Source organism: Rutidosis leptorrhynchoides, unplaced genomic scaffold, assembly GCF_046630445.1.
Source record: "Rutidosis leptorrhynchoides isolate AG116_Rl617_1_P2 unplaced genomic scaffold, CSIRO_AGI_Rlap_v1 contig241, whole genome shotgun sequence".
NCBI classification, from domain to species: domain Eukaryota; kingdom Viridiplantae; phylum Streptophyta; class Magnoliopsida; order Asterales; family Asteraceae; genus Rutidosis; species Rutidosis leptorrhynchoides.
The window spans coordinates 1-71,007 of record NW_027266490.1 but is presented as its reverse complement, the minus strand read 5'-3'; the positions used below and the strand labels follow the sequence as shown (position 1 = coordinate 71,007).

Genomic DNA, 71,007 nt, shown 5'->3' with positions numbered 1-71,007 from the left:
AGCTAACTATGTCAATCAAATTAAAGAAAGAATCAAACAAACTATGTCAAACAATGTAAACCTAACTAATTACAAACGGGGAATCGGAGGTTTCGTGACGGATCAAATCAAAATAAATAACAATAATAAAAATAATAACCTCTGTAAATTATAAATAAATAAATAAAATAAAATAAAAGATAGATGGTCCCAATATTCGCTTTACCTAAAGAAGAAACTCAGTAGACAAATTTATGAAACCCTCAGACAAGCTTTCATCAATTGGACAATTATCTTTCCATTTTTAGTATTGGTGTGTTCCCATTTTAACTCTTCTTCTTCTTCTTTAACTCATCATTCAATTTCTAAGCTTTCATTCATTCACAGCACTCACATGAGATAGATAGATAGCTAGAGATAGAAAGAGAAAGCTCTCTCTCTCAAAAAGAAAAAAAGAAAAAAATGGCTAGAGGAAAGATCCAGATCAAGAGAATCGAGAACATAACGAATAGGCAAGTGACTTATTCAAAGAGAAGGAATGGGTTGTTCAAGAAAGCTAATGAGCTCACAGTTTTATGTGATGCTAAAGTTTCCATTATCATGCTCTCTAGCACAGGAAAACTCCATGAATATATTAGTCCTTCTATTACGTGAGTATTAATAATTTAGTCCTTCAGTTTTATTTTATAATTCTGTTTTTAATTAAAAACTAATTTTTGTTTGTCTTGTAGAAGGAAGCAACTATTCGATCAGTACCAAAAGACCCTGGGAATAGATCTTTGGAACACCCACTATGAGGTAGGACTAGGAAAATTTCATTTCCAAATATTTTATTTTATTTTTTTCCTTTTTAATTAAAAATAATATTATTACTGCTATTAATTAGCCGATCTCTAAAATATGGGTGATTATATATTAACACAGAGGATGCAAGAGCAATTGAGGAAACTGAAAGATGTTAATAAAAACTTGAGGCTGAAGATTAGGTAATTATTCGGTCATAATTTAATTATGCGGTTTTTTATATTGTAAATTTTCTAAATTTAACTTGTGGAAATTGACTTAAAAAAAATTTGTGGAAATTTACAGGCAGAGGATGGGAGAGCATCTGAACAATTTGAGTTTTGAGCAGCTTGTCAATCTTGATCAAGATATGGATAATGCTTTGAGAATTATTCGTGAACGCAAGGTAATTAATTGATTCATTTGTAATTAGCTAGGGCTTTAATTTATAATTGACTTTATAAAATTAATTACTATCCCATTTAAAATTTCGATTTTTCTGTCTTTTTGTGAACTTTAATGACTATACTCAGCTTTAGTTTTCACATGAAACATTTTTTTTTGGCCATTTTTAATCACATTATTATATATATAATGAAGCTATTTTGGTTCCTTGTTGACTATGAACAGTACAAGGTCATCGCCAACCAAACTGAAACTTACAAGAAAAAGGTATATTCTATTTCACAAGTCCAACCCCAAGTCAGAAAAATCTAATGCTTATTTTGTGTTAGAAAAATCCTTTTTCCCAAATTAACAGACCTTTTCTTCCTTCTTTTGCAGGTCAGAAATGTCCAAGAAATTCACAGGAATCTCTTGCATGAATTGGTAATTTAATTTACTTAATTATAATAAACCCATTTAAATAAAACAAATTATGTAATCTCATATGGGTTATTTTTTTCCTAATTATCTTTTTTTTTTTTTTCGGGTATAGAGCTTAAGAGAAAGAGATCCACAATATGGATTAGTGTTTAATGATGGAGGGGATTATGAGGAAGTAATTGATAATGGGAATATTAGAGGTCCTCGCATTTTTGCTTTGAGAATGCAACAATTCCATCACTCATCATCAAATCATCATCATCAGCTCTCTACTAATAATATTAATGGAGCAACTGGATCTGATCTCACTACTTATCACCTTCTCGAGTGATTAATTATTATTGATAATTACTTAATTATGTTAGTTATATATATATTCTGCTACTTAAGATATTGTTGTTGATTTATATTTGTAATCTTCCTGTTATGTTATATAAACTTGTAATCCTTTAACTATCCATGTAAGGTTTTGTGATATGACTACTTAATTTGCTCGATATTTGTTTGAATTAATTTTTTTTCCTAAATTAGAATTCATGTCAAGTTTTATTACAGTATACGATTTGTGTATTGAATAAATTGATTATTACAAGAAAGAAGACGTACTATTGAATTGGCTCCGTGCGTGAACTATACAGTTGCTAACATCTCTGAGTTCTTCTGGGTCCTTAGTTTTAGATATGCTGACAAACATAACGGAGATTTACCATTTAAGGACTAGCATAATAAAAAAATTAAGGAGCCAGATGATAATAAGTATAGTTTATGGAGCCAGTTGCTAACTTGTGTAAAGTTAAATGTTGCTATTGATCATCCCTTAATTTAATTTAATTTAATTTTAGTCCTTATTTTATTAGAAAATGATTATATATCCCTAATCATAGTGAATATATACACCATATTCTTATTTGTCATGTAATCTTTTTCTTTTTTCGGTTCGGAAGCCTAAAAAAAGTAGGAAATCAAACGTCTCTTCATAAAGGAAGATATATCACAAATTTAATTAATATATATATATATATCACAAATTACATGATACCCATAATTTTACTAAGGCAATTAAATCAAATCGTATCTGTTTATCAAAAAAAAAAAAAAAAAATTTATCAAAAAAATAATAATAAATAAATAAATAAAATCGGTATCGAATTTGGTAGTGTATCCGCAAGACAGCTCATTTCAATTCATCATACCCATTAAATAGTCCAAATTCATTTAGAATAAATAAAGGTAATTTTATTTTATTTTTATTATTATGGAGACACCTCGGTAAGCACAAATATTTTATTATGTTTTTCTGCAGATTTTTTACCACCCAAATTCCTAAAATCAGTCTATCTTATTCCAGGCCTCCAGGGACAGGGACCATTTTGAGATGACGACAGACTGTACTCCTCTACTGAAGTCTCCGAAAGGGAACAACGGAGCTGCGACGGACAGGGGCCCCAACGGAAGAATGACGGGCCAAACTTCCAACTTGAAGTCTTCGACGGACGGGTGCAAATCTTGCGAGGGACTGGAGGAAAAATGGATGCGGGAGCAGATTACAACATTGCAAGGGAAGATGACGCAGGTTGAGAGGATCCTGGAACAGAAGATGGATGAATCCGGCGAAACAATATGGGCTTCAATTTTCGCATTGCAAGCAGACGTAGCCGGGCTACGAAAAGATTCAGATGGAGAGAAGACTGAAGGAGAGGGGAAACGTCTCTCGACCATTCAACAACAATCGGACGAGCTTCACGAGTGGGTGAATTTTCTAGATATTCATTCATCGTCCAATGATACAAGTAGGGGAGACGAGGATGGAGTTGTGGGCAAAACTGCCGGTCCCCAATTAGTCTACTTCGACGGGGACGGTAACAAGACATCTCTTGAAGAATTTCTAACTCAGTTAGAAAATTATTTTTAGGACTTGTATGTCGGGGGGCATGAACAAGTCGGATTCGCAAGCTCCTATCTCACCGGACATGCTAAACATTGGTGGGATAAACATAACAGACGAGTAATCGAAGGAACGGCATCAGAGATCACCTCATTCGTACAGTTGAAGGGGGCCTTGAGAGAGGAATTCTCATCTAGATATCCTCCCGACTATGCTGGTGAACTACTCAACTTCTGTAGTCAACAATATTCCGTCGAAACTTATGTGTCCTCGTTTCGCCTAATCATGCTAGATGCCACGACCATGTCCGACACCGAGAAGACTATCAAGTTCGTGGCGGGTCTTAAACCATGGGCTCAAGAGAAGATGAGAAAGATGGGAGTCCAAGATTTGGCTAGTGCCATGGCCGTTGCGGAAGGATTTGAGGAAGAAAGAACCTCGTTTGAAGGGGAAAGAGTGACAAGCATGATGAGATTGAAGCCCAAGCATACGAGCTTGGCCATTGGCAACGGAGGAGAAGATGGGAAACGAGTCGAGCTAGAATGGGAAGAACCTGAGGTTCATTCTCGTCCCAACTGGTGCACCTTGTGCGAGCAATTTCATCACACCAGTTGTGAGATGTTCAAGGCGATACAGATTGGAGCTAGGATGGGAGAAGCCGAAGTTAGGTCGCCTGGGGATAGCTTTCAGATCGAGAAGAAGAAGAGAGGAGGATCGAGGACGGTGAACTACCAGCCGTCGGAGGAGGAATCGAGGTCGCGTCCAACGAGGATTGATCGGGGAGATTTGTGAGAGGTCTCAAGTTGAGACCCTGGATTTAGTCCTTTGCGCCGAAGACGATCCCAGGATTGATGAAGTAAAGGTCCGATAAGGTCGAATGCATGCAGAGTGTTGCAGAAAAATATAATCCTGGTAGTGGTTTGTCGGCCTGGCTCGATGAGTATCTACCAAGATCTTGATCAGCACGCGCACGAGCCAAACACGAATTTTGGTGGCGGTTATTCAACGCGGGAGCACTACATCCGAAGATTTAGGGGCAAATATTATCTTAGTGCAGCACGTGGGGCAGTTAGTGTCAGCTATTTGGGCGGTATTTGGCGGTTGGGGGCAGTTTTCTCGACACCTTGCATGCGCGCCGATATTTGCGTCTTAGTTAGTTTTAGCGAGGTTCATGGACGTAGTGTCAAGTGTCATGCGAGCAGTTACGCATGTTAACTGTCAGAGCTCGCCTATAAATAGCCATGCATGGTTCATTTATTCGGCACTCTGAAATTTACTCGTTTTTAATTCTCGCACTTTTTAATTAAAGTAGTTGTTAAACGTTTTCAATATTCCAATTCATCCACAATATTGAGAATGGAAAACCTGGATTATGAGAGGGGAGTTGAGAGCATTGTCCCGGGGTCTTTCCGACACAACTATCATGATATAAAAATTAAGGACCCATATGGCAGTAAGTATAGTTTATGGAGCTAGTTGGTAACTTGTGTAAAGTTTAGTGACCTTAAATGTTATTCCCTTGATTAGATGTTTTATTTTATAAAAAAAAAAATTTCATATATAATTTCGATCAAAATATATTACGTTTATTTTGTGTCAATATCTTAAAAATTATGTTTATTTTGTGTCAATATCTTAAAAATCACGTATTTTAAAATGTTGGATTATTATTGATCATCTCTTAATTAGTTTAATTTTACTCCTAAATTTTTAAATTGATTATATATCCTGATCCCTTTGTCCCATATACGTCATAGTGACTATATACACCATATTCTTATTTGTCATGTAATCTTTTATATGCTACTTTTGCCATTTTTTTTTTCCCTTCTCGAAAGCCTAAAAAAGTAGGAGATTAACGTCTCTTCATAAAGGAAGATAAATCACAAATTACAGGATACCCATAATTTTACTAAGGCAATCCGATGTACCGTTTGGTAGTATCCGCAACTGACAGCTCATTTCAATTCATCATAACGTAGTATATTTTGTTGTATTGATTTAATTTTACGGAAAAAATTTAGTCAGAATATGGTCCAAATTCATTTAGAATAACTGTATTTTTTTTTATGTAGAAACCTATATAATTTGGCAAGCACAAATATTTTTATTACGTTTTTCTGCAGTTATTTTTTTTACCATCCAAATTCAGAAAATCAGTCCAACTTTCCTACAAAAAAATTAGTCTAAATTAGTTAAGTTTTTTTTTTTTTTTTTCTTTTTAAAAGTCTCCTAAAATTGTTTGAATTCTTGAGACAAAATCATTTGACGCCAAAACTAAAAAACCCCATCATAATATTATGTCCTATAAATAAAACCCCATCACAAAGTGTTTCTTCGTATTATCATAACTTACATCATTTAACTCAGGTATTCTCTGCCTGCGAGGATAATTTTTCTTTTTCCTTTTTGAAAGAATTGTCCTTTCACATTCGAGACAAATGGAAAAATCATTTTTAGATATGAGTAATGGATTTCCAGTGTGGGAACCTTTGACATATTATGAAGGAGACCACGAAGAAGCTTTGATTATTATTAATAGTACCGGTGATCATGTAATGTTTTTCTTCTTCCTATCATTTATTTAAGCCCTATCTTTTTTATGCTGCTTTAATTAATTTGTTGTTGGTATACATTAATTTTATTTATCTGTTTATTTTTCAATTGATCCAATTATCTTCCGATCAGTACAGGATGTTTCAGTGAATGCTTATGCATACATCATGTGTAATTCATATAATAATTAATTAAGGGCCTTAATTTGATGGTTAAGTTCAATTGACATGAATGAGTGTGTAAACACATATTCTTGATCGGGGGTTCTAGTCTCTTAATTTTTGCCATTCCTGGACATCTGTGTGATTTGGAGTCATTTTTTCTTTTTCTTTTTTGTAAAAAAAGAAACATCGCTTATAAGCAGGAATTAATTTGTGAATACCTTGAAATCCATATTTGTTGACGTGTTTTTTTTCCTTATTTTTTATATATATTTATATATAGAAGTATTTTTTTCGACATCGTACTTACGTATAGTATGCTAATTTTTTACATGCAAAAAACGACCATATTTGTTTAATCAATCGTTTTTACAATAAAAAAGAATATACATATACATAACATAGCACTTTCCTGTTTGTTTGCATGAAATGGGCCAATTTATATACTTTGTCATGCTTTCATTTGATTGATTTTTAACAAATTTTAGACGATTTTATTAATTTTAGTGATCTAATTTGGGCTGTATAATTTGTATGCAGATTAGTCCTGGGGAGTATGTTCCAATGTTTCCGGACATGGATCTGCAAGAGCCTAGACTAAAAGCGTATCTTTTGGAGGTTTTCAACAAGTCTTCCAAGGAACCTGTAATCAGCTTCACCAAGGCATTCCCAGAATTTGGGCTCTGCGAATTGAACACAAATGAAGATTTAGAAATCCCTTCCAACCATCATGTATTCCCGGCTGATCAGAAAGCAAGTCAAAAGGCAAAAAGAAGCCTCCGAAAAGACGATTCAACAGCTATGCGCAAAAACAAGCGCCCTCGTAATAAAAAAGACTGAATATCGAAAATTCACTCTAATTACTAATAAGATGAATGTTTTTTTTTAGTATTCTTGTTTTACTAGTATTTACTTCTTATGCAACTCTTTCAAATCATTGGAAAAAAAAAAGTTTCGGAATGTAATTTATTTTTTAATAAAAATGAGGTTGAATATTATTATCATTGGCCCTGGCCGAACATATTGTGTCAGTCGTGTTCTGTTCAATGTTCATAAAAAAAAAGGTTCTGTTCAATGAAAAACTACATGAAAAATAGCAATTCTACTGGGTTTACTCCTACTCCATTTCTCATGTACTCCTTAATTCCTTATACATCTATATATACACATAGGAGCAAATAGTCTGGACTCTTCTTTTGAAGACTCTGGAGGACCATCCAGTTTATCCAATTTTTCATTATCTTCATAAAAAATAAAAAATGAAAAGTTTCATATATTTATTTTGAAATATTTAAATTTTAAGTCTCAGTATCGGGTAAAAGTACGTCTGAAGGTCCAAAAGCTGGTTGAGAGTCGTATGTTAAAAAAAAACTAGTTCATATATAAGTCCCTCTATGCTTTTGCCGTCAACTAGTGCTGATGTGGTGCCAAGGTGGATGATTTGTAAATGCCGTGTACAACATTTTTCCGTTAAAGCCCATTACCCTTCGACCTAATAACCCCATTTAATGACCCGGAAAATTTTCAACATTGTGTGGCGAACCGAAACTATTTTTATCGAACCCAAATCAATTTTTCACGTAGACAATATTTTATTGAACCGAAATCATTTTTTCCTTACATGTAATCATTTTTTCCTCTTGCCAACCATGCTGGATTCCCCCCTCTCTTTGCGTTCGATCACGGACTTCTCAGTCTATCATCGCCAACACCTTCACTCTCCCACGAAGCAAATCCAATTTTCGAATTCTAATTTATCAAATGCTCCAAACCCCCAAACCCAAAATAAAATGACGAAAGTTTTTGGGCCACGTGGCTAAGTTAGTAGTTCTGTTGGCAGAATGAATTCGAGATGGAAGGTATGGGCTTAACATGCCATCTACAAGTCCACCATGTATGTGCCACATCATCAAATTTTGACGATAAAATAATAGAGGGACTTACGAACTTTCTTTTAACACAGACACTTTCAAACTTTTTTTTTGATATAAAAATCTCCAGATGTGTTTTTGTACAACACAAAGACCTGAAACTTAAATATTCTATTTATTTTTTAAAAATTTGAAAGATGAAAAATATACGAGAACTATTTTCAAATATAATCATTTCAAAAATCAAAATAAATAGAGCCTGTGAATGGACGGATTGAATCGGATTTGACTAAAACTCAATCTTATTCGATTTTAAAAATTGGATTTGATCTAGTAGATTTGATAATAAGAAGCTTCTTGTTTCAGTTTTAATCGTTTCTACCACCATTTTAAAGATATAATGAAATTGTGAAATGGCCTTATAACAACACATTTAAACACAAAATGTAATAATTTCCACGGACTTTCAACACTTTGGTTGTGAGACATTGCAAGTTGAAGTGTACAATGAATGGATTGGGAAAATAATAATTCAGGTTGGATTGTATTGACATAACAGCTGTTAAGGTTGGATTATATTGCCTGATTGTATTTATGAATAGAATTGGATTCGTTTTTCGTTTTCATTGTCTGTCTCTATAATGATATTTGAGATCATGTATTCAGCAACCCTAACTGATAATCAACGAAAGAGTAATTAAATGGCGCCGTTTGTCAAGAAACAGCTGATTGATCGAAGGAAAGTTAAGCCGTTAATTCAAAACAAAAAAGAGGATGAGCCTTGTAAGGCCCAACCTACATAGGATTGCTATTAAAGCCCACCCAATCACATCCAAGTTACTTGGAGTAGGCGGGAAATAGTTTCACAGCTGTAAATATTAGGTAGAGGATAATTTAGATTCCTTTTTTCTAAGTAAGAAGTTATATATGTATAGGTACCGTGTAAATTTCATTCATTAGTTAATCTCTAGTTTAAACAGGAGTGTTTATGCAAAATCATGTAGTTAAACACATGCTTTGTTTGAATTCGATGCATTTTTTGGGGGTTAACGATATAAATAGTATTTGCCGTAGTTTCTTGGCATAGCCGGATATCATAGGTAGATTAAATCAATAGCTATCATTTTTATATCATGTGTTCTTTTTTTTATATACCAAAATCAAATAATCTCCTTGCCCATAACATAACAAATCTCAAATGTGATGGTCAAAGAATTATTACCTTCTCTGATGAATGAAGCAAACAATGATTTGGCTTAATACAATTACCTTTTAACCTCTTTGATTGTGTGGGAAAAAAAAAAATTTATGCAAGATCCCAATTTTATGCTCTGCATTCATTTCATGATGCTTATTTTCAACAACTTATAGTACGTAACTAATTAATGCTTCTGCTATATTATATCGGTTCTCTTAGAGAACCTACAACGCAATGAGTTATAGATCATGTGTATATAACCGTATATATACTTAATCACAAATAGTAATTATTTTCTCAGTTAAGTACATGCCACTTGGTAAATTTCCAGGCTCAATTTCTATTATAACTAAACTCCTACATTCTAATTAAGCTAGTATTCACAAGCTAAATCTTATAATTAAATGATCAAACTATTCACCTACGTACAAATCGATCACCATTAATTAACAACTTAATAAGTACTCAAAATAATTCAAAATAGTTGGACAAAACATAACATGTTATTTGATATCCTCATTGCGTGCATGTGAGACAGCTAGTCAGCTTAATTCTGATTGATCGATTCTGATAAATATCTAGAACCTTGTAGTATTTATAATATATTATATAGGTTATATATGTCGTACATATATAACTGCTTTCGCTGAATTAAAGTTGCATTTTCATGTGATTATACAAATTCGATCCATCGGAGAGGCTGCCCATGCCATTATATATCTGATGACACGAATCTCCATTACGACTGATAAAAATATCGATATATATATATATTGGTTATTGAAGTGCACAACTATATATAAAGGCAGCCCATGTATGTCCCCCATTTGTAAATTCTAAGAGAGGTCCCCATTGCTCCAATTGCGGACAGAGTAGAGTTGTGTTTTCCCTTTTTTCATACGGAAGGAAGATGAAATTAAACCTCACTCTACTTGATCTAGATTAATTATAAGTGAATTTATTAGTCACAAAATCAATTTTCATTAATTAAAACCATGCATAATCAATAATCATAATCTTATACTATATGCGACTGAAGTAAAAATCAATTGATTTTCTAAAAAAAGATTTTATGATGGGTAAGCATGAGTGTGACTCAATGGTTGAAACGTTTTTTTTTTTTCTGAAAGATCATGGATTCGATTTTCGAAGAATAGATTTGTATTAATTTGTATTAGATTTATAGAAAAAAACATCTTATGGAAATCTCTTAACGTAATTTTCTTCATTTTCAAACTCCAAATCACCGATTAAAAGGATATTTAAATGTCAAATTTTGCTTAATTATAATGTTGGTATAACGTCCACTTCCAAAACTTTATACTCCAATAAGATTTTTTTTTTTTTTTCTCTTTTTGAAAAATATAAAGATCTTTTTTTTGTTGTGCAAATAATATATAAGGATCTTAAACATCGTTATTGAAATCTATGGTATTATATATATTCAATCTCGAGTCCTTGACTATAGTATTATAAGAAGGTAGGTGTGTATAAGCGGTCCCAGATGACAGATTGGAAGACTGGAAGCGTCGAAGGAAATGTCAATTGTTAGAGTATTAAGAAAAAGAAAATGTCCATTATTCTGTTCCTTGGTTCATTACTTTCATCGAGACTTATTAAAAAAAAATATTAAAATCCTTTAATATTAAATATAATATAAAATTTCATCCATCTTTCTTTTTAAATTATTTAAATATTTTTATTTTATTTTTAAACTTATTATAACATTTTTTAATAAGATCAAAAATTATTTAAACATCTCTATTTTATCTTTAAACTTATTATAACATTCTTTAATAAATTGATCGTTAGAAATTTCTAAAGTCTTCTATCATTTTATAAAATATGACTGAAATATCCATATACACCAATGTAATCTTAAATATTGGTAATTTTATGAAAAAAATTTGAAATATCTTAACTTACTTAAATTTTATATTATTTATTTATTTAGCACATCATCCGATCATCTCTAACAATATTTGGTTATATTATATATACATATATATATATTCGATAAAAATGATAGCATGACGGATATATAAAGATGTCGAAGACGATCAGAACGTGCTAGAAAATAAAATAAAATATAAATTTTATCTCATAATAATAGAAAATATTTGGATAGATTATATATGATATTATCTCATAATAATAAAAAATATATTTGAAAAATATATTTGTTGTAATCTTCTAATTAAAATTTAATTCGTACATATGGACTTATGAAACCAAACTTAATTAAGCTTTATTTTGAGAGTCTGGCGAAATTTTATTATTTGAGATAAAATAAAAATATAAGCTTTTAGTTATAAACTTTTTAAATAATAAAATCAAATATTATATGATTACTTTATAATATAATCAAATAAGATTATTTTTTTATATTTTGTCTTTAGTTGAAATTAAACCTTCATCTCTCTCTTTTTATCATTTAATATTTTCTCAAATGCAAATAATTATAAAATATAAAAGAGAAATATTAAAGATCTATTTGAATAATTATAAAATATAAAAGAGGAACATAAAAGATGATTTTTTAATCATTTCATGCTCACTAACATATATTTTTAATCTCATTTTAATTTATGGATGTAATAATAAGTTTTAGAATAAAATAAGGATGTTTAAATAGTTTAGAAAGAAAGATGGATGCAATTTTATATTATATTTAATCTTAAAAATTTTTTTATAAGAACTATCTTGATATAATATTTCCCAGACTAATCGTCTTCTCCTTTCATTAAGCAATCCAAACCGCTCGAACAACAAACCAGACTTTACGAACGTTATATTATATCTCGTTAGAGGGCGTTAATTTCTATGATAGCATTGTTTTTAACTCCCTTAAAATATCATCGTTTTTTTTAGTTATCTTCTCATCATCGATTAAAATTTTTTATTCTATCCATTTCAAATTAGATATGTATTTTTTTTTATAAAATATATATAAATTTGATAAATTTAAATTTTAAAAAATATATTCTTTTCATTTTATCTACCATTAATTTTTTCAACACATTTTAATATTATACATATATTTTTTATATATTAAAATTATATTTATCGAATTTCTACTTTCATCATTATTTTTATAATTTATATTAAAATTTAAATATTTACATATAATTTAAGACAAAAAATAATATTTTTTCGATGATGATTTATATTTTGGATAAATAATTTAGTTGTTATTTGTAGGAAAAAGGAATAATGGCCCAGCCAAAAAACAATATCGAAGAAATTGAGCATGTTGACATGTTGTTGTTATGTTATGGGAAAAGGTCCCTCATCCGTCACTCTCCCAATTAATCTCCCTTTGATAAATTTTTTTTTTTTTTAAGTAATCTCTCATCGATGATTACTACTCTCCATTTATTTTAAGACGGATATAGAATATATTTATAATATTATTTTTTGAATATCATATTTATAATATATTTATAATATTATTATATACTCCTATATAGTATAATAAATATCTTTTACTCTATACTATAGTATTATGCTCAATAATGTAATGCAAGTAATATATATTCGATCATCACTCTTTCTTCTACCTTCTTTGCCTTTCTCTCTATCTTCTTTCTTAATTTAATCTATCATGAAGATCCAGTGCGACGTCTGTAACAAAGACCAGGCCTCGGTGTTCTGCACCGCCGACGAGGCAGCCCTATGCGACGGCTGCGACCACCGCGTCCACCACGCCAACAAGCTTGCCTCCAAACATCAACGCTTCTCACTTCTCAATCCTTCTTCAAAACAGTTCCCTCTATGCGACATCTGTCAGGTTAATTTCCTTTATTCAATAATTCATATGATTCCGAATTGAAATAGTAAAAATATGAGATTGAATGAATTGAATTTGATTTTGTAGGAGAAACGAGCTTTATTGTTTTGTCAACAAGACAGGGCGATTTTGTGTAGTGATTGTGATATTCCGATCCATTCAGCTAATGAGCTCACGAAGAAACATAACCGTTATCTTCTTACCGGCGTTAAGCTCTCCGACGTCTCCTGCCTTTATAAACCGTCCGATTCAAAAACCAACAGCTGTGATTTGACCGTCCCTGATCCTAAATCGTCCGTCGTCGACAAAACCACCGTCGTCTCTGCTTTGACAACAGCTACTAAAACCACGACGACTACAGAAACCGTCGTCAACAATAAAGATATGTTCGTCAATGGGAATAATGAAATTTCTTCATCAACGAGCAGCATATCGGAGTATTTACAGATGTTGCCAGGCTGGCATGTAGAGGATCTCCTCGACTTCTCCTCCGCTTCATTCGGATTCACTCAGGTTAATTTTGTTTTCCAATTCAAAAAACCCCCAATTGGATTTCATGAATTCGTATTTTGATTTCTAAAATTTGAATTGCAGGGAGGAGATGATGGGAAATTCCCATTTGGGGATTATGAATTTGAGAAAAGCAATAACAAGATTAGTAGTAGTAGTTGGTCAACGGATGATATGGGGATTTATGTTCCTCAAGCAACAACTAATCCTGTTTATCATCATAACAACAACAACAATAATCTCTTCTTTGGTTCACAAATTGGATTTGGTGGTGTTCAAACAGCTGATTATTACGTCTACAAGGAGGCTGCAAACTCCATGAAACTAGGCAATCAAAGAAGATGGTCTGATGATGCTTTCACAGTTCCAGAGATTAGCCCTTCTTCTACACATATTGGATCCAAGAGAGCAAGAACTTTATGGTAATAGAATTTTGATATTCTGATCATTTTAACCAAAAAAAAAAGGGTTTAGATTCTGTGTTCTTGATGGATAAGTCGACTTTTTTCCTTTTCCTTTTACTTTTTTTTGTTATAGATAGATTTGTTATTTCTCTATATAGTTTAGTTTTGGGGGACTATAGTCGACATTTGTAGGTTTCCTTTTTCTATTTTACACCATGTCATGTGGGTTTGTTTTTTATTTGCTTTGTTTCTTTGGCATAACAATGTATTATGCATCCATCCTTTTTTTTTTTGTTCTTGTACTTGCAAGATGCAACACTTTTGTATATATGTAAAAGCAGTTTTTTTTTTCCTTTGTCAAATCTAGCTCATTGCTTATTCTATTCATCATCAAGTAGATGTAATCGTTTGTTATTGGACGACGGAATGTCACCTACGATTTTTTTATGGTCTTAAAGAGCTAACAGTTTCGTCGGAGAATCGATGATATTTAACATTTACGAACTCGACCACATAATACTATTTAATACATTAACCTTTATCTATAAAAATAAATAAAGATAGGTTATTTAGATATGTTGTTACTAGTCAATGGATTGGAGCTGATGTACAATTTTATGGATGACTAATTTAACCCGAGTTGAAAAACATTGAGATTCTTAAAATAGGAAAAGACCAATTTCCCAAAAACCAGCAATCAAACGTTTCTAAATTTAGATCTTCCGTAATGTTCATGATGGTGGTGATGAGGAAGAACGTTATAATTGACAGATTGATCAATTGTAGTTTGGCTTTTGTCTTTATGTTTCATGAGGATCAGTATCAAGGAAGGAACTATAATTTATAAATGTAATATTTGTCGTATAGAGAAAATGGAAATTTTGTTTTGGCATTGTGAAGAGGGAAACCTCCTCTGTGCTCTAATTTACATACTTTGAGAGGTCGCCAGTTGCCATTACATTGTTTGGGATCATTGATTAAATGCATCCCAAAGTTTATAAAAGAGAGAGAGTAGTCCTAAACTTTCAATAATCTGGAAGTTCGTCGTAAATATTTTCAATAGCTGGGATAATCAGTCCCAAATGAATAACTTTTCCGTTTCTTATGATGATCAGTGATCCAATTCCCATATGGTGGACACGCGTCCAACAACTGACACGTATGGAATAGTCAGTTGGCGTTTGCGCGTATATTTGTCCACGTCAGAGTGGGAGTCAAATTAACAATGTTGTTCGGGTTTCAAAATCAATTTTCATTTCATGGACCGGAGAATTCGGCCCGAAGCACCGGGTTATTCATGTCTTAATCAAGGTCGTCAAAATGGAAGATCTTAGATTGGATCATAAGGATTCTAGTATCGTAAGTCGGTGGGATCGTAAAAGATTGAAAAATTACATCTTATAAGTTTATATAAAAATTTAGATATTATTTGGTCTCTTCGGATATTCTGACAACCAATAGTCGTGAGACTAATTTCTCGTTGCAATTGTCAGCGCACAAAACGATAAGAAACTGGCCACAGAATAATAATATTACTCTGTAATCATAATAATAATCTTATATACGAGACTTTTCTAATTTTAAATCCGTTCATTTGCAATTTGAATTGCAAATTTTATTGTCAAATCAACATTCGACACATGACACTTAATTAACTAATAGTAATTTGACACATATATTTTAGAATTTTGAGTCTAATAAGTTAGTGCGTCCTTCCGTTGGAAAGATAAGTCTGTACCTTAAAAATTAATAATTAAATATATATCATATAAATTATATAATATTTATTTGTATTTAACATTATAAAATCTATATAAAATATTATATTAAAAGAAAATTATTTTAATTTTATATTAATTATAATTATTTTTATTTGATTTCAAAATCTACATTCCTATTAAATTTAAATTTAAAGTTTATTTCGTTTTTAAAATAATAAACATAGCAAAATATAAAAGTTATGTATCAAAATTGATTTCATAATAAATTTTTTAATTACATCTTATCAATTTACTTGTTCTTATGGTTTGAAAAATAATATATACCCATTTTAATTAAGAATAGAAAAAAAATATAACGAATATTTATGAGGAATAATAGTTTAATGAAAAAATTATAAAAAATAATGTATATTATAATTTAGTTAGAAATATTTGTTTTAATAATATGCTCGTTTAAATAGAGAAAAAGAAGATGTGCCCGTTTTATTTAGGAAATATGAAGAATTAATATATGAATTTTATTAGGAATAATTTTTTAAATAATAAATAGAAAATTTATTAGGATTAAAATTATTATATTTTATTTAATTTGGAAAAAGTAATTAGGTAAAATTATATAAGGAATCATTATCTTTTTATTGTGTTTTGATTTTCTAATTAGAATAGGAAAAAATAAATAATATTATTGATTTAAAATTATAACTTGCTTCCTAATTAAAATCAAAATTTTAAAATATATGTGTTAAATTACCCTTCGTTAATAAAACGTCATATGTCGAATGATGATTTGACAATAAAATTTGTAATTTAATTTATAATTGAATTTGCAATTGGAACAAATTTAAAATTGGAAAAATCTCGCTGTTGTATATAAAATTAGGTTACAATTTTAAATCAATGATATTATTATTTTTTCTATTCTAATTAGAAAATCAAAACACAATATAAACATAATGATTCCTAATAAAATTCTACCGATGACTTTTTCTTAATATAATAATTTTATTCCTAATTAATTTCCTATCTATTATTTAAAAAAAATATTCCAAATAAAATTATAATATATTATTTTTTTCTAATTTCCTTATTAATTAATTTTTCCTAACTAAATTCATTACATTATTTTTTTATATTCCTAATTAAAACGGACACGTTTTCTTTTTTCTTATTCAGACGGGCATATTATTTAAAAAAATTTATAGACAATAGCGAGACTTTTAATTTTAAATATGTTCTAATTACAAATTCAATTGCAAATTTTATTGTCAAATCAATATCCGACACATGACATTTTATTGACGAATAATAATCTGTCATATGTATTATAGAACTTTGAGTTTAATTAGATTTCAAGTTATAATTTTAAGTCAACCACTTTTTTTTTTCCTATTCGAATCAGGAAATCAAAACACAACAAAAATATATTCCTAATAAAATTATAATACACTATATATTTTCTAATTTTTTTATATAACAACTTTTTCTAATTAACATCTACTCCCTCCATCCCATTTTATTTGTCCATTTCACTTTTTTTGTTCATTCAAAAAGTGATGTATCTAGACATATACAATATGTCTAGATACATCACTTTTTGAATGAAAAAAAAAGTGAAATGGACAAACAAAATGGGATGGAGGGAGTATTATATTTATTTTTTGTATTCCTAATTAAAACGGATATATCTTCTTCTTTCGTATTCAAATGTGCATATTAATTAAAAAATTATTCCTAATAAAATTAAAATATATATTATTTTTTCAAACTATTATTCCTAATAAAATTTTGTTGTATTATTTTTTCCTACTCTTATTTAAAACTGGCATACCTTATTTTTCAAACAATAGGAACAACTAAACTGATTAGATGCAATTATAAATTTTATTATAGATGCAATTATAAATTTTATTATGAAATCAAATTTTGATGTGTGACTTTTAATGTTTTCTATGTTTATTATTTTGAAAATAAAATAATTTTTTTAATTCTAATAGGATCGTAGATTTTGAAATAAAATCAAAATAATTATAATTGATATAAATTAAAATAATTCTCTTTTGATATGATATTTGACATATATTTAATAATATTTAATATAAATAATTATTATATAATTTTTTATGATATATTTAAATTATTAAGTTTAAAGTATGGATTTCCCGTCCAACAGACGAGTACACTGAATTTTATTATAAATAGTTTTCAACTTTTAATATTATCACATAAACATAACATATTATATAAAATACGATAAGATGTTCATATAAAATTCTTTAAAAATATTACAATTATTAATTAAGATATAAATTATTATCGTCAAATTCATTACCATCATGACTAGCATCAAAATTAACACAATATCAATATTTAGTTAGAAAAAAGATAAAAGAAAAAAAAACACGTTTTTAGCGTGAAAGAAATAGAAAATGTGTTTTTATGAGATCGTTTGCATTCTAAAGATCATCCAATCATAAATCGGATCAAGATATCTATCAATCATAGGTTCAAAATATCTTACCTTAAAATCGGGATGGTTTGTAATACAAAAATCGTGAAATCGTAAGATCTTAAAATTCGGATCGTAAATTTTGACAACCATAATCTTTAACGCCTCCGATTTGACTCCCGATGATTGGGTTTGTGTGTTATGGCCTCTTACTTGACTTCATGATTCAATTTACTTTTCTTAAAAGTAAAAAATAAAAATAAAAGCCCAAAATTAGAGTTCCGTTAGGAATATAAAAAATAAAATTCATAACTCATACATGTATCATATATGTAACATAGATTATTTTGAATTATTTTCGAATCTAGATACTTCATATTGAGTTTATAATTACGTGCAGCTTGTTGTACTTCTCAGCCAAAGTTCATAGACTATAGTGCTATTTTATTGAGAAATTCTTAAGTATGAAATTTAATAACACGTTATTATTTAGCTATACATATTATTAATTTATTAATATTTTATTTTTTAAAACTTTGTCTAATTATTAAATTAGTGATGAGATTTTGATCTTATATATTATATCCGTTTTAAAATATATGATTTTTTCATTAATGTGGTATAATTGAATCAATATGGAATAATGATGATATTTTTGTCAAAAGAAAATATAGTTTAAGTTCTTTTAAATTGAGCAAACATTATGTATGATCTAAAAAATATTTTATTTAATAAAATTATGCTCATTATATATATATTAATTACATCATGCCACATTAATTAAAACATCATATATTTTGAGACGAAAATATTTGTATATGATAAAGAATTGATTCACATGCCTAAATTATAAAGTTTATACCTAAAATTTTTCCTATATTTGATGTTTCATGCGGTGGTAGGGTTCTTAATTAGGGATTATGATGGAGGGTCGATATATATATATATATATGTACAAACACTGAGTTGGAAAAAATTGAAAGGGACTCTTGACAAGACTTTTGAAGTTAGTATCTGTCTCAGTGTAAGAGATAGGATAAGGCTCGTTAATGGAACACATAATTACATGATACCAAAATTAGTGGTTTTCGAAAGATTGTAATTTGGACAAAAGTGCATTATAATTTATAAATAAAAAAACATGGTCAGTTAGATTAAGCTTAATCAGGCTGGATAAGGGTTCTATTGTTTTGTAGTGCTTGATTGTGTCGGTACGGGGTACCCAATGAAATTTCTTAAGTTGGTCGACTTCTTTTTTTTTTTTGACAATCTAAGTTGGTCAACTTCTTATCAATTTTAAGTGGGATTTGCCTCTGTTGTCATTTCACCATTTGATGTTCACTTTCAAATCGGCTCGAAAACCTCCAGGATTATAATTTCGGAATAAGGATCAACAAAAACTGAATCATAAATCAAACTAACCAACTGATCAGAAATTCATGCAATCATTGTTCATTATTAAAAGTACATATAGGTATATATATTGGTTTGCATGAAGTGGAGAGAATATTACAATTACATCGCAAATCGCTTTCCAGCTTGAAGCTTCCAGCATTATGCATGGGAACATATTCAAATTCCTCGTCAGAAATTGCACATTTATATTCCTAGACATGCACGCCACTCGAGAGTTAAAATTATTCTTTACACATACCGAGTTGAATGATCCATTCCTATCTCCAAGAATCAAACCCTTACCAAATAAAATTGAAAATACATCTCAAGTTACAACATACATAAAATTTATGTCTAACAAAGTTCAATAATTTCCAAACAATGAAAAAAAAAAATCCAAAACCAACAAGAGCAGAGTAGTTATTGAAAAGTATTGGAAAATATTTCCCTACATATGTATCTATATGATAATGGTCAAAATTAAGGTTGATAGTAGAAAGAAATTAATCAAGGGCGTATGCAATGAGCTTTGCACATGAATTGGCAATCATATAAGCAAGGTCCACCACAATGTAGAGGACAATCAAGTCTCATTCCTCTACATCTTGTTCTTCCTACACATTGTGCAAATTCTCCCATCTTATAATCTTTCTTGTTGTAGTGATGAACCCTACCGCCTCTCTGTCCTCCTCTTCCACGGCCGCATCCCCATTTATACCACCCGCCGCCTCCACCTCCACCACCCCATCCACCGCCTCCTCCTCCACCTCCACCACCACCACCTCCACCTCCACCTCCCCATCCCCAACCATAGCTTCCTCCTCCACCTCCTCCACCTCCACCACCACCGCCATATCTATTACTTTGGTTGACTGTAACCGAATTGTAAGTAGTACTGCTGCTTCCTTCTATATTGTCCATCGTAAATGACGAAGACGAGGAGGAGGAACTACTCACATTTCCATTTCTAGTTCGATTAGTATTTCCTAATATTTCATCACCTCTCAGCTCTAGGAATGACATTACTAAAACCATAACAACCCAAAACATACTTTGGCTTCTTAGTTTTTCCATCTTTAACTTGAAATGTTAATGAAAAATTCTCCAAGTATACACTATTCCAAAAAAGAATATGTAAATATATAGTGTACAATATTGCTTGTGACAGCTAGGTTTTATCCCCACATAAATCAAATCAGGAATTGGGCTGTTAGGAGTTAGCTAGGACTGAGTTGCCTTAAGCTTCAATCTGTCCCCACTTTAGGCGTGCTCAACCCCAACACTCAGGCCACTTGTTCTAAAAGATTGTCTTTCTAAATTCATTTCTTTTAAAGTATTCAATAATTCCCACCTTACCTAATTACCATCAAGTATTCATCCACCAATAGAATAATCAGAATTTTGTAGTTTTTAATTTCAAAAAATAAGATCTAAAGTGTGTAATTAAACATCAATTCACAGACTTCATTTGGAAAGCAAACAAGTTTTCCATACTTTATAAAATGATTTCATCAGTTGTGTAATTCTTTTACTAATAAAAGAACCAAACATTAATTTTATAATTAGACTTAAACCCTTTGCCAACACAGTGCCCACAACATATATAGAAGCAAAACAATATGTTACCAAATTCATTTGTCCCAGTCTTTTCCTAGCTTCTAGGTAGGAGTTTTGTTTTGTTCTGTTTCTGTTTTGGTCCCTTGCTTGACATTTAAGTTTGAAACTTAGAAATCTTGTAAACATATGTTAGTTTGTGTACTTGGTAGAGAACTAGATTGGTGGATGTACTCATTATATGTACAGAAATTGTTTTGGCCTGTTGGTGCCATCATGCAACACAACTCCGTACATCTGGAGGCTAACACATGGAGGAAAAAAAAAAACTTCAAATGAACACTTGCAAATTAATTTTTCAATATCTTACAAAGTTATAGACTAACCACAACCCTAATTAGGTATATATTATAAATATTATTAACAAAGCAAAATATATTTCGGGTGTAACGATTATGTGCAAAGTAGTATCTTATAGTGAAAGAGTGTCCATTTATATAATAGAGTGGACGTACGTGTGAAAAATTGGTCTACTCTTTCTTCGATTTTGAAGTAGGTGAAAAAGTCTCAAGATCAACTGGTGAACAAGTCTCCAAATCTAACTGTTGAAGGATTTCTTTTGCCTTGTGTAGATATGAAGAGTGGCCTTCTACAAACTCTGTAACGTTTAACTGTATATACCAATTGAAAAAACTAATTAATTCATTTGACCATGGAATACAAAAGCAACTAAGCAAGTAGAAACTGAATATAAGAAAAATATGGGAATGAAAGCACTTGCATTTTCAATTCCTGGAACTTCCACCGGTTGAATTCCTGATAATCCCTGAGTAAATAAGCTGCAAAGGAATTCGTTGTTTAGTAAAACTATAGATAAAAGTTAAAAGTCGGGTATACTTCAAATATATATAAATATACCAATCTATTGTAGGTAAAAGGTAAGATGGAAGAAGAAAATAGTAAAAAGCTGATTTTTTTAATCTCAACTCGTCCAACGTGGAACACACAACATTTTTATGCTATTTGTCAATATTACTGTTTTTCTTTAGAATAAAATACAAAGAACGGAGCATTTTGATGATTTCTTTGTCTGATTCATGTCTGAGTTGCACAGAATTTACCTGGCACGATAAGTTATTCCAAGTGTCCAGTCATTAGTGGAGTAACCATTGAAAAACCTTCCAGCCACCATCTGTGAACAAATAACAAGATGCAGTCATGTATTTTCAACAAAACAGAACAAATTAAAAGACAGAAATGACACCTTTCTAGCACCCTCCCAGTTTTCTCCTTTAATAGGAACTGGAGCTCCAAGAAGGACAACCTTCTCAACAAGTCCAGCTGCAGAATGCAAAAACAGAAAATTAGAAAAATAAAAGAAATAAATGGCAGTGATCAGGAAAATGCATAGAATTGAGATCTAACCATTCTCAGCAGATTCCGCCAAACATTCAAGGCATTTAAAAATTACTCTGGCCCCCAGTGAAAAACCAATCAATGTCACAGGTCTGCAGTATCCATAGAGAAACCAAAGGGATGAATCCACATGTTATAATTTCAGGCTTATAAATTAATTAATTCGCGAAAATGCCAAGAGTTTTATTAACCTGTTCCCATGCAAGCCCCTCTGTAATACCTCTGCAAGAAGCTTTCCAGCTTTGTCCGATCTGAAATGAGAGTAGGCAGCAGACAAGAAGAAACATTTTAAAAGGAGTGAGTTTTGATCATCTTTCCATCTAATCTTTACTAGTTTAAGAACATATTCTGACCTGTCCACTGCAATGGCCCATTTGGTGTCTATAAGATCTGTTGCTGTCAGCAATGTAGCTGGCAAAGACAATGCCATTACAAGTGTGCTTAATACAGTGAACATAGCGCCTTCTTTCATCAACTCTCCCACAATTTCTGCATTCCATGCCATTCGATGGTCAATGACAATACTGACTGAAATAAATGTTAAAAGCCTAATATTCATTGTTCAAAGTAGTACTTGAAGCAATCAAATGCTCTATTGCAGTGCTCAGTGCTATCAGATTTTCAGACTCCCATAGTATTGCATACCTGTATTATTAGAGAATTTAATCACATGCCAATAACTGTCTCCTAAAAATATAAAGACTTCTGATTTAACTAATCAACAAGGTGAAGAAAGTATGTAAGATTCAGCTACTGGCACACGCAAGATGTAACTTGATGGTTTTCACTTTTAAATAGGAAAAGTTATGAGTATGTCACCTCTCCAAGTTGCCGTCATAATTCTCCCAGGGCTTGGTATAATCGTCAATCTCAAAAACAATGCCAGATACAAAAATTCCAACTGCTAACCTCTAAAATGAAATGTTTCATACAGTCAATAATAAACAAACTCTTTTTTTATATTGGAAATGAGAGATTCCTTAATAGTAAAGAGGTAAAAGTACTATGAGTATGACAAACATGATAGATGAATGGTTGAACAAAAAGGAAAAGAAATTTCCACCCAGAACAGCCAAATTTTATGATAAATATATGGAAATGTGAAGAAAAAGAAAAAGAAAATTTTACATTCATAGCATTCTTAAAACCAAACATCATTTCAACAATAAGTAACAACCAAGTGAATGAAAACAGTTCTTACGCCTTGGTTTTGATTCTGACCAATTTCTTTGAATTCAAATTCTTCAATGGCTCCAATCCTTCTCGCCATTTTAGCCCCCGTGAGGCTAGCTCCAGCAGCTGAATTGGAATGATCCCATAAATGAAATAAATGAATGAGAAACACAAATATGAACAATGCTGTACTTAATACAACTATGAATGCAGTTATGTGAGTCTATTCTATCTAATAGTCATACTATTACTTTTCAACTAGGAAAAGCCATCATCTCTTACAGGGTACAGGCATATAACCTAGTTCCATATCAATGATAAGATAAGAGAGCAGTGGAGCTCCTTGCATCAACCCCACCCACTAGAAAACCCCTTTAGCTATGTGGATGTTTTTGTTAAGAGTTCTCTTAAAGCCTACATACAGGATCTGAGTCTAGGATTTGAATAGGACAAAGCTATGTGAAAATATACTGCTGTACTATGAAACATAAAATTGTACACACTTTATGTGGGCAGTTCAACATTTATCAGAATGTCTAGGGGTGAAATGCTTCAAAGATCGGATGAAATAGTAAATTGGTCTATAATTCATTACCCCCGAAAGATGCAGCAACGGCTACTGAACCAGCTAGTGAACCAGTGGCTCCTGCAGCTGCAAGGAATCCACTGGCTCCGATTATCGGGAAAAGAGTTCCAAGTCCAGGAGCTAGAGCACCCAAACCCTGAGCAATAGCAGGGGCAGCTAGACCTGAAAGAAACAAACATGAATCCGAGTTAAAACTATTCCTTATTTCACAAGTTCCCAAAAAAAAAGCACCTGAGCTGTTAAAGTGAACACTTTACCACCAGTAATGGCCATCACAGCTCCTCCTGTTAATGCAGCTGCACCAATCATGCCTCCACGCTTTACTTTATCCATGGTACCCTCGGAAATATCTCGATCCTTTTCCTTTACATCTACATTTTTGAGTGTAGCCATTATAGAGCAAGCAGCTACCATCTCCATGGCTTCCTGCAAAACAAAGTGAAAATAGAGAGGACGGCTATTTAGAAAGCAACTTTCATGCTAAGGAAAACATATTATAATAAGGACTAACCATTTCTATCCATTTGATACCAAGCCACGTCGCCAACATATGCAAAGCAACCCTATGTCGAGCATCATATCCCTTTCTTGCTTGACAAGGTTTGTTATCCTCTGCAATATTATCAGCCAAACAAGCTGAAATAAGCTCATAAAGGACTGTCACTTTCCTCTGGTAATTCAGCATGTTCCCTTCGTCCACAGGTTTCTCAGAAGGTAAAGGTGCAGATCCTTTTGGGTCTTCTTCAGCAGTGCCCTTGAAACTTGTTCTTCTCCTAAGTTCCCGACGCTCCATTCCGGAATCAGATATTGGTCTTCCCTTAACACATTGATCATCTCGGCATTTAGCTTCGCATTCATGAATCTCGGCGATATGCTCAGCCGTACGAGGAGAACTTTCTATTGTTTGTAATGCGGCATCCACCGTCTTTGTCAGTGCAAGTTCCTTGCTTGTTGTCTCCGAATTAGCTTTCTCGTTCTCCTCCGAAAGCATGGTCAAGAACTGTGATAGCACGATTTGCATACTTATTCAATACAGGTAATACATGAATCAGGACACCGTGATATATCAGATCCTATTCCTATCCTCATCTCATTGAAAACCATAAAATATTCGATAGATTAAAGCCTTACAGCTCCAACGTGATGCCTAACTTGCGAAGAAGAACCAGCGGTTTCTTTAAGACCATCCCAAGCATGATCGTCCACTCCCAACAACCTAATTAGAAAAATTAAATAAGCAGGTTCTTCAAAAGCCTTAAAAAACAAATATAAGAACGTTGAAGTTAAGGAATACCTGAAAACTGGCAATAGAAGACCCGAATTTTCGTGGATCCAAAGCTGAGGCTCATCGGAGACGGAAATATTTTTACCAACACCTATCGTCAAAGGAATGCGTTCCTCATCTAGAGAAACAAGAGAATCGGACGGCCGTGTTTGGTGGATCTGAGACTGATGAAGAGCCAAAGCGAACAATCCACTAGCTGCGTATTTATGCGTCGGTGTCAAAATCGATGTCTCCATGGCTGCACATTCAAATTGAAACCTCTAAGAATGAAATCAGAGAGTGTGATTGTTTGTGTGTGTGATGTTTTGATTTGATTTGAGACGAAAGCGAAAGAGACGTGGAGGAGACTGGTTCCTTTCCTTCCTTCCGCCATTAATACAGTTCCACTAAGCAACAACGGCTATTCTATTTTTTAGTCCCCCTGCTTCTCGCGGCGGGAAATATGTACCACTTGGCAATTCCACAATCAAAGTCACTGACGTTGTGTCACGTGTGCAAATTCTCTCGTCTCTTCTTGAGTGACGTCGCATAATGTACTATTTGGCCCTTATATTTATCGTCAATGTACAATTAAGGCTCTATATTAATTCTCCACTCCAAACTTTTATTTGTTCTAATTTAATAAAGAGTTTTCCATATATAATCTCTTCTTTAAAGTTTGTCTACAAATACTATTAAGATTAAAGTCTGTACGTCAAAAAAATGAGCAAATTGACTCATTGATTTCTCTAAGAAAGCAGTATCTATATGACTAAAAAATAGTGGAAATTCGGATCTTATAAAATTAAAATTTATTAAAATCTGTCAACCGCTTGAAGTTTTACTAGTTGTCATTTTATGAAATACTATCTCCGACTCAAAAATATAAGTAAAAATTTTTATTTATTTTTGGGACAGAAATAGTACGTGAAAAAATGTTCTGATGATGCCCGTTTATGTGAATCTTGTGATCAATTATTAATAGAATCTATTGCAACTAGGTCATAGAGCATTTAGTCTCCAGCCAAATCCAACATGTTGTTTTCCTACTTTCCAAATCAGCTTGTGAATTTCCTCGTTCCCTATTAGCTAATCAGGATCTTTGGTCTCTTAAACTTGACGACTATTTCCCTTTCATAATAAAGCTATCAAATGCCTCATCAAAAGGACATGGAAATAATTTTCTTTCTTGTACTACAATTTTGTTTATAAAATGCCATAATGACTCTGATATAAACAAACATGCTGTAGTTCGTGATGTGTGGCGGAATAATGAGTGGGTTTTTCCGGATCCATTGGATGAAACCGCGCAAGCTTGGACGTTTTTGAGGGCCAATTATCGATTGTCCAATGCCCTTGATCACATTACTTGGCCTACAAGGTTATCTTGTAAATTCTCAGCGTCAAATGTTTGGCAACAATTGCGAAGGAAAAGAGCAAAGCATTGTATATGGAATCTGTTTGGACTGGGCCAAATATCCCAAAGCATAATTTCGTGATGTGGATGTGCTTAAAAAATAAACTTTCCGTAAAAAGCAGTTGTTAAAATGGGGACTGGTTTATTTGCCCACTATGTAGACATGATGAGGAATCTATTGCATGCACACTTGTTCTATCATTGTGATGTTACAAAAGAAGTATGGCTACTTGTTAGCTCTTTTTTACAGATGCAGCCTGTGTTCCATGTCAGCATCTTCTGTCGAAGAGCTCTAGGCAACAGTAGGCTAGACTGGTGCGACGAAGACGAGTAGCTCTTATGGCTACTGTGTACCGTGTTTGGCGTGCTCGGAATGAAAAAGTCTTTGATCTCACTGATTTCAACAGTGAAATAATTGTTAATGAGATATTTAACTATGTCCGTTGAAAGCTAGGTGATTACTGATTAGAATGCATAGATTTTATATTTTTGTGCTTTGAGGTTGTGCTCATTTTAGGCTGTAGCGAGCTCGATCTGTTGTCACATTTATGGACCAAAAAAAATGCCATGACGACTCAAACGTGTCCTTAGGATTCCGGCTAATGTAAACGATTTTGCTATCTGAATTCCTGATAGATTTCGGAATCATGCAATACGGTACGCGGGTCCTAATAAGTCTAGGACGAGACATACCTCAAAAGTAAACTTCCGGGTTTTCATTCTTTCCCTAAACTTGAAATGCTAGAGAGGGCATAAGCATGTTTGGATGATTCTTTAGCAATGGATCATTTTCGCCGTTATCGGAAACTTTAAAGCTCATTACTGTTGGAATCAGAGCCTAGGGCCAGGTAGTTCTTTTCTTCGTAGAGGAAGCCAGGATAACATCATCGTCTAGGGAAATGAAGTGGATTTTGCAGCTATGGCAGAATCCTTCAAATTGGTAAAGATCATCAAAGGATCCTCCCCACCATCTTTATTCTAGGAAATTCGTCCAATGAGATGAGAAAGAAGGATTAGGCAATGGATTTGTTTCGCGGCATTGAAGGATTAATACCGGTGCTTCACAAAGGAATACGAAAACTTCAGGCTATATTATATATATAGAGAAAAATATATTCCTTGATGATTACACCTTCAATCGAGAAAATTACTCCTGGAAAAGCTGTATCCGGCCCTTAGTTGGCCGACTAACGGAATCGATGGCTTACGTACAGAAAAAGCAGTTTTTTTTTTAATCATTCAAGGATTTTAAGGCTCATCGGCTCGAGTTTCTGCTCAACAACATGCAACCAATTTCCAGCAGTGTATTGACTACTCCCGGTGGCCGGATAAGCCAGAAGGGTTGATAGAAGTAATGGAACATTACAATGGCGAAGTGTAGGAACTTAATCGCGAGCTCCTTGAAATGTTATCGGAGGGACTAGAGAGGCTTTTAGAAATGCTTGTATGGAATCGAATGTAAATAATTACAAGATACTCTGAGGTTGCGAGCTGTAAGCATTATTTAACCATACAAAGAAATTAAGGATGATCCACCCTTTTCATATTAATCCTAACAGCACGCTCATGAACCAGTTTAGTTCCTTAAGCTTGATGTGAATTGCTCCTTATACTTTATGTAGTTATAGTAATCGATCCTTTTATTTTCTTTAGACATGAATTACTCCTAGATCAATAAATTTCAAGACATACATATTTATGAATTGTATTTCGTATGAGCATGTGAATAGTTGTATTTTCATAATTTTTTATGTACACCAAATCTAAATTTTGGTATAAAAAATTTCAACAAGTCAAACAAACAAAAATCTAAATTTTGTAGAAACATGTTCCCGCCTATTCTTTATATTCCGACTTTAAGAATGGGCTGGGTTTTGCACGTGTGACGCGTGATTGTTAGTCATTGGACTTTATGCGGTCCATCTTTATTAGCTTCAGCCGTAGCATTGAAAAGATGTCGTTTTGGCTTGATCCCAAATTCGAACATCTAATCTAACGGTCAAATTCTACCCCTCCTCCAAATTTTTCTGAGAAAAAGAAAAACCAAGCTTCTCTAAATCGCCGACGATGTAGATCCCAATTTAACTTTGATAAAATTCTGAAAGTCTCACATCGGAAGGTTATCAAATCTAGATCTTCTTTATAATGGCTTATGCAAACATCCCTCATTGACCTAATTTTTGGAGTGAAATTAGGCATCTTATGTATTAGACACAAGTCCGTTTCTGATGTATGGATGCCCATATCCCATCACAGGAGGCCCCACCGCTGCCACAAGCTCTCCCACTTACTTTCTCTTTGATTTGCATAGTCTCTGTTTTCCTTTTCAAAATTTACTTTTTTACTTTTGGTAATTTTTGTTCCGATAATTTGTTTTTAGATATTTTTTCTTTTCCTTTTCTTTCTTTTCTTTTAATCAGCCAGTACACTGGAAGGTTTATCTTTTTTGGATTTTTGGTAATTCTTCCGATAATTTGTTTTCTTTCATGTTGATGTGATTTTTTTCCCCTTTCCTTTTAATCAGCCAGTACAAATGACGAAAAAACAATAAAGCTTGTATGATTTGGTGCTCTCATGGAGGGTAGAGGATATTTTGAATAAAGATCTCTACGTATAACTAGATGTTAATTCAAAAATTAATGTATACGATACCAATATATATATATATATACTCGACATATGTTTTTGGTATAGTTCAAAGAGGAAGCAAAAGAATGAAATTGAATGGTACTATTGAGGTTCAAACATTATCTTCTAAGCCTATCCAAGGAAAATTTCTACCTTACAACATTGTTTATGAATATAACCTCTAACATCCGTATATGGGAAGCTTTAAATTTAACGCATGAAAGCATCTTAATGAACAATGTTACCGCCGGTTTTATTTGTAATAAGTGGTTCAAATTGTTTTTTGGTTGTATGCGATATTTGCATGGGTGACAATTATATATATGGTAGCGATCACGATTTCATTAGCATTTGAAGATTTTAGATCGGATATATATATTAGTTACTAACATATATAAGAGAGGGTGGCCGAAAATCAAAAACAGACTCATATCACTATTAAAACTACTGTTCATCGCTTTCGTCCGTTGGATTCGGCCGAAATTGGCCCGAGAACGAATCGAACCGTCCATTTTCGGCCGAAAACAGCCAAAAATGTGAAACTACCTTTTTATCCTTGCTTTTTGGAATATGAGAGAATGGGCTTGAGGGCAAAAACGTAGAATTAATACGAAATTACCTTTTTACCCTCACTGGGCTGCAGCTTTAAATTCAGCCCGAACGAATCAGGGATTGCCAAGTGGCAAATCTCCCTCTCTCCTCCGAAATTAATTCGAAATTTTGAAGCCCCGTATCTACAAATTGGAGCCGATTTAAGATATCGATATCTAATATAAAAATGTAGACACGCATTTTTACAATCGAATGAGAGTCGTTTCATATTTTTTCGACTTCGTATGAATATTTTATGATTTTTTTAAAAAATTGAGCGAATTTTTTTTTAAAATTAGATTTACCCTCAACTTTCTCCTAAAGTTCCGAACGGCCCTCAAAGTTTGTCTTTTAATTAGGCGACAACTTTAACCTTAGATCTACGCCAAACGGTTTGAAATTTGAAAAATCCGACAACTATAGGATGTTCATCTCATCGAGACGACACCGACCATATAATAAAACCCGAAATCCCGGGACCACCAACAACGACACTACCATTCCCACAACTTTCTCCTCAAGTTCCGAACGGTGCTCAAAGTTTGTCTTCTAATTAGGCCGCTCCTTTAAGCTCAGACTCGTGCCAAACGGTTTTAAATTTGAAAAATCCGACGATGACATGACGTTCATCTCGTCGAAACAAGTTTGGCCATATATATAAAAAAAAGAATCCGGCCACCACCGACGGCGGCACCTCCATTCCCGCAACTTTCTCCTTAAGTGCCGAACAATCCTTAAAGTTTATTTTACGCTTAGATCTACGACAAACGGTTCGAAATTTGCAAAAATCCAACGACAACGCGATGTTCATCTCGCGGACATTTGTCACGAATATCATGTGTATATAGAGCTACATTTGTAGGAAAATTTTTCGATCACACGTAAATATTATATTTTCTTCCAATAAAATTGTGTACATTTATATTTCTTATTTAAAATTGCTCGAGCACCTATCATTTTTTTCATTAACCCCTAATGATATTCGACAAATCCGATCGCAACATATTACACACGCTCGCGACGCTTTTTGACCAAAAATTAGGCCATCGATAAAAAAATGGGCTTTTAGCATTATAAGCCAAATTGGAGCCGATTTACACTATCGATATCTAATACAAATATTAGATACGCATTTTTACAATCAAATGAGAGTCGTTTCATATTTTTCCGACTTCGTATGAATATTTTATGAATTTTTTAAAAAACTTAGCGAATTTTGAATAAATATCAGATTTTCCCACAACTTTCTTCTAAAGTTTCGAACGGCCCTCAAAGTTTGTCTTCTAATTAGGCGACAACTTTAAGCTTAGATCTATGCCAAACATTTTGAAATTTGAAAAATCCGACAGCGATAGGACGTTCATCTCACCAAGACGACACAGGCCATATAATAAAACCCGAAATCCCGGGACCACGGACAACGGCACTACCATTCCCACAACTTTCTCCTCAAGGTCCGAACGGTCCTCAAAATTTGTCTTCTAATTAGACCACACCTTTAAGCTTAGACTCACGCCAAACGGTTTCAAATTTGAAAAATCCGACAACGACATGACGTTTATCTCATCGAAACAAGTTCGGCCATATAAAAAGAAAAAAAGGAATCCGGCGACCACCGACGGCGACACCTTCATTCCCGCAACTTTCTCCTAAAGTGCCGAGCAATCCTCAAAGTTTATTTTACGCTTAGATCTACGGCAAACGGTTCGAAACTTGATAAATCCGACGACAATGCGATGTTCATCTCGCGGACATTTGTCACGAATATCATGTGTATATAGAGCTACATTTGTAGGAAAATTTTTCGATCCCACGTAAATATTATATTCTCTTCCAATAAAATTGTGTACATTTATATTTCTTATTCAAAATTGCTCGAGCACCTATCATTTTTTTCGTAAACCCGTAATGATATTCGACAAATCCGATCGCAACATATTACACGCTCGCGACGATTTTTTACCAAAAGTTAGGCCATCGATAATGAATTGGGCTTTTAGCATTATAAGCCAAATTGGAGCCGATTTACGCTATCGATATCTAATACAAAAATTTAGATACGTATTTCTACAATCAAATGAGAGTCGTTTCATATTTTCCCTGATTTCGTATGAACATTTTATGATTTCTCTTAAAAATTGAGCGAATTCTGAATAAAAAACAGATTTTACCACAACTTTTTTCTAAAATTTCGAAAAATCCCTAAAGTTTGTCTTCTAATTAGGATACAAATTTATCCTTAATTACGCTCAATTAAAACTATTGGGTCAGAGAAAAGCGAGCTTAATTATAATATTAACATTCACATGATCAAATAGAAAGTGGTTCTATTATTGCATCCCAAGAATGAAAATTCAAAAACAAATATAGCAGACGTTAATGCTAGCTCCCGGAGAGGCATCAATGGCATCAAAGTAGTTATAATACGGGGAAAAAGGATCCCACATCGTTAAATTAAAACCTGGAAGATGATTATGATTTAGAAGAGATGATTGAGAGCTAAAACTTAATTATATACATAGTACTGTGGCTCTTTTTAATTAGTGTGTGGAGAATAGCTAGCATGCATGGGTATTTATATATAGTAGAGGCTTTTATGATACAAATTGGGAAAATAACGTATTAGGAATTCTTTTGTCTACTAATTTGTACAAAATAAAATATTCAGAAGAGGAAAAAAGTAATATAATTTAGTGAACTTGTTGACGAAAAGACTTAGTATGATGCTCTTTTGGAATAAAACATTGAAAGGAAATCTAGACGTAGCTGATTCTATAAATCAGTTACAAAATAAGTAATTTTTTCATTAAAGAGACTCGACGAAGCAGTGCTGGCTAGTGGCGGAGTCATGTAGTAAAATATGGTGTCATATGATATCATAATTTTTGAAAAAATGAATAAATAGGTCTTATACTTTAAAATAATTTAAATTTGTCCTTAAAATTGACCCCACAAAATATTATATCATTTTAAATTGAACAATTATTAAAAATAATATAATTAAGGATCAACATATAAATATGTTTAAAATTCTAAATTATTCTATATATTTATATATAACTAGAATTATTTAGCTTCTTAAATCAAGTATAAAGTTCTTGAACAACTAGTTTTCCATAAAATCTATGGTCTAAAAAAAGTTTTCCATAGATTCATGCTCCATTAAATGTTATTATTTAGATAATAAAGGTCATTTGTTATTTGTTGGTTATTAATTGAATTACGTTTGATTTCGTTAGGAAAATTTTGCGGTGCGACTTTTTTCGACCTCTTAATGCTAGGATCTTTCATTGAAATTGAACCCACTACTCTCGGGTCTTAATTCCGCCACTGGTGCTGGCTGAACCATTTTGGAAGCTCTAGACGAAATAAAATAGCTATTTTATTATGAAGTCCTTTTTTTTTCTTTATAAAATATGTATAAAATTTATAATGTATAAAATATTTATACTTTTATTGTCCACCAAAAAAGTGATAACGTTTTAATATAATAATTATGTTATATAAAATTTTATATATTTTATCGCTCCAAAAAATAAATATTATATTTTAAATTATCTAATTTGAATGTTATAATAAATCTTTTGTCCAATATACTATATAATTTTCTGTTTTAGAGTTACTGGAAAAGGAAGTTTATTGACTTGCTAGAGAAGATCTGCGAATTAGGAATTAAAATTTACAGGCTAGAATGCAACAGAGTTGAACTTTGTAGTTTTACATGGTTTTCCTTGGCTAAACATCAGGAAAACGGCGCACAACAGGACCAATTGGTGAGCATCCCCTTTTCATCCGTGAGGTGAGACTCGAGTTGTATAATTCGCACAATTGTAATGTAGTAAAAAAAAATGATGGTAGACATTAGGAAAGATATCATAAAGGAGCAAATTGAGACTGGCCAATTTAGATAGCTTTCAATATTGTTATTTGTTTGCTAAAAAACTGATGTATAATTTAGAGGCCAAATAAAGGTTAACAGAGAGCAAGTGCACAAGGAAACATATCATAAAGGAGCAAATTGTTCTCATACAAGCTGTTATCCTAAACATAAAAACCATCCAACACCACGAAGTCAAACAGAAATTCAACTGTTTCCAAGGGCAGAAATAAACAATTCTATTTTTCAAAAACAAAGAGAGTCTAATGCCATTGTCTAAAAGACTTGAACTATTAAATTTCAAAACAAATCAATAACGGCGGAAACCACGCTCAGGTAATCTCCCGGATGGACATTCGAAAGCCATGTGGCCGCGCCCCCCACAGTTGTGGCAGATGAGCATGGCTCCTCCCATACAGTCCCTACTCATGTGGCCAACCTGGTTGCAGCTACGACAGATAACATCACGGAACATGCGTGAAGGCGGCGGCAGCGGGTCGTCACGGTATCCAATGTGGTGGGGTCTACCTCTATCAGCAAAATGATGAGTATCGCCGCCTTTAGGGCATTGCCTAGCCAAGTGCCCTCCTATGTTGCATAAGTTGCAGACAGGATCGTTCTGACAATCACGAGCTATGTGGCCTGTTTTCCGGCAATTCTTGCATGCTTTATCGTTCATGCAGTTGGCGGCTAGATGGCCTGGCTTATAGCAGTTGTTGCATAGCCTTGTGTCGCTAGATGGCTCAGGATTTGGGCAATCTTTGGCCCGATGCCCAGCCTTACCACAAGTATGGCACAAACCCTCTTTGGTACAGTTGCTGGCTACATGTCCAGGCTCTCGGCAGTTCCAACAACGTGCCTCTGTGTTACATTCTGAAGCAATGTGCCTGAAAATTAAATTCACATATTATCACAAAAGTTTTATGATGGAAAAGATGGACATCAAGTATTATCCCAAAAGTTTTATGATGGCAACAGGGAAAGATATTTTACCCAGGGAGTCCACAGTTGTTGCAAACAGCAGCGTAAGGGCACTCCCTTGCAAAATGACCAGGCCGCCTGCAGTTGTTGCACAAGTTGCCGCTTTGGCTAGAGACATTTTCCACACAAAATCAGGGTGCAAAGCAAATATGAATTTTTAAACGAAACATAAATTAAACTTCGAAAGTATAATTTGACACCCTCCTACACTCTTTGAACCATTCATCACTGCAGAAGTAGCTTACATGTACCATATCGCTATACATTGCTCGTCAACAAAACACACGTAGCAGGATAGAACTAATTGTGCACCAAAACCCCAAACTCAGCTCTATACTTGCACAATGCATAAACTCACATGAATATAAAACCATAAGTAGGTCTACAGACAACTCCGAAACAATCGTAAAGATGAAACGGGATTATAAGTTATAACAGAACCACGACTGCTTTTAGAAAGGATAAAGAGATAGGATATTAATATAGCAGAGTAGCAGACAGAATAAGCCAAACCACCAATAGGAATGAATTAGAAACTGGAAGAAAAACAAATGTAGTAAAGAGAACAGCTGCAATAACAACTGCAACAGAAACCAAAAACAAAAATCGGATGCCAAACATTGTAACACGATGCTTGGAAAGAAACAGATGAATTTCTTTATGCTAGTGTCTACTTTAAACGTGAAGTGAGCAGGGTGCTTAAGTAGTTTAATTTTTCTTTTTATAAAGGACGCAATAGAATGACCTCGAAAACACTTGAAAAGTCAACAAAAACCAGATAACCTGAAGCCGCGACGTGTGACAGTGTCTCTCCTATAAGGGCCGTCACGATAGGAATGGCGCTGAGATCGCCTGTGATGTGGGCTTCTGCTCCGACTACGACTCCTACTCCGGCTTCGGCTCATGCTCCTGCTGCGTGAACTCATGTTCAAAAACTTCCTATTTAGAACTTCAACCACCAATGTTCCCCCAAAAATCCTCCACTACCACAGCTCTGCACCCTGCCAACATTAATCACACATCCAAAATTATCTCCATTGGTCCACCTTAAACTACTACTACCTCAGCCTTCAAACAGAAGCACCGAGCCAACTCTAAAGTAATACTTTGTCCACAACTCATGCAAGTCACCACATCCCAAATCACACCACGCAAGCTAACAAAGATATCATCAACTGAAACATAAACTCCATGGAGAATCAAACACCTCTTGCAAAGCACGTCGAGTAATCGAAAACAAAAACGCCAACTATGCAATAAGTCTACCCATACAAGGAACATATTGCCTCCATGTAAACACATAAATCCCATCGGTCTCAATAGAAGAGCATTTTTTCCCCAAAAAAGAATTATTTGACATTGTAAGAAATTCACAGGATTGAGCCTACAGTCAGATTCAGAATTCAACTCAGGTCAGTTCAGTAAACGGTTAATATTTTCTAGAGATGTTTAGAAACTGGGTCATTATTTTATTGGATGGTATTTAATGCACTGAATGATATTGTGACTTCCTATGTGGAACCTTAAACGAATAAGAGATAATGCCACGAAGATAAAAAAAAAAGTATTCATTTTTTTCAAGGTTAACAGGGAAGCAAACTCTAGTTCAGATAGCTACTATACCAAAAAAAAAAAAAAAAAAAAAGGTAAGCTACCCAACTAACATGTAGAAAGCAATTATCTAAGGCCAGATTCACAGATCGGCTGAGCGTGTTTCCCCTCATTCCCCTTATAATGACCTGAAGAGCAGATCGCTAAATCACCAACTCTCATGGTTATAACCTGTACTTTCCACAGCACCCTAACAAAGCGAAGACCAATCAACACTAAACAAAGAAGTCTTCGTCAAACCAGCAAACACTTGGTTTATGGGGCAGTAAAAGATTTATGAGCGTAAACTAAGTCGACAAAAGAAAATTTTGGTAGGATTTCCTCCTGACTAAAATAAGAAAACATGTACATTAAGGAGGAGAATGCAATTAAAGAAAGAAATACGATATAATAGCATATCATAATCAAATCAAGTCAATTAACACCAATAAATGGATAAATTTAAAGAATTCAATTCATTCAACAATCAACACAACCAAAGAGCACATACGAGCTAAGCTCAAGCTCAGCTTCTTTGATGTAGTGATGAATCGTAAATCCCAAGCTCAGAGTCGAATAAACTCTGAACCGGACAAAAGCGCAAGTCGTCAACTGGATCTAAAATCAGAAATAACAACGATAGCAACCACTAACAGGTGTAGATAAATTGAACTGCGACGAGGATTCACCTGAAAGAGAGGAGCTCTACACAGAGTCTGGGTTTCTTTTTCTTCTTTAGCTCAGAGCTTGAGAAAAAGAGAATTTCTCGAGCCAAACGAAAGATTGCTTCTTAGCTAGGGATTGGAATCGATACGGACTTCTTTGTTTAGGGACATATACACGTGTCGCATAATCAAAGCCAAACATAAACTATGTATTTGGTCCCTCAAGTCACAAAGTTTAGTTCATTATCCCCTCTTAGTTTTTTATTGACGTAAAAGGTCCTCTGAGTTGGGCAAAAAAGGTATAAATATCGTGGATTTATATCAAAATGGCGTGGATTTAGACCTCTTGTTCTAGGGTTTACGATAAAACCTCAAGCAAGCAGTCTAGTACTCTTCCTTCGACTGAAAGCAAACTCAAAAAATGGGGAAGAAGAAATTCATCGACAAGAAGAAATCCGCCACCTTCCACTTGTTTGCTCGCGATTCCTCCGATCCTAATTACACTGAAACATCCGACGGCGCCAATGACCGTGTCTTCGTTCGTGTAGATAACAATCCCTTCTCCTTAAATGACGAGGAGGAGGAAGACCACGAAGAAGATCCCAATTCGATATTCGCCGATGCTCCTGAGGAAGAGGACGTTGGCGGGGGTTTCGGGCGTGAATTTTGCAGTGGCGCTGCTAAACCTCCATTGCCGGACCATGTTAGGAGGGAGATATTGGTACTGGGTTTTCCTGACGATGGGTATAACTATTTGACTCACATGAGAGAAATTAGGAACGCTGGTGGTGGTTCTGCTTATTATGAGAATCCTAGGACGAGGCTTGATCTGGTACCGCGTGATGTTAAGGTTAATTTCTCACTGTTAGCTTGATTTGTATCCATTTTGATGAGTTTATATGTCTAGCTATAGTGGAGCTGAATTAACTGATAAATAAATGTGGCGTTTTCTTTTTTTTGTTAGGCATATGATGCTACGAAAGTGCAGATAAAGCCAGCGGATGAAGGGGATTCCGGTGACAGTAGAATTTACGATGTAGCTTCTAAGAGTGTCAACGTGAGGCCTCAGAAAGCTATTGATCCTGATGTATCTGCCTTGTTGGATGACAGTGATTTGTCACAGTTTGCCTCTGATGATGAAGATTTGGAGGAGGATTTTGTCGTGAGAGCAAACCTTCCTGGAGAAGGGGAAATTTTGGAGGAGGATTCCGAAGTGACCAATAGAGTGATCAATGAATTTGTGGCTTTTGACAATCAACTTGTGAAGGCAAAAGATTACTCTGTTGATGAGAAATCTCGTGACCGCAATCTTCTGGATGAGCAATTTGATATAGTGAGTCTTTTTCTATTTGTCCCTACTACTTTCATTGCATGAGTAGTATTTCGTGTGGGAGAGGACGACAAGGACCGTTCTACCACCGACACAATTATTAGCATTCTTTATCTGGGTTTGTTTGCCACTTTTGAGCGCTTGACATGGCTAAAGGATTTATCTACCATATATTTTACTTATCTGCCTTACTTTGGTGCTGTTGCATCAGTTCTTAAAATGTGTATTCGTAACTTATCTTGTCAATTTTCAAGCCTATTCTGCATTTTTAATAGTGATTATGCTCTTGTTTGACATATTCTTATTCCTTCTTTTGTCCAGCTTGTACAACAAGAATATGCCACCGACGATGATGATGGTTATAACGATGATGATAGTTATAACGGTGATGATGGTTATAACGGTTGTCTAGCAGTGGAAGAAGAAGAATCTATAAGAGAAAAGTTTAAGATTCTTGGCAATGAGAAGGATGATCTAGAACTTGGGGACAAATATGAGCTTCCACCAGATGATATCCTCCACCGTACTTCAGAATATGGTAAAAAGTATGAAAATGAAAGTGAAGATGAACAAGTGATCATCGCAGAGGAAAGTAGCGATGAGTCAGAACAGTGGGATTGTGATACAATCGTGTCTACATACTCAAATCTCGATAACCATCCTGGAAGAATTGGAGCTCCAGACATGTCTAGAAAAAAGAAGTTGGCTGACACTGTCTCTAGGGCGCTGACTTCTACCAGTCAAGTGATATCACTTGGAGGAAAAGAGAAGCTTCCTCTAGACTTTTTGCCCCGCAGTAAGACAGCCATTAAAGAAAAGGTGCAGACCACAAGTGAAGTGAAAGCTCAACCACAGAGGACGAGGCAACATGGTCAGGAAACAAAGGAGGAGAAGAAAGAAAGAAAGGTATACGCCGATTATGGATCTCTTTAGGCATAAAACTTTACTTGCAAGTCAAGTGTTTGGTATGTATAACTAGTTTTGGTTAACAATGCTACTGTTACATGCAGGCTGCAATAAAGGAGGAACGGCGAGAAGCACGTAAGATGAAGAAAGAAATGAAGGGGCTTTATCATCATGAAGCCCAACGTGCTCAAAGAGCTGCTGCTTTATCTGCTCCATCGTCCATTCGTATAATGTAAGTATTCATCTATTCTCTCTGACCGATTTCCTTGCATTACTAGGAAATGAGAATTTGCTGCATTGTCATGAAACCAACGGGACCTGATAAAAAAACTTCATTAATCTTCTTCAACAGGTAAAATTTCGATGCGAGATGTGTGTAAAACAAGTTTTGTCACCCCATATAGCTTTTTTTGTTTATCACTGAGATGTTATGGAGCTATATTTGAAGAAAAAGGAGCAGTTACACTCGTGGAACGCATCAGCTTTCATAATTTTTCATGTCTTTTGAGTTTTGAATATTAAGTGTGGATTTCATTTTAGTATATATGGGAAAGAAACAATGAGATTTAAGGCATTAATAAATTACTGTAGTACATCATAACTCTGTACTAATTTATTGTTGTTTATCGATGCTATTCGAAAATTTTGTTCGTAATGTAAAGTAAATTTGAGGCGAAAATTTTGTTCGTAATTCAAGTAAATTTAAGGCGAGATATACAGTTTTACACGGCTGAATGTTAGAAAAGTTCAAGTGAAATGTAAAAGATGATAGTTGAGGTAGCAGTTCGTAGTTGTTGGGAAAGTTCAGGTAGCAATGTAGCATCCGTATTCTGTGTAATAATCCCACATGAATCCATTCCTTCCTGGTCACATCTGGTCTAGACTGGTTGAGTGTCAACTATGTACTATCATCCTTACGAACCAATAACTTCAAATATATGAGCTTCTCTCTGGTTTACATTGATTGATCAAGCATACAATCTCAAATGGAGTATTATTTAAGATTTCAACAAGATCTTTTATTTATTGTAGAAAAATTGGGTGTAGGATTGTGAAGATGATTCTAATGGATGTCAGGGAAAAAGATATATAGTCAGCTAATCTCCAGCTCATGTATTCTTTCACAATTTAAATTGTAGTTCATCGCAAAATAACAGCTAGAATCCGGCAACAGCAGGACCAATTTTTTCCCATTAATTAATAAAATATAATCAGCCCCACCTCAAAAGAAAAAACGTCTTCCACAGGAAATCCAATATGATAATGGTTGTCCAGATTTGAGGTTAGATTTATGTGGTATAGTTTATTTCATGCTTAAATGGAAGATTAGGCAAAATACAAGAAGTTGTGGGCATGATTATCGTGGCCAGGTCATACCATTGAATTTGAAGCATTCTGGTGGTTGAACAAAAGGTCTTACGAAATAACTTTTTAATTAAAAAAAATGAGGGTGGAGAAGCTCAAAAAAGTAGAAGTTTTGCATTTATTGTTCGAGTGTTAAACAAGCCAACTTCATTCAAGAACTGATGGAAACTTTAACCGCAAGCAATGAACTCCCAATAGAGACAGGACATACACTTATCATTTCGAACAATAGAACTGTTATACACAAGGATAAGAACCAATTGGAGCTAATTCACACAATCTTTTGAAAAGAAGAAAGAATTCCCTATGATAGCTCTAACACTTTCAGACAGACAGACAGACAGGTAGGTTATTATACAACGGAACCGAGAGCTATGCATCCCACACTGAACAACTAAATAACAACAGAGTGATGATAATACAAAAGGAAAACCCGAAACAAGCTCGTTATGAGTCTGAAGGCAAATTAAAGCACACACACTTATCTTTTATGGCTTCTCCATCTCTTCCATACTCTTTAAATTTATATTCATCTTGTTTAAAAGGAGGCACCTTACCTTCACTGTAACATTGATTACATAAACTGAAATGAGATTTCATCTCCTTGAAGCGGGACCCAATAATTGGGTACCGACAGACCGAGCAAACATGCTTTCCGTGTCGATTTCTGTCACTAGCTTCAAGCTTCAAAAGAGTCGACATTACTCCGAAACCCCAATCACTATCATCGAACATCACAAGAAACTCGTTGAAAGAAACAAGTGTAGCATCGCTTTCCCCATGGACTTCCAACATTTCACTAATCCCTTGAGAAGGGATATAGATTGCCCTCAACAACTTTATGTAACCTACAGCATCAGATTTTCTAATCCGAGAACTGCCAGCTTCGTTTACGGGACGCCACAAGAGTGCATCAAATGCAATACGTTTTCGTTTATAAGGAGACCCACTGCACATGGGAGCAAGAACAGCCAAAAATAATCCCAAATCTACCCTACCCAAGCCTGCTTCATCCAGAACTGAAAGGATTTTCTCATTTATGGCCTTGACTGCTCCCTGGAAAGTTTCAGGCTTTAGGAAATTAAGCAACCTCGACAAAATTTCTTCCAAGTTAGGCTTGCGAATGGATTTTTGTGGAACACCGCCGCCAGAATATGACACCGGCACATCATTATCACTCATTTCTTTCTTCAAAAGCTCCACATCGCAACGACCCAACCTGGTAATCCTCTGAAAAGCCCTAATTTGAAGAGCAACAGCTAAGTCCTGCCTCAATGTCGTTTTATCACCCAGAGTCTTGAATTTTGTGGGTTCTACATTTATAAAAGCCCCTTCCCCATTGGCACCTCCATTACCCTTCCCCTTCTTTTTCTGCAAGTGCTTCAAATGTGATATCGCATCGTGCAATTCAACCCTGTTCGTCATTTTTAATGCTTCCTTTAAAGCTTTTTTAGCCTCCTCTGTTTCCCGGCCCCTAATAATGACACAGCCTTATTGAGCTGTGCACGCCAATGGTTCGGCCAAACAGCTAAAACCCTGGTATACATCTCAGAAGCTCTCTGAAACCTTCCTAGGTCCATATAAAGACCACCCAAATTGTACAACGCATCCACATGACCAGGTTTCAAATCAATAGCTTTTTGAAACACCTCAATTGCCCTCTCATCCTCGCCCATGCCATGTAAAGATGATGCCAAATCACAGTGTGCATCAGCATAGTCAGGTTTCATGAAAATAGCCTCTTCCAAAGCCTTAACAGCAGCTCTATACTCCCCAACGCCAAACAATGCACTACCCAAAAGTTTCAAAGCTCTAAAATGAGTAGGACAAAGAATAGCAGCTTCTCTATAATACTCACAAGCACTTAAAATCATCCCCTCACCTTCCAAAGCAATGCCGAGGTTGACATAAATTTGGGGAAGCAAATAGGACCACTGATGTCCGGCTGCCTCGGCAGATTCAAGAGCCAGCAAAAACTCATCTTTAGCATCTTTATACTTTCCAAGAGCATAGCTACAATTGCCAGCTCTAAAATGAGGCCTCACATCCACAGGCTGCAATTCGCAAGCTCTCTTAAAGCTGACCAAAGCTTCTTTAAACAATTGATGCTCATAGAGAACCCTTCCGATTGCCATATGCCCATCAAATGCTTCTTCTCTTGACCTTGCTCCATCTGCCCTGCTTCTCAAGACTCCTAATTCTCTCACAAAAGCAGCATAATCGTGACTCGATTCGTCCCAAAACACTCTCTTCTCCGACAACTCTGTAGACGGACCCAGTTCCCTTGACCACCCAGCGTCTGAATACATGTCGAAATTGTTGTTGTCTCCTCTCAATTTCCCGTCTTTTGATTGCTTCGCCTTCAACCTCTTGATCAAAACCTCCAAATCATCCACAATCTTCCACGTGTCATCGAACACTATCCCGTGATTCGGAGAGACGGCCCAAGCTGCCGTCCGTTGCTTCTTTTGCGTATCCATAGTTCTCTCGTCGACAATTGACGACGAAGAAGCTTCTGATTGGACCGAAAATCCCTTTCCCTCTTCCAAGTTAAGCTCCAGCCCCAATGCATCAAAGTCCCTGTCCACGTCGCCGGCACCGTCGTCATATGTACGGAGCAAACCATCGTAGGTTAAACCCTTTTCACCGTCGATGAACTCACTATAAGTCCGAAACACTTCGTCGAGGATAGCATTGATTTGTTCGTCACTGAATTTGACCCTGGGGTTTACGGCGACGACCAATGCCGCCATTTCATCTCTATTGAGACAACCGTCACAGTTGGCGTCGAATTGTTGGAAGATTCTCTTCACTTTCTCTGATCTGCTACCTCTAATTGACATTTCTGCTTCTTCAATTTGATAAATTAGGGTTTGAAGAAAGAAGCCAAGAAATGATGGTGATTTGAAATTGAAACGTGAAGTGAGGAACTAATTCAAAAGAGGAAAAGTAATGTCGAAGCTTTTTTTTCCCTCTCCTTTAATCAATTTTTTTGGATATTAAAATTATGATGAAAGTTTCGGTTAATTGGTTTAATTAATAATTTTTATATTTAAAAAGTAGTGGCCTTTTGGTAACCAGCTATCATTAGATCTGTCATTGGGCATGTAGCCAAATGATGTTTGTGCTAATTACCGGTGTTATCTTTACATAAAGGAAATAATTGTTTGCTCTAAGTCCAGTTTCTTATCGCTTTCTATATGCTGTCTACTCTCACGATATTGGGGAGATTAAAAATAAAATAAAAGATTAAATGTTTTTTTAATGTATCTATAAATAAAAAGCTGATGGAAAATTATAAGTGTTATGTAGAAGTCTATGGCACTTTAACCTAAAAAAGAAAAGGTAAATGGCACTTGCTTACAAAAATAAAAATTATATACATCATTTTCAAAATTTACAATATCGTTCTTATTTCTCACTCTCTCATAAATAGAAAACAACATAGTAAAGACGGAAAAAATTTGGATGCATTTCTCTGCTACCTTTAGATATCTTTTTATGTTTTAAACGGTTATATTTTTTACTAGAATTAGTTTAATTAGTCAAAATTACAACTATTTAAAGAATGAAAAGACACGTAACTCGTATACCATACGGAGAAATGCATGTAAGTTCATTAGAAAATTGGATAACGACACTCTACAACATTCTCCGATTTAATGAAAGCATCGATCGACTGTAGTCTGACTCTTTAAGATCTTGAAAGCAGGCATTTAGCTTCATAAATCTTGGGCCTTGTGGGGAAACAAGCCCAACCCGAATATTCCTAAACTAGCCAACAAACCACAGCTTCCTTAGTTTAACAGGCAAATGCTGGCAATGCAAGAGATAAAAGTATATACTCCTATATTAGTTTTCTTTTGAAGATATACTCCTATAAAACAGGCCTCCATAGTTTTTGTCTTCATGCCAATGCCAATATTAAACTACCGTACTCTTACATAATGCCAATAAGTTGGTGATGATAGTATTATGTGAATTGCCTCTGTAGTTTCTATATTCATGCCAATATTGATGTTCATAGTACTTTCATAAACTACTGTACTCTTACTTTATCCCAACAGGTTGGTCATAGTATTTTCATAAATCTAGAGCCTCATCATGTCAATAGTATTTTTACATCATGCTAATAGGTTGGTCATAATACTTCATTTGATGACTCGATATTAATTACTGTTTTGATGGTCAGCTGCTCCCACCTCGCAAAAGAATGTTTATTGACTTGGGATGATCCTCTTTGAAATCATGTCCAGGACCACCCACTGAGGCTCTGGTTTTCTACGGTTGTCGAGCAGGGTTACCTCATGCGCATGCTTGTTCAGCTGGAAGCAAACCCATGGCTTGAGTTGTCCCTTCATGCCTTTGCGAACCTTGCTTTGTACTGCACCAGCCATAACCCAATCGAGCATCCGGATATCAACATGATCGTAGAGGAGCTTTTAGATATTTTGCCAAGGTGGTGAAAGGTACATTCCATTATTGCTTTATAGCATTTAGTGTATATTTTAAGGTTGATTCTTTTAGAATTCTTATAATTGTCGTTTGATCTTTTAGGTCGAACATCATTAAAAAAAAAGGATCTTTCATACAGCAAAAAGTACACTATCCGATTCAGTTCTCGATTGGTATATAAATCAATTCACACTTTCATATGTCTAATATTTTGGTGAATGGTCGATATGAGATATGACGATTAATGGAGCACATACAAAGTCCAAATTTTTTGACGTTATTCAATGGGCTATGATACCATCTTGAAGGTCCACGGACTTTATCCAGGAGCTTAAGCTCAAGAATAGTGGGTTTTCGATTGGTATATAAACCAATTCACATTTTGAAAAATGATCGATGTGAGATATACCATATGTCTAATAGGTTCTGCCTGCTCCATTGACAAGATGGATCAATTATCATTTATTTATTTTTGTACTATTTTTTAAACGAGACATTATGTATGTTGCACGAAAACGCTCTTTACATGTCGAAATCAATATGGAAGAATCGGAAACGTTCAACACATTCATAAACGATTTTGACTATGTCAGAAACGTCAAGAGAAACGTTTCTAGTTGAAGGAAACGAAATTTAACATGTAATTCGATTCAATTGCTAAATAATTCGGTAAATCATCTTTTTGTTCATGACTGTTGATGTTATGTCATAATGTCAAATTTAGAAGTCATTGAAGGGCTTGATTTATTGTGTGTGATCGTGTTTAAAAGGCTTCCAATCTTCAAATGTTTATGGGCAAAGAATTATTGGATTTTTGTGTATCTATGTCTTGAAACGAGTTAACTGATCAATCATTTTGTATCTCCGTGGATTAATTTTTAATTCTCCTAAACTCTTCAATGGTGAATCGGTCCGTTTGTGGGACTTCCAATGGCGGTTGCGTGGCAGTGCAAGGTTTACTCATTGTTTCTCAAATGACTTTTCTTATTTTAAAAATATCAGCTTTACAGTTATCGTGGAATAGTTAATGGGATGACACTATTTGCTTTTTTGTGAGTAGTTCTTTTCTATTCTTAACTTTTTTTTAAGTCATTTTATTCTTAAACGTTATTTTGATGATTCGTGTGTATCGTATGTTACATTAAATTTTTTACATATGCTATTCAAAACTTGACATTTGTATAAATGGGCCCCATATGCCATGTAAAATTAATTAGCTGGATATATTAATTAGCTGAATAATAGAAATACTGAAAAACAAACAATATTCAATTGGGAGTACTGTAGTAGTAGTGTATTTCACAAGTAAAATCGTTTTTTCTTTGAATTTGTTGTGCAATTGGTCTTTTAAAAACAAAGCGTTTCTTTCTTCTTCTATTTCTTCAATGGCTTCTTTGAATTTTGTACTCCATATGACAATTAATTGTATTGCCATTAAAAGCCAGAAAATGATGATCTCCCTCTTCTATTTTTTTGAAAATTTCTCTTTCTCATATATAGATTTTCATTTTTTTCTAATCCTCAATTCGTTTTAAGTTTTTTCTGTGGTGAAAATATATTTCAAAACCCAATTACAATTTATTCCTCTATTATTTTCAAAATAAAATTACATCCATTATTTTTTATTTTTCACCTCAAAATCACACCCTAAAATTTAGGCCTAATTTCTCGATTTTAGATGGAATTGAAGTGAAAAGGGGAACACGATTATCTAGGTCTTAACTTTGAAAAAACTGCTATTTAATTCGTAATTACCTAAAATATTAATAATATTTTAAGTTAATTTGTATATCCAGCTAATTAAATTTACATGACATGTGGGATCATTTTTATATAAATGTGATTACTATATGTAAGAAATGATGTGTTGTATATTAGGTATGCAAGAATTTTTCGATATGATTAATAGAATTGTAATAATTTTAAACTTCTTTAGAAAGATGACACTTTTATTTTTTTTTATTTATAAATTTTTATAAGATTTAAAAAATATATTTATATTGAATAAATTTTAAATTTGTCATATCTCGTATCTGTATCGATATGGAAATTCGTATCCATTTCTGTGCAACATAATTTCAGTATTCGTTTAAACAAATATCGTGTCTATTACGCACTACTTTTTAATCCATAATGCATTTTGTTATCCATATTTTTTCTATTTCCTTTTTATTTTCTATATGATTTGTTCATGTGTATTATTTATATTTCTATGGATCTAAAATATTCTTTTTAATGATGTTCCACCTAAATTATTTTTCTAGCCATTCAAAATAAAGATAAAACAGCCTCCTCCATAACTTCAGGACCAACTAAGGATGAGTTTTGCTTAAAAAAAATAAAGCATTAAAAATGTCGATTCTTGAGACCTTCTCACTATCTATATACCATGGAAAGCATGTTAGCCACAGCCTCCTTCGATAAGATCGGGCCATTCTTAATGATTTCCGATTAAAAAAAAAAAAACAAGAGTGGGGGTTATTGCTAAAACGTTCTTAATAAAACTTCACCATCTGACCACCTATTACGATGAATCTGAGCTTGAACTGTATGAAGGTGCATTCGAATAATCGCAACATGTTTCAGAATCTTTGAGAAATAAAAAATGTTCAAGCCTTCCAAAGCAAACCGAACATACAATTTACACGAGTGCGCTACAGTCTTATTGTTTGAATGGAGAATGTGAAGGTAGAATATGGATGTCGAGTTCTTAAAACGCGAAGATGCGTAATTGTGATTAAGAAGTTCGTGTTCGTGGAACACGAACTTGTCATGTCTAAAAAATATTTTAAAAATGAAGTTCGCATTCTCTGAACATGATTTTGTATAAAAAATTTTAAAAAAATGAAGTTCGGGTTCTAGGAACCCGATCTTGCTGTTTTCAATAACAAAATCGTAATCTTGGAACGCGATCTTGTATAAAAAATTAAAAAAATGAAGTTCGGGTTCTAGGAACCCGATCTTGTATAAAAAATTAAAATAATGAAGTGTTTTCAATAACAAAATCGTAATCTTCGAACGTGATCTTGTATAAAAAATTAAAAAAAATAAATAAAGTTCGGGTTCTAGGAACCCGATCTTGTATAAAAAAAAAAAAAAAATGAAGTTCGGGTTCTAGGAACCCGATCTTGTATAAATTCTATTCGATTTTATTTCTTTAATTCAGTTCTAATCACTCATTAATCAGCGTTGATTACTTGATTAAGGGAAAGTTCGGGATCTGAGAATACGAGCTCCTTATTTCTGTCCACAACTACCACTTTCTCACAATTTCTGTCTGCCTAACGGAAATGTTCGGTATTTATGTAATTAACCCCAATTTACACAGTCTGCTTCATAATAGATACATCGTGGGTTCCTTGTACAGGAAAATCCCAAGCCTTGTGCACAATTACGGGAAACTCAAGGTGACTTCTCTACATAGAGAAGAAGTGAAAAGCTTTCTTTTTACCACGTTGAAAAGCAACCGGACGCATGATAATGGGACTATGATTGAAAATTCCCCTGATAAGGACCAAGTAATAGAGACCAGAGAAAGTCATGACCGCATCCAAATTCATCAAACCATGATCCAACTTATGCCAAGCACGAACCTAGGCATCTTGATTGTTAAAGAAGGTAGTTTGGAGAGCCGGTGCAAGAAAAGTTCTGGAGCGATCATCAAAAGCATAACTATAAGCCTGGGGGCACTTGCTCTTGAAGTACCGGGAATAGTCTGTCGGGGGGCAAGTCTCCGGAAGGGCGAAATTTTCGGTGCTATAATATTTTGGATCAGGAAAAGTCGTGCATGCACTTTGCAAGAAATTACACTCCCATCTGAATTTTTGAGCTGAAGGTCCGCCGGGCAACCTCCGTTCACATTTGCCGTCCAGCTGATCTGGGTGCAAGTGGAACCCGACCGCCCTGTGGCGCTATCGATAGGTTCAAGTCAAACCCATCGACAAGGCTAATATCGTAAATGTCTTGGTCGCCGGATGCCGCTAGAGTGAACTCTGCTAGAGAAGATGGAGGTGCATTGCTGGCACCATTGCATGAAACTTGGCCGGAGCCACATTCTCCTGTGAGGCAAGAGAAACGGCCGTTGTTGGTAGAACATTCTCTTCTGCCCCAAAATCGGACGGCTCCAAGTGGGGCCGGAACGTTGATTGCTCGTGATCCTCCGGCAGCCAACTCAAATCCGGTTGTTTCCAATTGAGGAGCATCGGATTGCCCTACTTGGGAAGCTGGCCAAATTGTGAACGGATTCGTAATGGTAATTGTTGCCGACAAACCTCCTTCATGAATCAATGAAATGAATTTAATTAATTTCAGAATTATATATATCGTACAATGGAATTTACAGTTTATGTTCAACAAGTTACCCGTTGGGCAGAAAATTCGTTATTTTATGGATAAATATATAATTTCAGTATTTTTATTCTACTTATTGTTTATAAGATTTTCCGGAAAGTACTTAAGTGAAAAGTTTTGGTTTTACATTCTTCTGGTAATGAATTTAACTATGTATTGACCAATTATAGATAAATGAATTGAACATATCTTGAATAAGAGAATAAAAAAACAAAAGATTATCTTATCAATTGATAAAATCATCAGATACCTGAAAAGAGCAAGGTCAAAACTGTTAGGCCAAAAGTGCTTGCGTTTTCATGTTTGAACAACTCATGATGTTATAGCTAGAACTATACCTGAAAAGAACAACTCATGCTTGCTAAATGAAGTTTTATTTTGATGAAATGGGTAATAGAATGTGAAACGACACAAATCGGTTTAATTACGGTTCGATTCCGGATCGTTCGGTTTGTCATTATTGAAGCTGTTTATTGCAGCAATTAGAAGATATAATTCGTGTCATTTGAAGGCTAATCCTATTCGAATTATGCCTGATTTTCTTGGATTAATTCAAGTCAAATACAAATAGGATTTCTGCATTATCTTCTTAGGATTTGATTTTATTTGGAAGATAAAAAATCAACAGTTGATGAGTTCGAATATAACATAACAACTCAATCAACTTAAAATTCTATCTTTGTGTCTATATAAAAGAAGTAATTTGGTTGGAAAAATTTCTTAACACGATTCACGCGTGCGATCTACTGTTCATGCAATTATGATTCACGAGTTAGACTGTAAGGTGATCCGATATCGTCCAAACGAAGAGCTGATTCGAGATATTGTTAGATCTTCTTACTTAAAGTTTCATAGGACTATATAATCTACACTTATTTATCTATTTTATAAAGACTCATATAAAAATATAAACCAATACAAATTAATATTCTTCTAAAAGAGATACTACACTCAAAATTTGGTTGTATTATACACTATTTAGATTTTAGGTGTATGTGTAGTTAGTCGTGGATTAGGTAGGAAAATTCTTATTATTATCGACAGGAACGGAGGTAAGCTTAATCTGGTAGGGCAATTGCCTACCCTCCTTTTCATAAAAAATGAAAATATTAGATATATATTTAGAATATTTATTTATTAAATTTGATTTATCTAATATAATATAAATATAAAACTTAAAAATGAAATTGAATAAAATACACGTAAAACTAATAATAACTAATCTAGTTTAATATAAACTAGGAAAATTGAACATTAGTATGAATTTCCCATTATATACACATTCAACATTTTTTAAAGTATTTCACTAATTTTTTAAAGTAGGTAATCACGTGATAATTTCAAACTAATAATTTTATTCATGTGATTATATTATTAATTTTAATTTACTTTTTATTCAATAAATTTTAAGTAATTATTAATAATTTTTAGTGCATTTTAATAGATTCCGACTCTATAGAGTTAAAAAAAACCGTGGCACATACGTATAAATTTTTAACTCTCTATACTTTGAACTATATTGAACCCAATTAAATTTATTTGACGTAATTTTAATATGCTATCTTCCTATCATTTGAAAGCTAATTTCATCGTTAATATTGTCCTATCCAAAATTCAATCCTAACTTCGTCCCTGACTATCGATCGAAAAAGTAGCGTAGTATACTCTACATAATCTTTGGGTGTAAGTGTAGTTAATCGCGGGCTAACTAGGGAAATTCCTATTACTATCGGTCGATATTATCAGTCGAAGAGGTAGAGTTTGTTTTACTAGGATTGTGGAGAAGAGTATAGGTGGTGTAGTACAGTTGCGGACTGATCATGGGAAATTCAAGTTATACTTGTAACTTGGAGAATAGTAAAGCAGGAAAGCAATTCCTACATGAGGTCATGTGGTTGTAGTATTTATTCTAATTCCGAACCACGTAAAAATATCACGTGTTGTTTGCTTTCTTTACTAACTCCGCAGTTGATTATTTTCGTCCATTGTTAAAAGCAGCAGATGATTAAGTAGATTGTGTTGAAGTACACTCTACTAAAGACGGCCTGTATTTTTCAGAATGGGCCCGCTTGTTTCTTTTAAATAAAAAAAAAAAAAATTTGAAATTTTTTGGAACAAAACGAAACACGCTCCAGATACACGATTTTCTCTACGAGTGATAACCTAATTGAGTCAAGAATAATGTAATGAAAATGATAATTCTACGTAATTCTTATAATATTGACGAAAGACCGAGACCGCGTGTAGAAAAACAACTAAGCAATTCCTTTCCATTAATGTTCATTGTGTTAAAAAAGAAAAGAAAGGGATAATGACATTCAGGCTCCCTTAACTCATGCTAGATTACCATCCGACTCCTGTAACTTTACCTTCTAAGAAGAACCCATCCTTGAACTAATGAACTTCACATTAAAAATGTCTGTTCGCTTTGATCTGGTGCCGCATGTAACATTAACGGATATTAATACTACCACGTCAGCAAAACTAACGTCGTTTCACTTCAGGGGCCCTTCGGTAGACAGAATGAGTTGAAGGGTGCGGGTGTTACAGGGTGAAGTTCCAGGACCTGTTGGTAACTTAAAGTGAGTTCAGAGACCCCCAGGTCATTATCCCAAAAAAAACAAATATTCTGAAATTCCAACCGTGGAGGACGGATTGATTAAAATGTCCCACAGGCCACGACTTAATTGTATTTGGAGTGAAACATCTGCATTAATGAATATGACTCGTCCAGTCTCGACCACTGAATAAATCAACTAATAGGGAGTATTAGATCCTCCAAGAAATTGGAACAATTTGCCCGAATTTATGTTTTTATCAAATGACATATTTTAAAATTAAAAAAGAAGAAGGTATTTTTATTACCATTTTTAATAATAATAATAAAAAAAAAACCACTCAATAATTGATCCGAACAATATCGGAACCATCATTTTTTCTTTTATAAAAAAAATAATGGGACCATCATATCGGAGGGTGATTATCAGTCTCTCATAAACGAGCTTCGATCGAAATGTCGAAGCCTTGCTAGCTATGGATTAATTATTGATTGAGGACATTAAGTCGATGACGAGTTCTAATTTTGATTCATGCATTTTTTTTCTTTTATTGGTAGAAACGAAAATAAAGCGGCACATTCACTTGCGAAATTGTCAAATAGTAGTAATTCTATGCAAGTCAAGTCCAGCAAGCACAACACAAATTTCTAACGAAATTCGATATGTAAATAATTCTAACGACACTCTACCAAATTCTCCGATTTAATGAAAGCATCGATCGATTGTAATCTGACTTTTATGATGTTGAAAGCAGGCATTTAGCTTCAGAAATTTTGGGCAATTGTGGGTAACCAAGCCCCCAGCTCGATCATTCCTAAACTGAGCTAGCGTATAGTACAAGTCAACAAAACAAAGCTTCCTTAGTTTAAACAGGCCTAATGCTTGCAATGCAAGAAGAGAGAAAAGTAAATAATACAACAATGTGCCAAACACTCATCCGTTTAATTATTTGTTGTTCATGAACACTGAGCATTTTATAATACGTTTAAGTTCAAATCGATCTCGACATTAGAGACTCATTATATTTTAAAGTTTAGGATTGTCTGTCCCAACAAATATCGTCTTTCAAGATAGATCTTATGATCTTCTGTAAGGGGTACAACATGATTATCAATACATCTAACACATTGTTAGTAAATACATACATTATATTTACAATAAGACATGAACAAATTATTTATCGGTATATGTATGCCAAATGTTTTATTATATTAAAATTAGAAACATCAAAATTATTTTTTCAAACATGTAACAAAAGTCAGAAAGTTATATAAAAATGAATGACGACTGATCTGATTAGCAGGTAATTAATGATATTCGAGGCAATGAGTTATGTAGTAGGAGTATAAAAATAAAGGGAGCATAAATTGAATTTGAGGAGATAATAAAAGTTGACCACAGGAAGTTAATGAAGGATTATTAACCGTGAGCAAGAATGGGTAGATAATAGGAATAAGATTAGTTGGAGATGGCGGTTTTATTTGAAAGGATCTCATTAAGAGAGAGAGAAGAAGCCTAAAAGACATTTATTTTTTCATTGACAATGCGAGAAAATTGAAGAAACAGGAATCGACGAAAACAAATTACAGGAAGGACATTTTCAAACCATTTTATCTCCCTCCCTCTTGCGTTCTCGTCTTTTCTATTAACGAAAAAGCGAGAACCAAAGAGAACGAGTCATTTTTGGCCTGATTCGTTCTCTACATTATGTTCATTATTCTTAATTAATTCCTGGTAATAATTAAACGAAATATTTCCTGCTTAGGTTCGTAGTTCTATTAATTTTTTATTTCTTTTGAAACTAGTTCTATTAATTTTTTTGAAGAAATTTTGATACTTTTATGTCTTTTGATCACAAGCTCTATACATTATTGTTTGGTTGTCTATTACATTTTTTTCTGCAGATTAATGGTGGAAAACCATAGATTAATTGTCAAGACAAAATAAGAGTGAGCCAATAGGACGATGGTGCTCTTTTGTCTATAAGCTCAGAATAAATGGAAAATCCTCCCGGGTACAAATTACTATTCCTCCGTCTCTAATTAATTGTCCTTTTTTTATATATAAATAATATAAGAAACGTGATAATTAATTAGGGACGGAAGTAGTATATGATTATTTAATTCGTATGAAAATACACGGTTGTTTTGCATTTCTACGTTGATTCGTATGAGACAGTAAAAAATGTTTTCTGTTTGTTTGTTGTTTGTTGGGTTTGTAGGAAAATGAGGGAAAGGAAAAGAACGGATAGCTGGAGCACATTGGATCGGTAAATGAGGATGCTCGGTCAGTTGCACAAGATTCCGATAGCAGCGGCGGAGGAGAGAAAATCTACGTTTCCGTCAGAGTACGGCCTCTGAACAAGAAAGAATTGTCTCGAAACGAAATATCTGATTGGGAATGCATCAACAATGACACCATTATCTTCAAAAACTCCTTGGTTGAGAGATCCCAGTATCCTGCTGCTTATTCATTTGGTAACCAAATCTGAAAAAACCATTTTGTTCTATATTCCTCTATTTATTTATTTATACAATCGACTAATTCCAGAAGCTTAATCTCAAGTATAGGATTCTAATTTATTGTACGGTGAATGATTGATGTGTGATATATTCGTATACCTAATACCTTGTTGGATAAATTAATGAATGTAGATAAAGTATTTGGCATTGATTCCTCGACGATAAAAGTTTACGAGGAAGCAGCCAAGGAGGTTGCTCTTTCGGTTGTCAGTGGCATCAACTGTGAGTATTAGTAAACTAATTAAACCTTTGTTTAATTTCTGTGATAATTTTATGATTAATAATTATTAGTGAATATAATTGTGTTTTTTGATTGCTTGTGCAGCAAGCATTTTCGCATATGGACAAACAAGCAGCGGAAAGACGTACACAATGTGTGGAATTACTGAATATGCTATAGACGACATATATGACTACATACAAAAGGTAAATATTCCATTAATCAAGTTCTAGGAATGCCATTCGGTAAGGAAATGATTCTTTCTTTTAATTAATTAGTAATTATATTTACTAACGATGTAATTATTTTATGATCAGCACGAAGAAAGGGAATTTGTATTGAAATTTTCTGCCATCGAGATATACAATGAAGCTGTGAGAGATCTCTTAAGCTCAGATAGTACCCCTCTTAGACTATTAGATGATCCAGAGGTCTGTAATTAAAAATTATCATTCATTAATCAATTTCCTCGATCTTTTTAATTAATTTAGGAAATATTAATATTAATTAATTGGTAATTTCAGAGGGGAACAGTGGTTGAGAGACTAACAGAGGAGATTCTGGAAGGCAAGAGTCATCTTTTTGAACTCCTTTCCATGTGTGAAGCCCAAAGACATATAGGAGAAACCTCTATGAATGAAACTAGTTCTCGCTCTCATCAAATTCTAAGACTAGTAAGCCTACTAATTACTACTACTCAATTGCAATAAATATGTAGTATTACTTAACCACTAATTAGTACTTAATTTATATAAATATTTGTATTTCAGACGGTTGAAAGTTCTGCTCGGGCATATATGGGTGTTGGAAGTTCTAGCACTCTTACAGCACATGTGGTATGCTACTGATCAATACAATTGCAATATATAGTTGGCGTTTTAGTATATATGTAAGAAAATGAAATTAGGTAATTAATCCTAGGATTAACCTTAATTGTACAGAATTTTATTGATCTTGCTGGGAGTGAGCGTGCTTCTCAAACATTATCAGCAGGTGTGAGACTGAAAGAAGGTAGTCACATTAATCGTAGTTTACTAACGTTGGAACCGTCATTCGTAAATTGAGGTAACCTTCGTTCTTAGGAGCTTAAGTACATATTTTGAACTTTACTTATCCTCTGTCCTAAAATACTTGTCAATTATTGTATAAGAAAATTGACAAGTACTTTAGGACGGAGGTAATATACTTTGTTTTGATATTGCTAATATGTGTTTGGATTTGTTTCAGCAAGGGGAAAAATGGGCATGTACCGTATAGAGATTCTAAGTTAACAAGAATTCTTCAGAATTCTCTTGGGGGAAATGCTAGAACAGCCATCATTTGCACGATGAGCCCAGCACGAAGCCACGTTGAGCAGTCAAGAAATACTCTTTTGTTCGCAAGCTGTGCAAAAGAAGTTAATACAAATGCACATGTAAATGTGGTGATGTCTGATAAAGCATTGGTAAAGCAATTGCAAAAGGAATTGGCTAGACTCGAGAGCGAGATGAAGAGCTTAGGATCGGCTCCTATCTCACGTGATTCTTCTGCTTTACTTAGAGAGAAAGACTTCAAATTCAAAATGTATGTCTTCATCATACTCTACTTTTTTTTCCTTCGACTTACATGAAGAAAGTCCACTTAGATAACCACTTGGCCAAGAGGCCTTGGTTATCATACTCTATACTTGTTTTCATTGGTTCCATCAAATTTTATTTTCTTTCTGATAAGACACAGATGGATAAAGAAATAAAAGAATTGACTCAACAACGCGATGCTGCTCAGTCTTGGGTTGAGAGTTTGCTACGATCTGGAGGAGGAGAAGGAGGAGGAAATCGGTTACTGAGACTTGAGGAACAAGCAAGCGTGGATAGTCCTCAAACTGCCAGAATTAACATGCAGTTTGCTAAAAATGTGGAAGAGAACTTCCTTCTGGATGACAGTACTCCAAAATTTGTTGGACTTGATCCATGTGAGGATTGGGAGAACATTCCTGAAAGATCTTCAAACAAACCATATGAAAATCATGTCTCTAATGAGGTTGAAGATCATCCTGAAGAGAAAAATACAGAGAAATCAACCATGAACGTTGCCGCTTCAGCAGAAGATAATAAGGAGAATAACTATGTTGATCCGGAGATGGGAGAGAAGGAATCTGATGTAATTAGCACAGAGGAAACATATGATGCATTGAAACAAAAGGTTTTGGAGATGCAAAATACAATAAACTACCTTGTTGCACTTTATCCTATAGAACAATCTCCTTGTTCCTCAGAGATGGATTCTTCAAGTTGTAGTAGTTTGAGTTTACCAAGAAGCAGAAGCTGCAAAGCTCGTCTCTCGAATATTTCATCGCCAAACTCGAATGAAAAGGATTCTCCTACAAGTAATCATGCAGGAATGAATAGAAAGCTTTCTGAGATAAAGAGCAGTGCGAGTAGCAGAGATTTGCCTAGGAAAAATCATTCTTTTAGTTCTTCAGAAACACAAAGCTTGAGAAGTTTGCGCAAAGAGAACTTACCACCCACATATCACGAGAAACGGAATTACAGTCATGAGCTTGGAAACTTGTCTAGGAAATATTCGCTTAGTTCAATGGATTCGCTTTCAGACGGAGGGGATTCAATTAGCATTTGTGGATCGACTTTCACGCCATTGGAAATGTCAGAACAAAAGAAATTACCTATGGTTGGGAGTAGTGGTGTTGTTGAATTTGAAGCAGCATCAAGTGTTAATGGAACTACTCCTTGGCAAAGTTCTGGAAATGGTTGGTCATTGACTTTTGGGAATCAGAGGAAAGAAATCATCGAGCTCTGGGCAGATTGTAACGTGCCGTTACTCCATCGAACTTATTTCTTCCTTCTCTTTAAGGGCGATCCGTCAGATTCTGTTTACATTGAGGTAGAACTTCGAAGATTGTATTTCCTTAAGGAAACTTTTTCTAAAGGAACTCGTACCACAAGAGATAGTCAAATTGTGACAACAGCTTCCAGGTGAAAAATCTTTCTTCCTTGTATTACAAGTTAAGTTACTTGCACGACAATTCCTAATTATTTATTTACTTTACTGTGCGCGCGCAGCTTGAAGGCTTTGAATCGCGAGAGAGTCTTGATCAGCAAGAAAATCCAGAAGAAGTTTTCGAGAAAAGACAGAGAAGGGCTTTACCAGAAATGGGGAATCGGGTTGAAATCGAGACAGAGAAGCTTACAATTGGCACACAAGATATGGACTGATACGAAAGACATTGAACATGTAAAGAAGAGTGCTGCTCTTGTGGCAAAGCTGGTAGGATTCATAGAGCCAGGCCAAGTTCCTAAGGAGATATTTGGACTCACTTTCTTGCCACGACAGCTTACTGGCTGGAAGACAATCATGTCTCCTCTCATGTCTCCAGTATTGTGAGCGTCCAGGTATAGATAAATAAAGTTACATATTCGTAAAAATTATTCAGGTTGTTTATCATGGACCGATATAATCATCCGTAACTTGTAATCTAAATAAATGTATTGTGACTGGTGATATATACTTCATTTTGGGAGATTTGGTGCACTCGATTTAAAAAGATGTTTTTAGGAATCTTGAGAGCGATAATTTTATTGAATCGCGATCAAATTTTAGATACGTTTCGAAGAGATATGACATGCAATTCTATCAAATGTTTTTTTCAGGACCAAAAGTGCTCTTGCCTGCAACTTCAATGGCTCTATGCTATGGAAAGCTATCGCATTGTTAAAAAGGAATTCTGGACTTGGACCCTTTTATATGCTTCATTCAGAAAGCTCTTAACTAAGTAAAAACATTTGTATTTCTTATTTGTCTGTAATATATATCATCTAATCAGGGACTCCTATTTTAGACACAATCATATATGGGTATTTATATTTCCCACCGAGTATTATTTATACAATTACTCTCTACTTTAGTTTTTTTAATTTGGAGAGTATTACTCTATAAATCTTACATTACTGGGAAAAAAATGAAAAATATTTACCTTCACGGGAGGAGGTTAGGTTCCATCTGCTAACCATTAAAAATAAGACACATGGCAGAGACTTAAAAAGATTAATCTGTTTCCTTTTTAACACTTAAACAAAAATATAAAGATATGTTTTGATATTTTAAAAAACATCAAGGATCTTATACTACACTTGAAACAAATTAAATTGCTTCTACGGTTCAATTATACATTATCTAACTTCTTGCTTCTTTTGTTTATTTCCAGTTTCTTTTTCATATCAATTACTAACAAAATTTCAACTTTAATAGGTAAAATGAGCAGTCAATTGATCTTTTTCGCTGTTCATTTCGAAGAAGAGATTATATACAAACAAAAATCCACGCGAAACGAAACTTTGATTTTGTTTAGTAGTTTAGTTAGCTTGATCGTAGAAATTTGAGATTGATTGCTAAACTTTGTCCAGCGTATTCGATTTTCGACGTTTGCGATGTTAAATGAATCAGCGATACGAAAAAAATTGAAAAAGATAAAAAAAAGATTAGATTTTGATGATTTAAACAATCGATCTTTTCCTGCTTTGTTGGAATTTGAACCAAATCAAAGGGGGAAGCAAAAAGTTTACAGAAGTAATTGAGAGTTACGATGTCAATCGCAGTAGGAATTTGAAAGAGGCGAAGAATGCAATTTTGAAGTAATTCTTATTTAATGTCGTCTATGTGTTTAATGTTTTGTCTACGTGTGTATGATGAGGTTATTCATTCATTCGTTTCGTGGATCAATATTTTCTATAGACCTGGTGAATGAATCGACAAGGCCAAGACCACCAAGACAGATGACGAGAAAGCAGTTCAATTTATTTCAGGTGTAGTATAAGATCCTTATATTTTTTGTTTAAGTGTTAAAAAGGAAGCATATTAATTTCTTTAAAGTAAGTGCCACGTGTCCTATTTTTAGTGGTTGGCAGATGAGAATCTTACCTCCTGTCGCAGGAGGCAAGTATTTTTTGAAAAAAATTATATTTTATTTTATTTTATTTTATATGAAAGGGGAGCAATATAACCACTAGAATTGATATGGTGGTTCAGCATATCGTCCCTTAATCAGTATATAAGGGGTTTGATCTCGATCTTTACTGATGGAAAAAATTATATGGTCAATTCCATACCGTTTCGTCCGATAACCATTAGAACGTAAAAATTTATCTCTTAATCGAGGATCATTATCACTACGAAGATCAAAAAGACCTAAAAAAGAAACAATATCATTAATTAAAATGTAGTCTAGTTGAATCGTACTGCTTAAAAAGTTAATCCAAAAAAAAAATTATAATAATAATCTCGACGAACCCCCGGTCTCCGAAGTAGGAAAAATAATGCCTAGTTGACTAGTTGGAATTCTGTTGAAATCCTGACATCGGGATCGTCCTCTTTCCTACTATTTATTTTACTAAAATATGGGCCCAGTCTTTATGGCCCAGATTTAATAATGGGCCATGTTTAGTTTGAAACAGAAATTCAATTGGTTCACTTTTTGGGTCGGCCATTAATGTCCAAATTACATGATCCTGCATTTGGGCGAAAAGAAAATTGCACTTATTAAAAAGTGAACATACTTTTTATAAATAAATAAAGCACTGATTGAGTCTTCAAATCTGGCTTTTAAAAAAAGAATTAATGCATGCATAATAGTATTAATTAGGCTAAGGAAAGGAATTATGTTTGCGTCTTAGGATCGGACCCAAGTCACCAACCTAGCAGTTTTAAAGAAAGAAATTGACATTTTTATTTAATTAAAAAAATTAAATTGGAGTCACATCAGAAGTTTAATTAAATAAATAAATGTTTAGACACCTGATCCTGTGGAAAGGCATCAAATTCTGCTATTAATGCTTTTGACAACGAGCTGCCTTCATAATCATGACATAGTTTTATCAAATTAAAATCATAGCATATATATATATTTTATTTTATTTTGAAGTTAGCATAAAATATTATGTACATTTTGTTCTAAGAACTCATTCTCCTACACAGAGCACAATTATTGCGATTTTTATTTCATCTGATTTAAACAGTAACGTCTCTCATTTGAGTGAATTAATTTGCTTGCATAATTTTATATCAACTTCAGAAAAATAAAATAAAATAAAATTATATATTATATATTATTTCTGTGCATCCCAGTCAATCATTCTTTCAATTGATTCGTTATTTTGTTTGGTTTTTGATCGGGTTATCTTTCTACCCATCTGACATATTGCAGGTTTAATGCATACCATGAGTAAGAAGATTTTATCCGAAGAAAATTGTTACATGGGTGTTTGTCTGAATTCCTTCGTCAGATAAACTCTTGTTCGCGAACTTTACATTATTCGAAATTATTGGAGAAAAAAAAGGAAGCGCTGCCCTCTAATCCCAAAAGATAATGTTTTTAGAGGTGATGATCGGTTGATTAGCATTGTGTTAGTTTTCAAATATGTATTTGTCCGAATGTTTGTAGTCTTTCGATTGATTTGAAAATTTCGACTGGACTTTCAAGTTCATTTCCCTGCTCGAGATTATGGTGTTCCTCTCATGGTCCTCGATTTGTCGTTGAATTTATCTGTATTCATTTAGAGTCTTTCATAATTTTGGATGGATTAGTTCCCTCTAAGAGAATTAGATGATTTGTTGTTCCATATAAATCGCATATTTATTTATTAAAACACTTTTTTTTTATTATAATGGGAGAATTTTATTAAAAATTTAATTAATTAAGCTCGTAGAGTCGGAACATGTCGGCTGTCAATTATCTCCAAATTAAAATTTAATTTTTTAAATTAAAATTTAAAAGCTAAAATCGTAGATAATACTAATCAGCGTATTCCGCATCCAACTAGCATAGAATTTTACGATATCTCATTCAATCGAAAAGTCAAAAACTATGAAGACACTCCCCCGAACAATCTAAACTGAATACATACCACCATAATAATAAAATTAAAATAAGAGTCTAATAAACAAAAACAATAAGCATAAAATCTATTATTTCTTTTTCCCTTATTTCACCAAAACTGAATTCCCGCAGAAAGAGTCAACAATTCTATTATTGAATAGCAAAAGTTTTTATTTACGAGTATCAAAATATTTCTTATTAATTTTATATTTTTTATACTGATTCAATTAATTCGTATCGAGTTTTAATCTCCCGTATGGAAGTAACAATAAATTGCACCTGTCTTCTATAAAAATAATGTTTGTGGACTTTATAAATATGAAATACTCCTATACTAGTATAAAAAAAAAAATCGTGTTTCAAAAAAAAAATATAGTATAAAAAATTAAAAACTAAATTACAGTAAAGCCCTTTGTAGAGTAAATATAAAATGATGCAATGAATGAACAGCAGAAAGCTCACAAGTCCCAGCACACAGCCTTCTCTCTCTTTTTCTCTCTAGCTATGTCAGATACTATACTAATTTTAATTACAATAATATCCCTCTCGTGATAAAATAAAAATACAACTCTTTCTCACAACACTTAATTATGACTTTCAGTCAAACACATCAAATTAAACACTTTCTCCTTCCCCAACTCGACTCTGAACAAAAATCCCCTTTTTAGAGAGAGAGAGAGAGATGGAGTGAAGGAAAAAAACTTTCGTCCACTAATACGCCGTCGTTTTCTCTCAAACAGACGCTCTTCTTCCATTTCCCTTTCCTTCTCAACAATCTCTCTGTGTGTTGAATGAAAATGGCATCATCAACGGCTACTTTTCTCCTACATTTCATGATTTTTGCATTGACGGCGGCGGCAACTTTCGCCGTTACATTGACGGAGATTCAAGCATTGACGTCTTTCAAGCTAAACCTCAATGACCCACTTGGTGTACTTGACGGATGGGACCCATCAACGCCGTTAGCCCCTTGTGACTGGCGTGGCATTGGTTGTTACAACCACCGTGTCCGTGAACTCCGTCTACCTCGTCTTCAACTCGGTGGCCGACTCACTGACCAACTCGGTAACTTACGAGAGCTTCGAAAGTTGAGCCTTCATTCTAATAACCTTAACGGCTCTCTTCCTTCCTCCGTTTCCCAATGCGAGCTCTTACGCGCTGTCTACTTGCAGTACAACTCACTCGCCGGCGAGTTGCCTCCTTCTATTTTTAACCTCACCAATCTTCTGGTACTCAATGTAGCTCACAATTCTTCTCCGGTAAAATATCGGCTTCCGTTCATTTCCAGCCGAGTCTCAGGTACCTCGATTTGTCGTCGAATTTTTTTACCGGTGCAATTCCGGCGAACTTTCCGTCCAAATCTCAGCTCCAGCTCATAAACTTGTCATTTAATTCGTTTTCCGGTGCAGTTCCGGCGAGTATAGGAGTGTTGCAAGAGCTTGAGTATTTATGGCTCGACTCGAATAAACTTCACGGCACTCTGCCTTCCGCCATAGCCAACTGTTCTTCGCTTGTACATTTAAGCATAGAAGATAATTTGTTAAAGGGTTTGGTTCCGGCCACTGTGGGTTCCATTCCTAAGCTTCAAGTTCTCTCCTTGTCACGAAATGATTTTTCTGGTCCGGTACCTGCAAGTGTGTTTTGCAGTGTAAATAGAAATTCGTCATCTTTGAGGATTGTGAATTTGAGCTTTAATGGGTTCACGAGCGTCAATGAGCCGCAAAATGGGAAATCAAAGCCATGTGTAGCCATTTTGGAAGTTTTGGACCTTCACGAGAATCACATTCATGGCATGTTTCCAGCTTGGCTGACCAACTTGACTTCACTTCAAATGTTGGATCTTTCTGGAAACTTCTTTTCCGGCGGCTTGCCAGCTGGCATTGGGAATTTGTATAACTTGGTGGAGCTTAGGGTGGCTAATAATCAACTCGGTGGGTTGATTCCTAATGAGATTGTTAAATGTAGTCTGTTGCAAGTTCTTGATCTTGATGGGAACAGATTTGTAGGTCATATTCCTTTGTTTCTGGCCGAATTAAGAAGCTTAAGGACGATTTCCTTGGCTAGGAATACGTTTTCCGGCACAATTCCTTCGAATCTGGGGAATCTCTCGGAGCTTGAAGTGTTGAACTTATTTGAGAACAATCTGAGTGGAAATATAGAAGGAAAGAGTATAATGCAGCTTCGTAATTTGACTAGTTTGAATCTCAGCCACAATAAATTTAAAGGGAGGCTGCCTCCTGATATAGGAGAATTGAAAAGCTTGCAAGTTTTGAATCTGAGTGCATGTGGCTTTTCCGGAAATATTCCCACTTATATTGGGAGTAATTTGATGAAACTGACAACTCTTGATTTGAGTAAGCAGATGTTATCCGGTGAAGTTCCCATTGAGCTATTCGGGTTGCCGAATTTGCAAGTCATAGCATTGGAGGAGAACCAGTTGTCTGGAGATCTTCCTGAAGGTTTTAGCAGCTTGGTTAGTCTACAATACCTAAATCTCAGTTCTAATTTGTTCACTGGTGGGATTCCTTCCACATATGGCTTTCTTGGCTCGTTAAGTGTCCTGTCATTGTCACACAATAGAATTTCCGGCACAATACCGCCGGAAATTGCTAACTGTTCGGAGCTTCAAGTGTTAGAGCTTGGATCAAATCATTTGAGAGGTTCTATCATGGGTGATGGTGACATCTCACGATTATCTCATCTCAAAGTGCTTGACTTGGGGGGAAATAATATATCAGGTGAAATCCCACAAGACATCTCCAAATGCTCCTCTCTAGAAGTTTTGTTGTTGGATTCAAATCAATTATCAGGACATATACCAGATTCTTTGTCCAAGTTACCGAATTTAACGGAGTTGGATCTTTCCTCGAACAGACTGAATGGGTCTATTCCTGCGAATCTTTCAGATATCCCCATTTTAAGATACCTGAACTTGTCTAGGAATAACCTAGAAGGCGAGATTCCTAGACCGCTTGCTGCTCGATTCGTCGATCCTTCTGTTTTTCAGATGAATTCCAAACTATGCGGCAATCCACTGGATAAAGAATGTCCAAATGTTAAAAACAAAAGGAGGAGGAAGCTAATTCTGTTGATTTGTGTAGCAGCGGCCGGATCGATTCTTCTAGCCTTATGTTGCTGTGGATATGTCTTCAGCCTGTTACATTGGCGGAAGAAGCTTAGAGCCGCCGCGACAGGCGAGAAGAAACGGAGCCCTGCAAGTTCAGGAAACGACAGAAGCCGTGGAAGTGGTGGAAGTAACGGAGGAGGGCCGAAACTAGTAATGTTCAATAACAAGATAACATTAGCAGAGACGATGGAAGCCACGAGGCAATTCGACGAGGAGAATGTCTTAAGCCGAGGAAGATACGGAGTAGTCTACAAAGCCACATATCAAGACGGGATGGTTCTCTCCATACGCCGACTGGCCGACGGATCTGTCGTCGAAGAGACAGCGTTTAAGAGGGAAGCCGAATTGCTAGGAAAGGTGAAGCACAGAAACCTTATAGTCCTTAGAGGCTACTATGCAGGACCCCCCGACATAAGGCTGCTAGTTTACGACTACATGCCTAATGGAAACTTAGCGACTCTTTTACAAGAAGCTACTCATCAGGACGGGCATATGCTAAATTGGCCAATGCGCCACCTCATTGCTCTTGGAATCGCTCGTGGTCTGTCTTTCCTGCATTCCGTCCAGATGGTCCACGGCGACTTAAAGCCGCAGAACGTCCTCTTCGATGCTGATTTTGAAGCGCATTTGTCAGAATTTGGGCTAGACAGGTTATTAGCAATGCCAACTCCTGCGGAAGCTTCCTCGTCTTCAACTCCAATCGGGACGCTTGGTTATGTCTCGCCGGAAGCAGCATTAACCGGAGAAGCGACGAAGGAAGGCGACGTGTACAGTTTCGGCATAGTAGTGTTGGAGATATTAACCGGGAGGAAACCGGTTATGTTCACACAAGATGAAGACATTGTCAAGTGGGTGAAGAAGCAATTACAAAAGGGACAAATATCGGAATTGCTTGAACCGGGTTTGCTCGAGATAGACCCTGAGTCATCGGAATGGGAGGAGTTCTTGTTAGGTGTTAAAGTTGGACTTCTCTGTGCAGCTTCTGAACCACTCGATCGGCCATCAATGTCTGATATTGTATTCATGCTTGAAGGTTGTAGAGTTGGACCGGATATTCCTTCCTCAGCTGATCCAACCTCACTGCCTTCTCCAGTTTGATTTGTTAATGAATTATTGTATTTGTATCATTATCATGATTCCTAGTTGATTTCTTATTCACTGATTGCCTTTCATTCTGTATTTATCATATCTAAATCCTTTAATTGGTTGGCTCTGTCCTGATTCCTGAAGTAATTAATTTGACAATTGTTGTTGTTAGTATTCTTAAGAGGCAAAGAGAAAAAGAAAAAAAATTGTACTTTAAAGTAAATGTATTTTATCTCTGAATTTTAAGAGTGGTACAATTCAACAAAAAAAAATTATGTACGAAAATATATCATTAAAATTAAGGCGATGGAGTTGAACCATGTCAATTTCCGATAATTAAATGTATAAAACGTTTAATCTTTAGATCAAATTAGTAGTATGGTCCACTTTGTCTAGGCGATTTTGGCCCCCTATCAAAATATAATATCGTTCTTGACTGAACTACCATATCCACGGATAATTGATCCATTCTGAAATCTTGAATTCGAGATGAAAAAACATGGCTTGAGTCTATCTTAGATCTTACTGGTTTTTTTATTTTATTTTTTTTTTTTTTTTGAAATTAGATCTTACTGGTTGGTGTCCAAAATTATCACTTAAAAGGAGACAACCCAAGGATAATGCTACAATAATCATAAATTAGTATTGGATGATGATAGTTAAAGAACAGAAAACGTGACTAATCCAGTCGCGCCAAAAGTGCCATCTAATAGGGAAGTCACACGTGTCAGTCTATAAAGATAAATGGAAAGTAGCCGTTAATGTGATTGGAGAAAGTGAGGGGTTGATACTCTTTATCGGAAAGTTGCTTCAGTAGCCTCGTGGGCTCTGACGGAAGTCTTGTCTGAATGAATTTCTTTGTGGGTCCACCTACCTTGCCAGATCAGACTTGAAATAATATAAGTGGGTCCTATTTTTGGACCCATATATTTTGGACCCATTTGTTATGTGCATGTAGTACAAATGAAAAAAATTAACTTTATGTGACAGTTTACATATAGTAGAAGAGTCTTGTGAGTAAAATTTTCCCCACTACAGAGAAAGAAAGAGATAGATCACACAATAAATTTGGTCATGGCAATAGATATAGGGCCAACTATTTATTGTCAGTCATGTGTCTCGTCAGGCTTTTAACTTCAGGTATTTTCTTTGTAATAAAATTCAAGAGCTATAAAGTCACCTACCATTTTCATCTACAGATGAATGTTTTGTATGTAATTTCGACTCTAAATCTTAATTATTGACGGCTACCAAGGAAGATGAGTAGAACAAACCAAAAAGAAAACCTTCCATTGGCGCTAAAAACTAATCTTTAATAGAGATAAGCAAGGGTATTCGAGGCCTCAAAATCGGTTGAGACGTAGCAGAGTGTGAAGATGTCGAGAAGTAGCCGTTAATGTAACAGAGAAAACAGAAGGCGTTTTCCATTGGAAACATGAAACTGCGCCTTCCAATCTCACTGATATAGTCAGAATGCGGGAAACCATTTTTACCTCGGAAATATCTGTGTCGGGTCCATGCCACGTCACCGATAACTGTGGTCCCCATTGGCTTTCAATGTGTTGGCACGAAACTCTCTTGTATTATTGGGAAGGCCCATTGGTGCATGCTACAACCATTCTCAGCTTTAAATTGGAAGATACGTAACAAATGAAAACATAGGGTCATAAAGTTTTTGCGTAACCATAGGGAAATTAAATGCCTAATGAGTAGTACTCTTTAGAAATTTTGCTTGCTAGAGATAGAACACATTAACTTTGTTCATGACAATAGACCTGGTGAAAATTCATTTCAGTCATGTGTTGTCGTCAGCTTTTAACCTACAAAATGACCTACCAGTTGAATTGAACAACAAGAAAGTGTATGTAAAGCATTTTTTACTAGATTTTTACTGCTCTGGTTAAAGCTTTCAGGCATTTTAACCAGTTAAAATGAAATTTTAACAGCTCAATGATGCTCGGCAAGCAAAATGCGGTTACCTTTTAAAGAGTAAACTGGTAAAAGTGTAAGCATTTTCAAACTGAAGATTATATATCACTCATTCTTATTTATACCTTCAAACAAACGAGAACAGAAGTTACAATTACATGTTATAGTGTTTGCTATAGATGTTTTAACTGTAAAACAAATTTAAAAGGGGGAAAATATAAAGAATGTAATAGAAAACGAAAGGGCTAGTGTACAATTACTACACATAACATAAGATTGTGCTAGACTAACATCAGACCTTCAGGAACAGGCTGATTATCTGGTTCCGGAGATAAGAACTTCCGGCAGGCATAGATTACGGCTGAATGGAACCCATCTGGGTTGTCGATAAACACAAAATGTCCACCCTGAAGATTACAAATATACAAGTATTATCAAGATCGTCCATCATACATACATACATACATGTAAACCTTTTCATTTAGAAGAAAGAGCTGGAGAGGATAGATACCTGAGGAACTCGGATGACTTCACATGGGACATTCATGCTTTTACGAGCTTCTACAGCCCCTTCATAGTCCATCCAATCTGTTGTGCCATATATAAACGTGGTTGGAACTTTCCATTCTGATGCTCTGTTCACATAATAAAAGCTGTTACGCTCCTGTTATACTATAGAACTCAAGGACATGATTTCTAGAGTACATGCTATACACCATGGATCATGATCACAACTTTGAATCAACCGGATTACAGTGGTCATATACAATTTAGGACTTAGATCTAATGGGAAAATACAAAACTAAGCAACCAGTAATCCTTTTTTTGACCCGAGAATGTTCTATTCGAGGTTTTCCATTGTCATTTGTCTATTGAACTACAGTACATTAGCCCCAGATAACTCACCAAGAGGCAATTATGCATTTCACAAATTTATTTACTGTAATTTAAATATGTTAGAACATCAAACCTTTGCAGAAGGGGACTACGAGCAAATGCTCCAAATGAAAAAATATATTTCAAGCATAGCTCTCCACTGGCCTTGGCTGCTAGAGTATGGTATATATAATCTGCAATTGGGAAAAGCACCCATCAGTGATCATGAATCTCATTAGCAATAAACTAACAATGGAAATTCTTCACTACCTGTCAGCATTTTGGCCTCATCTTCATTCAAAGTGGTTCCATGTGAGCGAACACCAAATCTAGCAGATGTATATGTGCGTACTAAGTTTGGACCCCAGGGACCTAGGCCTCTGCACAAAAAATTTAACCCGAGAACCAATGAATGAGCAATAGTATTTACTATGTAGAGTAACACACGACACCAGTGATTCTGCATGAAACTGAAGAAACTTGATGAATAAACAGAAGACCTTGCTACCTAGCCTGAATGAATAACAAGAGCAAAACAGGTATTCTAATTCCGAGACAAATTGACGCTCAACAAGAACTCAGGCAAAAAGGCATGATGTAAACAAAACCAGAGAACAAAATCTTTGGATCGTAGAATAACACCTAATACAGGACAAATTGAACCACTCAGCTGACTATGAACAAAATAAATATAAGTGAACCAAACTGCTAAACTATACATGGAGAAAGAGGGACTAATGCTTTAAAGAAAAGTTGAAGCATAAACTTTTAGGTACTTCAAAGTAATGCATACACATTCAAAAATACAAGGAGATTTCTTTTGGATATGTGCTAATGTACTTGCAACATAAAACCTCAAATGAGCAAGGAAAACCATGACGTTCTCACTATTATAAGGTCTTGAATGGAGACAATGACCCTATGCTTTTCCAAGCATTCAGAAAACATTTTTCAATACAAAGAAATATAAAGAAAGAAACAGAATAAACTAAATGTACCTGATAATCTTCTGGGGAGTAAAATTTGACTCCCACAAATGGCTCATAACTGCACCTTTCCATGTTCTTCGGAAACGGTTAATCCACTCATTTTTGGGATCTGTTTCATTTGTAAATCCAGCAGATCCCACTAAAACCAAGTGCCGGACATGCTCTGGGTGCTATAACATTAATATAACTGGCATCAGACAACTATTCGTATGATATTCCTCTTAATATTAGATCATGTCGAAATGGCAATTGGCAAGCAATCACCTTAAGAGCATATTTGGCTGCGACATAGCCTCCAAAAGAATGCCCGAGCAATATAAAATTGGTGAGGTTTTTTGCTTTTCTCCATTCCTCAAAGGAATCAATGAACCATGCCTCAGTCTCTGCATAATCAGTAAATTATCTTACGCTATATAAGCAGCATAACAGCGACATCAAAGCCTATCCTTGCACAAAAAAAACTAACCTTCAGTGCTTTTGCACGTAAAATCAGGTCTGCTAGATCCACCCCAACTGCAAAAAAGGATAAAAATGGAAAATTAGAAATGCAGAAAAACAGCCAATTAATCGTGTGACAATACAGAACATAGGATACGAGCTTACCCTAGCTGATCTATTGCAATGACCCTAAAACGACTGGCAAGAGCATCGAAATTCCGGAAAAAGAAACCTTGAGAGGCAGCATATCCATGAACCATTACCAAAGTAGGAGAATCTTCCTTGCTGTTAAATGTAACCGTGTTAATAAACCTGGGCTCATTGCTTGAAGAACGAAACCACCTCACTTTAGAGCCCGGTGGCCCCGATCCTATATTAACTTGTTCTTGAGTATAAGGAGTTCTGCAAATTTAATGAGCACAATCAATACAAGCAGCTCAAGATTCAACTTCACCACACAAAAGGAAATTAGCACCTAACCAAAACCTAAGACGTCAAATTTCAAGCCTTCCTACTCTAATATACGAAGAAAAAACTAAATTTGGACAAAATTGAAAGGAAATTACTTGACTAGAGCGGCGAGGAGGCGCTTTTCGGAGGAAATGATGTGATCGACGGAGGTAGGAATCCAACGGAGAGCAGACGGCCACATCCATCTCCGTGTAGCTACAGAAGAAGCAGAGGTCGTCGGTGCCGACGCAGCTGTAGAGGATCGTATCTCG

General features: G+C 34.6%; 9 protein-coding genes and 2 pseudogenes across 9 annotated transcripts; 5 read left to right on the top strand and 6 right to left on the bottom strand.

Annotated features, from left to right (window-relative positions):
* Positions 1-435: 435 nt before the first annotated feature.
* Positions 436-1,918, top strand: LOC139882191 (floral homeotic protein PMADS 1-like). The gene is made up of 7 exons (XM_071866554.1): positions 436-629; positions 711-777; positions 904-965; positions 1,069-1,168; positions 1,393-1,434; positions 1,546-1,590; positions 1,700-1,918. Exons 1-7 carry the CDS (start codon positions 442-444, stop codon positions 1,916-1,918), a joined length of 723 nt encoding a protein of 240 aa, XP_071722655.1. The 5' UTR covers positions 436-441.
* Positions 1,919-12,862: 10,944 nt separating this feature from the next.
* LOC139882197 (B-box zinc finger protein 21-like) lies at positions 12,863-13,984 on the top strand. Its single transcript, XM_071866561.1, has 3 exons — positions 12,863-13,048; positions 13,136-13,561; positions 13,643-13,984. The coding sequence occupies exons 1-3, from the start codon at positions 12,863-12,865 to the stop codon at positions 13,982-13,984; spliced, it is 954 nt and encodes a 317-aa protein (XP_071722662.1).
* Positions 13,985-20,031: 6,047 nt separating this feature from the next.
* Positions 20,032-20,598, bottom strand: LOC139882190 (uncharacterized). Its single transcript, XM_071866553.1, has one exon. It carries the CDS (start codon positions 20,596-20,598, stop codon positions 20,032-20,034), a length of 567 nt encoding a protein of 188 aa, XP_071722654.1.
* A 1,010-nt stretch (positions 20,599-21,608) lies between these two features.
* Positions 21,609-25,774, bottom strand: LOC139882189 (uncharacterized). Its single transcript, XM_071866551.1, has 15 exons — positions 25,548-25,774; positions 25,385-25,469; positions 24,765-25,253; positions 24,511-24,679; positions 24,263-24,415; positions 23,696-23,793; positions 23,314-23,405; positions 23,069-23,139; positions 22,848-22,983; positions 22,686-22,745; positions 22,504-22,586; positions 22,343-22,419; positions 22,200-22,270; positions 21,860-21,917; positions 21,609-21,749 (listed from the first exon to the last, which is right to left on the bottom strand). The coding sequence occupies exons 1-15, from the start codon at positions 25,772-25,774 to the stop codon at positions 21,609-21,611; spliced, it is 2,010 nt and encodes a 669-aa protein (XP_071722652.1).
* Positions 25,775-34,340: 8,566 nt separating this feature from the next.
* On the bottom strand, positions 34,341-35,937 carry LOC139882198 (uncharacterized). The gene is made up of 3 exons (XM_071866562.1): positions 35,795-35,937; positions 35,024-35,119; positions 34,341-34,917 (listed from the first exon to the last, which is right to left on the bottom strand). Exons 1-3 carry the CDS (start codon positions 35,935-35,937, stop codon positions 34,341-34,343), a joined length of 816 nt encoding a protein of 271 aa, XP_071722663.1.
* A 1,750-nt stretch (positions 35,938-37,687) lies between these two features.
* On the top strand, positions 37,688-39,738 carry LOC139882195 (uncharacterized). The gene is made up of 4 exons (XM_071866558.1): positions 37,688-38,116; positions 38,231-38,599; positions 38,918-39,502; positions 39,607-39,738. The coding sequence occupies exons 1-4, from the start codon at positions 37,688-37,690 to the stop codon at positions 39,736-39,738; spliced, it is 1,515 nt and encodes a 504-aa protein (XP_071722659.1).
* A 1,576-nt stretch (positions 39,739-41,314) lies between these two features.
* Positions 41,315-43,710, bottom strand: LOC139882194 (uncharacterized TPR repeat-containing protein At1g05150-like). Its single transcript, XM_071866557.1, is given in 2 exon segments — positions 41,315-42,333; positions 42,336-43,710. Coding segments are annotated over 2 exon segments (2,394 nt in total).
* A 5,221-nt stretch (positions 43,711-48,931) lies between these two features.
* On the bottom strand, positions 48,932-51,658 carry LOC139882188 (thaumatin-like protein 1b; annotated as a pseudogene).
* Positions 51,659-54,541: 2,883 nt separating this feature from the next.
* On the top strand, positions 54,542-58,353 carry LOC139882187 (kinesin-like protein KIN-7F). Its single transcript, XM_071866550.1, is given in 11 exon segments — positions 54,542-54,707; positions 54,885-54,974; positions 55,078-55,178; positions 55,290-55,403; positions 55,497-55,646; positions 55,743-55,808; positions 55,914-56,010; positions 56,013-56,037; positions 56,200-56,539; positions 56,683-57,944; positions 58,032-58,353. Coding segments are annotated over 9 exon segments (2,430 nt in total). The 5' UTR covers positions 54,542-54,707; positions 54,885-54,974; positions 55,078-55,124.
* A 4,284-nt stretch (positions 58,354-62,637) lies between these two features.
* On the top strand, positions 62,638-66,065 carry LOC139882186 (uncharacterized; annotated as a pseudogene).
* A 2,198-nt stretch (positions 66,066-68,263) lies between these two features.
* Positions 68,264-70,937, bottom strand: LOC139882196 (1-acylglycerol-3-phosphate O-acyltransferase). Its single transcript, XM_071866559.1, has 9 exons — positions 70,852-70,937; positions 70,451-70,687; positions 70,314-70,360; positions 70,112-70,230; positions 69,857-70,017; positions 69,129-69,238; positions 68,953-69,052; positions 68,494-68,617; positions 68,264-68,389 (listed from the first exon to the last, which is right to left on the bottom strand). The coding sequence occupies exons 1-9, from the start codon at positions 70,935-70,937 to the stop codon at positions 68,264-68,266; spliced, it is 1,110 nt and encodes a 369-aa protein (XP_071722660.1).
* Positions 70,938-71,007: the final 70 nt, after the last annotated feature.

Bases quoted from the DNA above. Each gene is read 5' to 3' on its own strand.
- LOC139882191 (XM_071866554.1), top strand. From the start codon at position 442: ATGGCTAGAGGAAAGATCCAGATCAAGAGAATCGAGAACATAACGAAT. The intron at 778-903 runs GTAGGACTAGGA...ATATTAACACAG, and splicing joins TTTGGAACACCCACTATGAG to AGGATGCAAGAGCAATTGAG. The intron at 1,435-1,545 runs GTATATTCTATT...CTTCTTTTGCAG, and splicing joins CTGAAACTTACAAGAAAAAG to GTCAGAAATGTCCAAGAAAT.
- LOC139882197 (XM_071866561.1), top strand. From the start codon at position 12,863: ATGAAGATCCAGTGCGACGTCTGTAACAAAGACCAGGCCTCGGTGTTC. The intron at 13,049-13,135 runs GTTAATTTCCTT...TTGATTTTGTAG, and splicing joins CTCTATGCGACATCTGTCAG to GAGAAACGAGCTTTATTGTT. The intron at 13,562-13,642 runs GTTAATTTTGTT...TTTGAATTGCAG, and splicing joins CTTCATTCGGATTCACTCAG to GGAGGAGATGATGGGAAATT.
- LOC139882190 (XM_071866553.1), bottom strand. From the start codon at position 20,598: ATGGAAAAACTAAGAAGCCAAAGTATGTTTTGGGTTGTTATGGTTTTA.
- LOC139882189 (XM_071866551.1), bottom strand. From the start codon at position 25,774: ATGGAGACATCGATTTTGACACCGACGCATAAATACGCAGCTAGTGGA. The intron at 24,416-24,510 runs GTAAAGTGTTCA...TGTTTCTTTCAG, and splicing joins TGTGATGGCCATTACTGGTG to GTCTAGCTGCCCCTGCTATT. The intron at 23,140-23,313 runs GTGACATACTCA...CTAATAATACAG, and splicing joins TATGACGGCAACTTGGAGAG to GTATGCAATACTATGGGAGT.
- LOC139882198 (XM_071866562.1), bottom strand. From the start codon at position 35,937: ATGAGTTCACGCAGCAGGAGCATGAGCCGAAGCCGGAGTAGGAGTCGT. The intron at 35,120-35,794 runs GTTATCTGGTTT...AAATGTCTCTAG, and splicing joins GTCACACGTCGCGGCTTCAG to CCAAAGCGGCAACTTGTGCA. The intron at 34,918-35,023 runs GTAAAATATCTT...TTTAATTTTCAG, and splicing joins AACAACTGTGGACTCCCTGG to GCACATTGCTTCAGAATGTA.
- LOC139882195 (XM_071866558.1), top strand. From the start codon at position 37,688: ATGGGGAAGAAGAAATTCATCGACAAGAAGAAATCCGCCACCTTCCAC. The intron at 38,117-38,230 runs GTTAATTTCTCA...TTTTTTTGTTAG, and splicing joins TGGTACCGCGTGATGTTAAG to GCATATGATGCTACGAAAGT. The intron at 39,503-39,606 runs GTATACGCCGAT...TGTTACATGCAG, and splicing joins AGGAGAAGAAAGAAAGAAAG to GCTGCAATAAAGGAGGAACG.
- LOC139882196 (XM_071866559.1), bottom strand. From the start codon at position 70,937: ATGTGGCCGTCTGCTCTCCGTTGGATTCCTACCTCCGTCGATCACATC. The intron at 70,231-70,313 runs GTTAGTTTTTTT...CTGATTATGCAG, and splicing joins TACGTGCAAAAGCACTGAAG to AGACTGAGGCATGGTTCATT. The intron at 70,018-70,111 runs GTGATTGCTTGC...TTAATGTTATAG, and splicing joins CAGCCAAATATGCTCTTAAG to CACCCAGAGCATGTCCGGCA.